A 72089-nucleotide genomic window follows, 5' to 3' on the forward strand; every position below is an offset into this window, starting at 1 on the left:
TGCATGGTCACTTAATTTCTCAAACTTTTATAGATGTAATTATCAGCTGTTAACCTTGATTTTTATTTCTTAAGAGCAACATCCCCTTGTTTTAATAAATCACAGAGAGAATTGCTCAACCATAGCAATAATTTTTAGTAGATTTTGCTTCCATGTGTCAGGATCTCCGAGTCGTGGACTTGTTTAGTTAATTGGACTCACCTGTTGTTGCCTTAATCCCCACATGCATTTAAGCTCCCTTGGTTTGTTTCCCCGTTGTCTGGTCATTCTGCGTTCTCGTGGGATGTTTAAACTCAACATATGCATGCATACAAAAACCACAACCAATAAATGTTTGAGGTGGCAGAGAATAATATTCTCCAAGAGATAGTTATGAGCAGGGGCATGGGCATCATCCCATATATGAGGGGGTCTGTTGAGTGATTGATCCTCTCACATCGCTTCATAGTGACTAAAGAACCGCATAATCACTAACAGTCACAGTTCAGCACCAGGGTTTACTTCTTTAAACTATATACTTACAAAATCTAAGGCTTTAGCTGCCAGACTCTGGTTGAGTTGAGAAAATGATCCTCAAACATCCACAGGGAAAGTCTCTAGATCATTCAGTGCAAAATGAAAACACTGGACATAAAATGTCTCCTCCGTGACTCTGCTCTCTCTGCTGTGGCAATAAAGATTTATTAAATATGTGGAACAGCAGATTTAATAAACCTTCTGCATAGAAATGAAAAAGGATTGGGTTTATTCTTTGCATGAAATAACTAGCAAGGCCAGAGGTAACAACAACATTATTTTTCTTGTTAGCTAGTTTAGCATGATACATTAGTATTGATTAACTAGTCATCATGTTACTAACATCAACATATAACAATACCCGGTTTACACAGTTTGGGAAAAATTATTTGCTTCTGGTTCCAGCTCTGCAGCTGGTCTCTGGTCGTGATCCACTGCCTGCTCATGGTGCGTTTAAAGACACGCTTCTGCATGTTAATAACAGATTAAATGCTTGTAAAAAGCTGAAAAAAGTTAGTTTTAGTTTTTCCCTGCTTCTATGACAACGGAGACCAAGGCGCGTTTGAACCTTCAAACTCTGGGACCCGTTTTCAAACCAGGCCGCCGTCGTAAACGGGCGGAACAAACGCAACCAAACTGTCTTCATTGGAAAACGTTGAGTAAACATTGCAGCAGAAACGGTTAAATACGGGAGAGAAACCCTAAAGCAGCCGTTTCTGAACTGCAACGTGATCCAAAATCACGGCCAGGGCCATCAGGAAAAGCAAAGTTAAAAGTAAATGTTGTTTTTCTTCCAATATATAAACACAAATTCATTTAATTGTTAATCCTTTTACTTTTTTTCAGCTCAATAATAAAATGAAACCTGCAATATTCAAATGAGGAAACATTTTTTTTACTGAAAAATAATCGTTCAGCAACAAAGCAGATAAGTGATTTTTCTGAAAGCCTTGCTGTATTTCTGCATGTTTAAGGTTTAACCGTGAGCCCGAGTCTTTTTGTGAGTTTTAGTCTATTTAATGATATTAAAATAAAAGCAAAAATTAAAAGGCATTAGAAATTAAATGGCCAATCAAAGAATAAAATACTTGATGTTTTACTACAAATGTTCAATTTAAAAAGATTTGTTTTTGAAAATCTCATCATAAAAACACCAAAAGTGTTGATCTGCATGAGCGCCATCTGCTGGAGGGTCGAATTTCTACAATCCTTTAACTGCAGTCAGGGGCCACAGAAAACTATTCCAAGGGCCGATAAAGGCCCGCAGGCCACACTTTGAACAACACTGCCCTCTGGTCAGCAGGGGGCGGTACTGAGTATTCAGAGGTTAGACTGAACTTCCACAGGCTTGGAATTTGACCCATCAGCTGAAACCTTTTACATGTAAGCTTGTTGTGAAAGCGAAATGAAGACACAAAGTCAGAATGTTCCCTTTTTAACAAGTACACAAGTGTCTGAATTCAATTTATTTATATATGCAAGCAAGTTTATGTCTTTACAAATCAAAAAGCCACTGTCTGCCTGAGCTGTTGGCACAGATATGTACAGAGATGGAGCGAACCAGATGGAGCTTGCTACTAAGCAACCAGAGGGATGTAAAGCGAGACGGGGAGGTGATGGAGAACAGAGAAGAAGACATCTGATGTCCAGAATGTCCAACCTGACAAGATGCATGAAGCTGAAGGTCAGCTGAAGATCGCAGACCTTCAGACCTGCTCAGGATGGAGAAAGCTGATCATCCACCCTGTAAGAACCAGCTCAGATCTTCTCACAGAGGACTGGAGGTCAGATTTTAGTATAATTCATGCTTTTTTTCTGCTGACATGGAGAGTTTGTGAATCCTGAGTGAGATCAGGATCCTGGAATGATGGGTCCATGTTCAGCTGCAGTCAGCAGGTACACAGAGGATCAGAGCTGATCTTTGGATGGAGACTGAAAATGAATGGAGGACAAGCTGCTCACAGCCTCACCCTGAAAACACCATCAGACAGCCGGGCGATGGAGCGAGACTTTGGGTCAGAAACCACTGATCCAATCTGCGTTTGATTGATTCTGGCCTCAGGAATGACGGACCTGCTGGTGCAGATGGCCGTCTGAGCTGTGCGCTGCTTGTTGCTAAGCTACAGCGGGCTGTAGTCGTGATGGAGAACCTCAGTTGTTTTGTGTGAAGCGAAGCAACGCTGCAAACCAAAGAGGAACCACTTTCAGACTGAAATAATCTGAAACGGGTCTCAGCTGGAGCGTGAGAGCGCCCTGAAGGCCGAGGAGGAGGAGGAGGATGTGAGCAGGGGTGGAGGCGTGATGACGGATGGCCAGAGCAATACATTACACCACATCTGCAAATCCGCTTTATTAGGAGAAACAATACAGAACACCATAATCATATCACTTAAGACTTGCAATCAAAGATTCATGCACTTGGATGTTGGAGATTTAAGGGGATGGATTTCTTGTTCACGTCTCGATTGAGTCAAACTGCTACCATATATTGCTCTGGTGGTAAACAACTGAGCAAGCAAGCGAGCTTAGCAACACCATAAGCAACAGGAACTGCAATACTGCACACTGAGAAGTGGGAATAAAACAAGAAACAGCAGAACAGCGCCAGTGGAAAAGAAGACCTTTTTTTTTCTTTTTTCATTTTAAAATTCTCATTTTAAAATCTTTAAAATGATGACCATTGAATGCATAACCATGCCACAGACAACAACTAGATTCACTGTCTTTTTTATGTAGAATAAGATTATCTTCATTGTTATGAATTCATTCGTTTTCATCATTATTTGTTCAGGTTATAACCAATGCTGCAAGACTATACACAGGCCCCGGCGTGGGGAGGGAGGGGGGGGGGGCTCAATGCACTTACACATCGAGAGAGAGAGAGAGAGAGAGAGAGAGAGAGAGAGAGAGAGAGAGAGAGAGAGAGAGAGAGAGAGAGAGAGCTCACAATGGTCAATAAGTGCACAAAAAACTATTTTTTCTTTTATCTGAGGTTAAAAACACTGACAAAACATCCATTGTCAGGCAATGAAATGATAGAATACTGTTACTGTAAAACTAGACCCTTAAAAATACTGACCGCTCGCAGCCGGGATTCACCTGAACAGGACGCGAGTCTGCAGGAGTCTCCCACATCATGGCCGCCGGCTTTCTTTCCTCACATTCAGCTGCATTTTCACCAGATTCAAACCCAGACAGGCGAGGGAGCCGCCAGGAATTATGGGCCCCGCGACAAGAAGGTCTGAATAATCTCAAAAGCTCATATTACTACATAACATTTTCTTTTTGGGGGCCCCTGTGAGTCGGGGGCCCTTGGAATTGCCCTATTTTTCCCCCCTATTCAACGGCCCTGCAGACAGGTGCCGTCTGCATGGGGTTCTACGTCCGGCCCGGTTTTCTTCTTCTCTGCTGCGGATTAATTTGAGCTCGTTTAAGTCCAGCCGTGCCTGGGTGTGAATGCAGCTTCCTGCAGGGAGCGTGGGCCCAGGACATTGGGACTGAGCCGCCTCCTCCAGACTCTGGAGCCGACAGGAGTCCGTCCTCCCGGCTGCTCGCCTCCACTGTCTCACATATATGTATATCTTTATACAGCGTTGCTGCAGGGGCAGTCCTTCTCACTGCCCGCGCAGAAACAAAAAAGAAAAAAGAAACACAATGTCTTTCTAATTAAATAGTTTCACATTTAAAAAGTTTCAAAGTTGATAATAAAATAGTGAGATGTCATCAGTGAAAAGAGTTATGGCTCAGAGTGACGGTGGTGTGTGTGTGTGTGTGTGTGTGTGTCTTTAAATCAAACTGAAGTCGTCGCCTTACTCATCGAGCTCTTTCCTGAAGACTAACAGAAACCTCTCTGGCTCGTCTCTACTGGCCGATAGAGACTCGTCAAACAAACTGAAATCAGGAAACTAAGTCTGTCTCTTTAGTCTGAAGAGCTGAGGACGCTGCATCTCACAGAGACTGAGCTGCTCTCTGGTCAAATCTGGCAAAATTTAAGGTGAGAAGTTGATTTAGAAGTCAACATCTCAAGCATCTGATTCTATCTGGAGCTGGTCCCAAATCATCCAGATTCCAGCTTCCAGCTCTGAAGCACCTGAGGAGATCGCTGTGTAAGACACCGAATAAGTTTTAAAACCACACAAACCCTCCAGAAAACTAATCCTGAACATGTAGCTTATTCGCTGGACGTCTCTCGTTCCGGCCTTTCCTCCTGCTGCCTCCCACCTTCACTACGGCGGTCAGAGTGTTCCCAGCAGCACCTTCAGGATGTTCTGGGACTTAAATCCTGCAGTAAAAACCCCGTTCTTACCCGCCTGCCTCCCGCTGACACGTTAGCCGTTCCTATCGGTGGTTTTCTAACTTACAGAGAACATTTGGTCACATTCGGGCTGGTTGAGAACAGAAGAAATCGTGACAACAGAATGAAGCTGTGTGTGTTCGTGTGCTTGCATGTGTGAGTGTTTGTGCAGAACCACTGAAATACAGACTCATTACATGAACATGTGACATAAACCCAATTCCCAGCTGACCCATGACCTCCCGCTCAAATACCCTCAGTGCTATAATTACACATAAATAATCAAAAATCCTGCAAAAAGTGAGGAAAATCATGATGAAAACAGACGGATAACAGGACAAAAAGACTTTGTGCTGCTAGGATGTGCTGTCTCTGAGGACAAACAACAAGTTTGTACAATCCGGGGGTAAGGATGGGGGGGGGGGGACCAGCTTCCCTGGAGTTTTTTTAAATAATTTTCATTGCTGTTTGCTCGATAGTTTCACACGGGAAGAATGAAGCAATTTTAGATTCTGGACTTTTATCGATCTAATGTCTTCGTTTTGCTGGTTCTAGATCAGGAAGTTGAATAATTTTAGGAGCCAGCAGTGAAACTGGTCTCCAGGTTGGGGGGACTGGTTTTGGGGGGTGGGGGGGTGGGGGGGCGGGGGCAAAGCTACCCATCTGCACCCAGGAGGCACAAATCTCCTCTGGGGACCTTATTTCTCTGCAGCACCGGCCATCGTAGTGCGGTGAAAGGACACAACACAGCATGACACCACCGAACAACACTGCCTGCACAACACCGACCATTCAGTCACATCTACATGTCTCCGTGTGTGTGTGTGTGTGTGTGTGTGTGTGTGGGGGGGGGGGGGGGGGGGGGGGGGGGTTGCTGCAGGTCAAATAAAGGGGAAGCTTATTGGTTGATGAGCTCCTAGACACCAAACTCATCCCGTGTCTGCCGGGGATTGCTGGCTTCAGCAGGGATGCAGAAACTTTCACCAAATTCAGCCCTGCTGCACTTTTCTTTGGGTTCTTCTGGCTCATTGTTTTTGGTCTCTGTTGGTTATGCTGGTTTCTGTAAATCTTGTGCTGTAATCATTTTTTTCTCAGTAACGTCTCACACATTTTTGGGGACCTTTGAGTCAAGAAATATCACAAGTAGGTTCTTAAGAACCGGAGCTGATGTGTTTAGTTTAAGGTCAGGTTAAAAAAAGCACCAGAGCCAATGATCTGCTGCAGACACGAGGATGATGATGGTGTCTGAGTTGTCATCTTGTTTCTGCCTTCTCGTCTCTGTGTGTGTGTGTTTCTCCTGTCTGGTGGATTTATGCTGTCCTCAGGCTTGTATCAGCCGCTGTGTGTGTGTCTGTGTGTGTGTGTGTGTGTCTGACAGGTAAGTGTGTGTTGTTTCCGGCAGCTCTGGGTTTATGTGTAGGCATTGAGGCGTTCTTTGGAGCGCGTGGAGTGGATGTCGTGCAGCTCCTGCTCCTCCTTTGACTTTATGTCTTCGTACTTCTGCATCCGGCTGGCGTCTTTCAGGTAGCCCCAGTTAGCGGCCAGGGCCATCAGGAAGTGGACCTGAGGGCGGCGAGGGAAGGAGACACAAAGATCCACATCGTCAAGAGGAGAAAACAAGGAAGCAGAGACATCATTGGTGAAAGATCAATTATCCCCCTCCCCACTGACGCGTTCTACGCTCATTCAGAGAGACACCAGGTTTTCTCCTGCCAGGAGGGCTTCATGGTCCCTCCATACAGCTCTGGGCCTGCAGACTCATCCTGTCAGCAGGGCTGAGTCGAGCCTCTGTATGGAGCAAGCTTTGTTCAGCAGACCTTCAGTTTTCAGTCAAGATTCACATCCTACGGCGTTAGGGAAGGATCACAGCATCCATACTGCAACCCTCTTTACTTTTCCTGCAAGAGAGCAGTGAAACATCCACATCCCTGCAGACGAGGCCCTGATCTTTGTCTTCGTCTCCTCCGTGATACGACCATCACTCGTGAACACAATTGGACAAGTAGCCATGGCACCACAGAGACACAACCATGCATTCATAACTAGGGGGGATTTAGAGAGGACAGTGAATCCAGCAGACAGTTTTCTGGACTGTGGGAGGAATGCAAACCCAGAACCTTCTTTGCTACCAACCATGCCACCGCTATGTCCACTATGTCCACAATGTCCACAATGTCCATAGTGCAAAGAACCTTATAAATCAATGATCTGATGTTACTCTACATGCAGGAACCGGTTTGGATCCACACGCTGGGGAACTTCCTCAGAAAAAGGCAAGGTGAGTTTCAAACCAAATGGCCGACATGAACTATGGGTCTTCAGAACCTTCTGAGGTTCACAGCCAAGCAGATATGAGGACAAAGGTTCTCACCATGGCGATGACAGCGGCTCCTGCTCCCGCCAGCGCACACACGAACAGATGGAAGGTCAAGTCCAGCTGCAACACAGAACCAGAGTCAGGTTGGACTCAGCTTCTCGACCCAGATCCTCACACCTGCACCGCCTCTGCTCACCTCGTTGGATTCACACATCTTGAAGAACTTCTCAGACCCCATGCACACCTTCTTCTCCTCCGAGATGGTCACCGCTCCTGAAAACAAAAATCAAAGTTAACGATTGCTTTTAATCTTCTTCCCACACAGAACCTGGAGCACAGGTAGTCAACACCTCACTGGACCTCCACTTCCCAGAACCTGCTCTTACTGCTCTCACCATGGAAACAGTGGGTCTAACTGCAGTTCCAGGCGTTGAGCAGAAGGTGGCAGCACTTTGTGAGTCTGACGTAGCTTGTTTAATGTGAGCGAGCAGCAGAACAACATGGAGGACAGAGCAGTGATTACATCATATAAAACAATGTCTAGCCACAGTTGATACCAGAACCAGAACCATGCATCAGTGCTTCATCCTGCTGGTTAGCCGATCACCTGCCTTAGAGGAGAGTGGAGTAAAGCAACGGAGAGGAGCAGCAGAAACAGACTGGCTCCCTGACAAGCTCCTACATATACAGGCACCTCATAGTGATTCATGTTGGTTTACATCGACTTTAAAACATGGAGACATTTCCTCTAATTGTCCCAGGCCCTGCAGAGCCGGTCGTGTTCCACCATCTGGCCCTGGAAGGATTTTCTCATGAAAATGTGGCATCTCACACAGCTCTTCTGTTACTTTTATGCGCTTATTAAATGTTTTTATTTGAGCTGCGTTCTCGGATGTGAAATATGGCGTTACAGTTGCCTCCATGAAGGCATGGGGAGACTCCTTCCAGTGCCATCATGTCCAGATGTGGGTCGAGTACTGAGCTTCTGTTTGATTCAGCTGCCACATGTTAAACAATTATGTAATCAGCCACAAAACATATAATTATTAGCAAATTCTCCTATTTAGAAGAATAAAATAAAAATGAGTGAAAGAAACAGTAACTATCATTACCAATACGTACAAAACGTAACTAGTCCCTGCCCACCTCTGGTCATGTGTGATTGGAGCTGTTTAGTGAGCAATGATACTAAACTTGAATCCGTACTAAAATCTTAAACCCCCAGCAGATGAGCGTTCACACTGAGCCTGGTTCTGGTTCTGCTGGAGGTTCTCCTCCCTGTTAAAGGGGAGTTTTCCTCTCCACTGTCGCTTCATGCATGCTCAGTATGAGGGATTGCTGCAAAGCCATCAACAATGCAGACGACTGTCCACTGTGGCTCTACGCTCTTTCAGGAGGAGTGAATGCTGCTTGGAGAGACTTGATGCAACCTGCTGGGTTTCCTTAGAGAGGAAACTTTCTCACCAACCTGGAGGATCTGATGGAGTCTGACTTTGGAAAGAGCCTTGAGATGACATGTTTCACGAATTGGCGCTATATAAATAAACTGAACCGAAACCAAAACTAAACAGAGTTAGCAGGACTTCAGGTCCAGGAGAGAAGTCTTTGCAAATCCAGTTCTACACTGCAAAAAGGGAACTAAAAGTAAATAAACTTTTGTTGAAATTAATGTATTTGTACTTGATTTGAGCAGGTAAATAAGATGATCTGACAATGAAATTAGTATTTTGACCCCTAAAATAAGATAATTAGATATACTGCACTTGAAGGCCTAAGTAGAAAGAAATAAGACCGAGTGCATTTGGGAGATTCTGTCCCCCAGAGGAGTGGAAGAGCTGGTAAGATGGCCTTGCACAGTTATTGAAAACGTGATTTGGCCTTTTCTTATCTTCATATCCAGAAAGATTGTCCACTCTACCTTCAACAACTCAACACTCAGTGATTGTTGGTGATTAAATAGGATTTTGGTCAGGAACTCTGAACATTATATCAATGGAGCATCTCCAGCCTGTGATGGACTGGTGACCTGTCCAGGGTGTCCCCTTCCTCTCGCCCAATGACAGCTCAGGTGGAGGTACAGAGATAGATACGGGTAGAAGTATGAAGGATTGTATTTCGTCGTATGTACCTTGTATGTATAATAACAAATAAAGCACCTGATAAGTACAGGTACAGGTAGAGCAAAACATGCAGGCAAAGGTAAAATGGTACAGGTATAGGTATAGGTACAGATACAGATAGAGGTAGAGGTAGAGTTACAGGTATAGGCATAGGTAGAGGTACAGGTATAGGTAAAGGTACAGGTACAGGTAGAGGTAATAGAGTCTGTAGGGCTGGGGTTGGCTGTTCTGATGGGACTCACCAAACTGACGCAGGTCCAGGCAGAGGTTGGCTCCCTCCACTGAGCTGGCGTTCTGACACATGGCCCAAACGTTGTAGTACATGAAGACCGGGAGGCTGGTGAATGCCGTCACTCCAAGCCAAACCAGGAAGAAAAGGTAGGCCAGAACCATCAGCTGGAAACAGCCAGACCAAGAAGAGACGACTCAGAAATACAGACTTACAGGTAAGCAGAAACCAAGCATTTTTACCTGAGGCACAAAGAAAGTCACATTTCTCTGTCAGACGGCTCCCTGGTATTGCTCCTCTCTACACTTTTAACTTAAGAAAGTTAACATCGTTGGACTCTCAGTTCTGAAATGTGAAATTTTACTTTTTCAGGACTTTATTGTTGATAAGAAAAAAACTCTTCCCAGTGAGACCAGTAGCTGGGAGCTGCAGCGCCGATATTAGCTCCTCCTAGCAGGAGCACCAAGTGGAGCACCAGTTCTCCTTCCCCCTCAGTAACAATGTCTCTGTGAGCATCTCAGCTAACCAAACGTTGGACCTTTCTGCTACAGCTGACTGGGATGTTTCTTTTGTTTTTAGCATTTAACCTTCTGCTCAGTGGAGCCAGCTGTCCTCCCCCCGGTGCTCCCTGGCTCCTTTTTCTCATTAATAAGTGGAAGCCTGAACTGTGAAGCCCGACAGGCCCATAACTTTAACCCACACCCCAGAAGATTTGGACAGAACCTGCCGTTGGCTGAACAGGACAGGGCTGAGATGTAATACTCTGCCAGTAATCATCCAGGACAAGATCTATGCCTCAGTTGCCACTGAGACACATGACGTGTCAGTGTTTTGCTCTCTTTCGCTTCCTGCTTCTGCATTTTGTCTCCAGAGGTTCTAGAAAGCCTTTCCTCTTCGCTGCTCAGGAGACTGCAGATGTGGGCCGATGAATCCTCCTGGCCAGAGGTGGACGAAGCTCATCTGTCGCTGGGTCGCTGCCTCACATAAACTCACAATTCTGATTTATTCAAACTGCAGATCTGTTGTTTGTTCTCAGTTTTATTCATAACTTCACATTCATTTGCTAAGGTGAAGAGATAATTTTATGTTTGATCAATTCATCATTGATTGGACGTTAGAAATAAATCCAGATTCAACGTGTAATGAAAGGTTTTGAAGCCAATGAACCTTTAAGCTGCTGCTAGGTCTGGATTGGAGGCCTGTGTTCAGTTTGAGATTTTTAATCAGTCTTTTAACCCCGTAAAGGTGACATATTATGCTTTTAAGTTCTTCCTTTTGGTCTGAATTTGTCATTGTTGCCCCACAGCTCCTCTTTTGCCCCTGATTTGAGACGCGTCTTGTTTTGGTGCCGTCACTTAAAGGAGACACACTGACCCCCTCCAAGTCGCAGAGTTTCTACTCCAGCCCATTCGGCCATTTTTTAGTACGCTGGCGGACGGTGGTTTAATACATTCAACACCCGAACATTTTCACTGATGCATTTATAGCTTTGGGATCCTTCATCTTGGACTACAATATCAGGGGAGAAAAAGATTACGTGACGTCAGTGACCTTATTTAGCAGCTCTGCAGCAAATACTGGGACGTAATTGTTCAAAAAGCTTAATAGAAAACAGAGAAAACTGAATGGCTTGAAACATATGGCCCAAACAGAACATAAAGATGTCTACGCAGCTCCAGGACAGACTACATTAAAAATTTCTGCTCCCCTAAAGACCCCAAGATGCATTTTAGAGCTAAAAAAAAAAATAGGATTTTGCATGATATGCCCCCTTTAAGGGTCCAGTCGACTGCAGATTGGCTGCTAGTTCACAAGTTTGCTTTCAGAACATCATAATAATATTTATAAAAACTTATTAACTTATAAATAACAATTCTTAACACCACTGAGCCAAAATGGCTACCAATTTCTCTTCTATTTTGACCAATTGTGTCGACCCTACGGTCTCTCCAAGTCCCACCTACTCTCCCAGATACAGCTCTGGCCTATCAGCTCTGACGCTGAATCTGATGTTACCGCCGCGTAGCCGATTAAATCCCAGTCATAGCGGCACAACACACATGGAGCTGAACTTGAAACCAGCTTCACTGAACTTGAGCCTGAGCAGTGTTTTTTTCTGGGCCATGGGTGCTATAGCATTACATGACAGCTTTCAGAGTGTTTTACCAAACAAATAGCTGGAAACGTTTAACTAAGAGCCTCTAAATCCCTCATAAGGAAGGTAGAGAGAGGAGCCGAGCACAAGGACAGGGCAGGCAGAGCTGAAGGTAGAGAAATGACCACAAACAAACACAAACAGCTTATGATGAATGATCGTTTTAATAAAGTTAACTGCGAACACCAGGGGCGTGCGGTCTCATTGGCGGGGGCGGAGGGGGTTGCGCCGCTCGGCTAATGTTAGGGGAAACGCTGCAAGTGAGCACAGACCTCATGTTCAACCACTCAAAACCACCACAGTTGAAGAGGGCTAATACATTGTCCAGTTTGGCAGATGCACCAAACATTTCTGCTTTTTCAACTTAGCCACGGTCATTGAAATCCTGACCAATCACACACTAGTCGGGCCCCCTTTGAGAAAAAAGGTATGGCCAGATATGTTGAGAATAAAATGACAACGTATGTCGCGACAACCTTTGGAAGGAAAGCATTTATCTTTAGATCAGTAAGTGGAAACTTACTGGTCTAAGCATTGCTGTGGTTTGTTTATATGTTGTTTAGGTAGGAAATACCATTTTAAAACAAGAAATTTATTTTTGGCCGCACCGTGGGAAGTTGCTGTAGTTAGCTGTCTGAGTACGTGGGCATGGGGGATGAACAGGTGCTTTGCTTATCTGTGCAAAGTGGTACAGACATTCTTTTGCCACTTTCTGAACTTATAGTTTGCTCTATGACCGTAAGTTGATAACCTGACTCTCACTAGATGGAGTTTGTTCTGCAGAGCTCCACACATCCATCTGGGATCGCTCCATTGGAGATGTATTTCAGAAGGAGGGGGCTTATCAAACATCCTTACATACGATTGGATAGACCACTCGTCCGTCATCTTTACTGACGTGCTACAAGCTCTTACCACACCCAGTCAGGAGAAAGGCAAAAACATTGTTTCCACTAACAAAAGCCTTCAAAGCCGTTCTCTGGTGTTCTTTTAAAGAATTAATATTCAGTAGATTGGACAACGCTGATGAAATAGCAGCATCAACGTTACCACTTGCTTCTCTGATTCGTCATGAAAACCCCGCCCTCTGATCCTGATTGGCTCATACATTTTATTTGCTATTGAAATCCCTCCCAGTGGCAGCGAGACCAGATGGTGTGTGAAGCTGTGGAGCTTGGTGGAACTACATCCAGCCGGCGAGAGTCAGGTTAGAAAGTTAAAGGATTCAGGAATTAAAGCCTTTTAATGCTTGTATATAAAGGTGTTTTCTATTGTGGAGATTTGGCGACTCCAACTGAACACTTTGGAAAATGCTCGGATGTACCAACAGAATACTCAGCTTTCGTGTTATTGTTATCAAATGTTCATCAAATGAACTTGTAGTAGGTAGGACTTGTGTCTAATGCCTCATTTGATATCTGAGCCTATATCTTTAGCCCTCCATCTACAGGTAAATAAGACAAACCAAAAAACAAATCCAACAAGAGAAACAAGATTTCTGTGTAATCCAATGTGAATAAGTACAAAATAATACAGAGCAGTATAACAAGTTTTACTGCTCAGGTTGAATATTCAGATTGTTACCATTACAAAGAGATCAAGCTTATGCTGGGTGCTCCAAAGGGGTAAAGACTTGCATCCAATTTAATTTGGATATGCATTTACAGGCATTTTTATATTTTTTTTTTGGGGGGGGGGGGTAAATGTGACCTTTCTACGCCGATGATGTTTCTTCTTGACCACATTATCCACCTGGCTCATCTGCTTAACTCTGTCTCTTCAGCCTGGATCAAAACTACCTTGTTCTAAATCATCTTTAAAACCCTTTTAAACGTGGCGATAATTTGTAATTTGCGTTTAGACAGTTCTGCCATGTTTACTGGACTGCACCAGATATATGCATATGCATGTTCAAACATGCATATGCGGATATCTCCTGTTTTATATGCATTTCATTGAACTCCAGTGAATTCTAGATGATATCTGGAAGTGAAATGTTTGTATTATTTTTTTCTGTAGCCTTCTGAACATGTAGACACATCCTGCCAACATTTTCATCTAACGCAACTTGTAAATATGCAGTAAAACTATGATGACACACACATTTGTAGTTCCTGGTCATGTAAAAACAATGCACTGACACAAAGCTAAATGCATGAGAAGAAGCTTCGACAAGCAGATTTCAGTAAATTAATCTCAGATTTAAAGCAAAGATGAACATTGCAGGAAAAATTAGACTGAAAATAATGTTTCTGGTTCAACCGTCAAAATTTAAGATATATTGGATTAGTTTTATTTTATTGTTTAGACCAATACAACCAAACTGTTTCAAGTATTTTTAATAAAACCCAGGGTTTCTCTTACGAATGCAGTCAGGCAGCGTCCACAGGCGGTGATCTTGAACTCGCCGTAGAGATCCCTGATGGCTCCCGTGGTGAAAAAGCCCTCCACCAGCAGCAGCACTCCAAACACAAAGAAACCAGCTGCGAGGCCATAGATGATGTACTTCAGGATGGCGATGCTGTGGAGAGGGCACAAACACGAGTATTCATCTGTTTACATGTTGATGTTTGCATGCAGTAATGATGTGGGACTGCTGACAGGAATCATGCTGAGATGTTTGGAGGGGGGGGGGGGTTGGCAGAAACCCGGCCCTGATCAGATGATGAGCTGTTCCGTAACAGCCGCCGTTATTTACTGTGAAGATGCTTTTATTCCATCAGTGATGGTTAGACACAGGGCTGCCACGCCCATAAATCCTTTCACCAGGATTCATTTTCACACAACAAACCCAGGAGCTGAGCACACCACGACATTTTGTTGTGTTTCTCTGGTTCGCGTTCAGCACAACAACACGTTTCTCTGACAATCTGAAACTGTTCCTGAGTGGAAGGAGTCAGAAACATCCTGGTCTGCGTTGTGCTCAGTGAAAACAGAACCTGCCTTCTGTGGGGCTCATGCTCAGCGTGACTCCAGTCAGGGGGATTGTGTTATTAAATCCTTTTAAGTTATCGAATGACTCTCGGTCTGTCGGGTATTGTCCTGTGAATATCAAACATATTTGGATTTGACGTCAGGAGAATAGGTGAAAGAAGGATTTGAGCTCTAGCGTTTCTAACAGCAGACTCTGCACACATGTGGAATAAATGTGTGAGAACTTGTCTTCAAATATGAGAATTCATGACATAAATAATTCAGCTTCAAATCAAAGATATTTCAATCAACAACTCTTTTCTACCAGGCTAGTGAAACTTAACTAAAACTAAACTAAATCAATATTAAAGAAACTGAAGAACTATGTACACACAAAAGCACAAATAAAATTTTTTAAAAACCATCACCATTAAAATTATTCACGGAATCTTAAAGTTCATTGAGGAACCAAAGTTCATCCAAGAATTTAAAATGTCCTTCTTGCAAGGCAACAGTACATCTGACTGTTAGTTTAATGCAGCTGGTGGAGCAAAGCTGAACAGAAACTGTTGAAATTATCCTGGATAGAACTTTATTTAACAGCTTTAAAAGGCCTAAAAAAAACCCAAACGCATAAACTGAGTAAAAGATCAACAACATTTTACTGGTGTTCTACATTCATTGTGTCTTATTCAGTTTTACACCACTGTGAACTTAGAACCCTCATGTTCTCCTTTGCTAAGAGAAAACTGGAGCAGTTTATCGTTGCAGCATTGTGAGCTGATATTAACGCCATCCTGAAGCTCATCTGAAATCAAGACTGCTCTGAGTGTGTTACTCACATGGTGAACACGTCCAGGACATCTCCAGGAGCTCGGACCACCTCAAAGTAGTTCTGGAGGATAGTGATGGTGCCGCTCAGAGCCTCGTGGCCACACCCACAGAACAAGGCCACGCCCATGTAGAGGAGGATGGTGGCGATGAGGGAGGCCCAGGGCAGACTGCCGACGCATCGCTCACAGCACTCCTTACAGCCTGAAGACACACAACATGTTCCTTCATCATCAGCATATCAGCCATTCCTGTGGTGGACTTGGTCTATCAGAGAACTGCAGGCGGTAACGTGATCGTGACAAACAAACGATCAAAGTTCCTGACCGGATCAGAACCAGCAGTCCTCTGAATGATAACATACAACTGAAACTGAAACTGGGTGTTTGATGTATGTTTAAAATAGAAATTACTTCAACTTGAGAATATTTCCAAAGAACACTTGATATTAGTCTTCCAAACATTAATGAACATTTTGCTTTCAGAAAACAATTTTTGAAGCATCTGATGGTTGTCATGGAGAAATGGTGACCCTGAGAAGCTATTTCTTTGCTGCAGTTCCTTAATCGTGAGTTTTGGAGAAATGTTTATCTCCCTCACCATCCGCCTCCCTCTGGTGAACTGTAGATATCAGCAGATTTAGGCCTGGAGCTGTTTTCCTGTGGTCATTTCCAGGCATACTCTTATGAGAACCTAACACCCAATGATCGTGACACGGACCGTATGTTAGAAAGCTGATGGTTCTAAAGTGGTACCAGGTGAGTTGTTCGAGATAGATATTTGAAAGAAAACACAGAGAAAATCTCATATGATGCAAAAAGACCAGATGTCTGTCCAGCAGTTGTTCTTTAAAGACAAAAACAAGCAAAAAGTTGGAAACTAAAACACAGCTGATTGGACACTGATGACACCGACTCAGCGGTTCCTCCTGTGCCTGGAGTCCGGCAGCATTTCAGAGGCAGCAAGAAGCCAAGAGCCACAGAGCAGTTTCCAGTTTAAAGGTCGTTATTTTTAATTATGGGTCATATTTTCCTCTCAGGCCTCAGGCTGGTTAGCAGCGTCTTGCTTCCCATGAGGAATAAATTACTTTAACACGGAACACCCTCCTTCAGCACCTATAAAACAGAACATACCGTTGATCGACTTACTGATCTTAGGAAATATTTTGTTCCTGTTGCAGTTTTACTGCTGTTCTGTCAGAAATAAAGATGCATCCAGGCTAATCACAGTTTATTAGAGGACATAGAATAAAGGGCCGGCCAGCTGGCAGCTCCAACAGGAAATAACCCTGCTGCCAGTGGACAGGCTGGTTCTGATCCGCTGCTGCAGTTTGGATCAGAAGTGAGGAGAGGAGGACAGACTCCTTCTCAGCGTTAAACCTGAGCGAGCCATGGGACCTCCTCACAGAATCAGGTTCAGCTTTATTCAGCCATGACTGTCTGCAGTCAAGGAATTTGACAGAGCTCACAGTTTACAGGAATCTGCACAAGTTAACAGTTCGTTTGCTTTTATATGGAAATAAAAAGGAGGAGGTGAGTTGTGGTAGTGGAATTTACTGATTTGGTTTCTTAGCGGTGTGGCTGACCATGAGGGGTTCATCCTGGGGGGAGAGACTCTCTCTGTGGCGTCAGGTTTTAGCAAACAGCGCTCTGGAAGTCTGGAAGTTAGTGTGCAGGATGTGTGGGGTCTGCAGAGATGTGAGCTACGGTTTCCTGAGCCTTTCAGCTGTTTTCTTTTTGTCATGAACTAAATTGTGACTGAATTTCTGCTGCAGCAGGCCAGAGGAATCCAGAACAGGATCAGAGTTGATGTTCTGGATCCAGAGTTCATGTGTTTGGCAGAAAATGAGGACAGATGTCAACTGTAGGGTTTCCACCAGCGGCCGCCAGGTTTAAAAACCTTCCAGTCGAAATAGCTAACATGCTAGCTGTTATTAGCTCGACACACAGTAGGTTACGCCCCTCCACCCAGGTCTTCATGGCACGACCACAGCCACTGAGAAACTGAGCAGTGATTCAATGCTGCAGCTGTAGAACGTTTCATCTCCAACTGGGGCAACTGGACTGTGACTCTTTGTGGGATGAAATAATTGGAGTTTTATTATAACGGGATCAATTTGGATTATAATTAATATCAAATTGTGAATTACTACTACTACTACTACTACTACTACTACTACTACTACTGCTGCTGCTGCTGCTACTACTACTATTACAACAACTACTACTACTACTACTACTACTGTTGCTGCTGCTGCTACTACTACTACTACTACTACTACTACTACTACTGCTGCTGCTGCTGCTACTACTACTATTACTACTGCTACTACTACTACTACTGCTGCTGCTACTACTACTACTACTACTACTACTACTACTACTACTGCTGCTGCTGCTGCTGCTGCTACTGCTGCTGCTACTACTACTACTACTACTACTACTACTACTACTACTACTGCTGCTGCTGCTACTACTGCTGCTGCTACTACTACTATTACTACTACTACTACTATTACTACTACTACTACTACTGCTACTACTACTACTGCTACTACTACTGCTACTACTACTACTACTACTACTGCTACTACTACTACTGCTACTACTACTGCTACTACTACTACTACTACTACTACTACTACTACTGCTGCTGCTGCTACTACTACTACTACTACTACTACTACTACTGCTACTACTACTACTACTGCTGCTGCTGCTGCTACTATTACTACTATTACTACTACTAGTAGTGCTACTACTACTACTGCTGCTGCTGCTGCTGCTGCTACTACTACTGCTACTACTACTACTACTGTTGCTGCTGCTGCTACTGCTACTACTACTACTACTACTACTACTACTACTGCTGCTGCTGCTGCTACTGCTGCTGCTACTACTACTATTACTACTACTACTACTACTGCTACTACTACTACTACTACTACTACTGCTACTACTACTACTACTACTGCTGCTGCTGCTGCTACTACTACTACTACTACTACTACTACTACTGCTACTACTACTACTACTGCTGCTGCTGCTGCTACTATTACTACTATTACTACTACTAGTAGTGCTACTACTACTACTACTGCTGCTGCTGCTACTACTGCTACTACTACTACTACTACTACTACCACTACTACTGCTACTACTACTACTGCTGCTGCTGCTACTACTACAACTATAACTACTACTACTAGTAATACTGCTACTTGTACTGCTACTACAACCACTATTACTACTGCTACTACCAATATTACTACAATTAATCAAGAGACTTTAATTGTAGACATTGGCGGTCCTGTTTGAGGTCCACCAGAGTTCGCTGTGATGTCAGTGTTTCAGTGTGTTGTTCCTTAATATCTACTGACCATAAGGATGGATGTACAATGTTCTGTAAAGAGTATGTCAGCGCTCCCTGGTGGTCAAATAAATATCAGCAGAATTAGTCAGAAGATGAGGCCAACTCCTCAGCCATGTCTCCACTGAAAACCCAGGTGAGCGATCCTTCATTGGTGCAGACAGAACATCCACATAAAGCTGCTCATGCTATCAATAGGACTTTTCTATGAAATTCACATTCATCCTAATTTTGGGTCAGTGGAGCATGTGTGCAGATTATGCGTCACTAGGATTTTAGATCCAAGGAATCTGCGCCGGCCTGGTTTAGCTGGAAATGATGTGATGTAATAGTATCAGCTGTGTAAAATGCTGCTGAATGATCGGTGCAATGTGTAGTTAAAGCTGCTTTCACCCATTTCTGGAAGACAAGGCAGATATGCGGTAATGTGAGAGGTTACAGGAGCTGCAGAACCAACAGGTTCTGATCCCCATCTGACATACTGAGTCAGTAGACTGTAGTAGAGACACTGGCTGGATGGATGGGTGTCACACCAGGATCAAATGCCTGAATTACCTCCACAGGATGTAGTTGTACTGTGTCCTGCTAATGACCAAATTATTTATCTACTAAAACCCAGACGCATTGGTGAAGAGGGGAGCAAAGAATCCCACTGCGCCCATTTAAATCATCCTTTGATCCGGTCCTCAGGAGCTCGTCTCGCTTTAGGGGAGAGCAGCTCAGTAACAGGTCTCCTTTAAGTTCAGGCTGGGGATTGTTTTGGTGCCGTCCTGCATAACTGACCGCACCAAAACAGGCCCTGACTTCAGCCAATCACATCGCAGATGTGCTGTCAGTTGGCATCCATGCCCAGGATTCCACACACTTTCAGGTCGTCAGACTAGTTAAAGCGCTACACAAGACATTTACAAGCCATTGGAGCCTTTCTATTGTTTGACCCTACCTGACACCTTAGCCCTAAACGTAACCCCGAGCCCAGAAAAAAAAATTGAGGACCCAAAAAAGGTACAAAGTCCTCACTTCAGTAGAAAGATTTACAAAAAATGTCTCACTTAGCGGCAAGTACAAGTACACACACACACACACACACACACACACACACACACACACACATACACACATATCCTTGTTTAAAAGAAAAGGTGAGGACCTTGAATTTGATGGACTTCCACTCATCAAGCCTGCTGGCGGTGGTCAGAGGGTCCGGTGGCACTGACGTATGGCAGCCTCTGTCAGTCTGCCCCAGAGCAGCTGTGGCTGCTAGCATAGCTCACCACCATCAGGGTGATTGTACTGTGAAGCACTTTCAGGTTGTCAGACCAGTTAAAGCGCTACACAAGACATCTACAAGTCATTGAAGCTTTTGTATGGTCTACTCGACACCTTAGCCCTAAACCTATCCCCTAAATCAGAAAAAAATCTGGGACCAAAAAGAGGTGCAAAGTCCTCACTTTATCGGAAAAAAGCACAAAAAATGTCTCACTTAGCTACAAGTACAAGTACACGCACACACACACACACAAATCCTTGTTTAAGATAAAAAGTGAGGACCATGTCGTGAGTTTGATAGACTTCCGTTCATCTTCAAGCCTGCTGGCGGTGGTCAGAGGGTCTGGTGGCGCCGATGCATGGCAGCCTGTGTCAGTCTGCCCCAGAGCAGGTGTGGCTGCTAGCATAGCTCACCACCGTCAGGGTGTGATTGTAGTGTGAAGCGCCTTCAGTTTGTCAGACCTGACATTTACAAGCCATTTAAGACTTTCTACAGTCTAATCCTAACCCTAATCAACAACGAAGCCCTGAACCTAACCCGTAGGCCAGAAAAAATCGAAGGCCAAAAAAATTTCCAAAGTCCTCATTTTACTGGAAAAATGCACAAAAAATGTCTCACTCAGCTACAAGTACAAACACACACACACACACACACACACACACACACACACACACACACACACACACACACATTGCTTTTCACTGAGTGTGAGATTCATGGCACTGCTCAAGTTTAATTGACCGATGTTGTTGCCATGCCAACAGGGGCGTGGCCGCAGCCCAATGACCCACTTTGCCTGTAGCGTTGTCATGGCAACAGCGCAGCTCGGCTCCAAGCGCCAGCCTCGATGATGCTCGTCCTCCATTTCCACGGAGGCCGAGTCCGCTCAGTTTATGGAGACGCTCGCCTCCCCAACTGGGGCGGTGACGGCGGAACAAAGATGGCCGCCGAGCCCAGTTTGGACGGTACCATTTTGCACCGACTGCCTCCATTTAATAAAAGGCTGGTCACAGCAGAGGCTCGGGCTAAATTTGTCTCTGTGCTCACATTTGTGAGTCAGAGAGAGGCAGATGGACGGGCTCAGAGAGGAGGAGTCTGGTGCTGTGTGTATGGTGGGGGAGGGAGGCCGTGCTGCATGTTCACTTGTTTCTCTGCATGTATGTGTTCCTTATCTCGCTCTGTGTTCACAGCCATGTTCTAATCCTCGTCATATTTACATATCTGGGCTTCAGATGTTGCAGAGACCCAGTGACCCGGTAAAAAGTGGGACAGGCTGCGGCTGTTTTCTTTGTTTGGGCGGAGACACCACGGCAAAGATGATCCGGCTGCTGATCACTGGAGGCTCCAGTGGCATCCTGGAGTTTAGCTAGAGGATGCCACTGGAGGTCTACAACGAGGTCTACGTTGTTCAGATGGTTTCTGCATTTAACTTGCTTCATCTTTTCACTGATATTTTCTTATGACTGCATATTAAAAACCCATTTGATCAAAGTAAATCTGTGACAGATTACTGTAATCACTGTGTCAGAGTCACCCCATCACTGACCCAGAATTTACTGTGACATGGATCCATTTCATCAGTCTGGTCTGATGCAGTTAGAATTGGTTCTGAAAAGAGTCAGAAAATCCCAGGGAAACCCTCTTATTATTATTGTTATTATTTGATTTTATAAAGGTATGTTCAAGATTGATCTCTTTTTAACTTTGTGAAGTTGCTGTCTGTATAATTCATTGTGAGACAGTTGCAGCTGCCGCTCTCTGCAAACTAATTGACCTTCGGAGATGTAATGCAGCCATAGTGAAACCACTAAATCCAGTGAAATCAGCAGTAAAACCACTAAATCCAGTAAAATCAGCAGTAAAACCACTAAATCCAGTGAAATCAGCAGTAAAAGCACTAAATCCAGTGAACAGTGGTGGCGCTAGCTGTTTGGTTGCCCTGAGCACAAATGCTTTCCCATCCCATCCGCTGGAAAAAGAACAGTAATATAGAGTTTATCAATATGTTTCTATTTATTACCAAAGAAACGGCTCAATTTTAATCTTTTGAAAATAGTTGCAATAAATAAGATAATCTCGGTAAAACACTAAACCAGACACCAGACTCCTGTAAGGATGGAGCCTGGTACCGGCTGCAGATGGGTCCCCTCTCTTGCATTACTGTGCTGCTTTGCTCACGGCCCGAACCGATGAAGCCGGCAGGGGTACTTTTTTGATCAAAAAGTCGTATTTAGCGGTTCTTTCTGTTTCTCTGCCTGTGAGCCGCTACTGAGCGCCGCCCACAGCTGCTCTGAGCATGCTCAGTAGGAGAGGTGGGCGGGACCGAGTGCCGCTGTCTCCCCGACTTTTCATGAAGCACGTACAGCAGAGACGAGGTCCAGAAAGTACAGAAGTAAGTGTCTTAATCGCTCATTAAAAATTGTGTGGCATTAAGAGGGAAGGTTTTATTCCACGTTAACGTTGCCAAGGATGATTTCCTCACATAAACATGTTAATTACTAAATTACAAGCCTGTTCAGCGTTCATATATATTCCAACTTATAGGAATCATTTAAAGGGGTCAAAACAGTCAAAATTTATTAAAGTTTGGTGTTCCAGTTATTCGGCGAATTAGTTAATTTTAATGTTATTTCGGGTTATTTTTCTGTGAAATAAAACCGGATTATTTTCCAGCTCTGATTTATCGTTATCATGGAGGAACTGCTTCATGTTTTCCTGTAATCTTAATGTTTGCATCAGACTATCACACCAATAGTTTCACCAGTTTTCTGTATTATTGCCTAAATATTTGGACACTAATGCATTCTCCCTGAATGTCGCTGTGATTACTGGTTCAGAACTGATGTTACGACTCCTGATCCGTTTGTGTGGACACGATTCATTTACTGTGTTCAGGTCTCGTTGTGACTGAAGATTTTAGCTTTGGCTGCTGGAGATGAACGCTCATCAGTGATGATCCAGTTTTAGTCGCTGAAGTTGCCCATCAGAACTCAGAGCTCGTTAGGCAGAGCTCGTTAGGCAGTTATTTGGACGGGTCTGGGTGTCCAGTGTTCCTACTGTGTGAGTCTGAAGATCATCAGAGTGTCTGAGGAGATCACCGAGGACCCAGAGACAGAAACCCAGAAAAAGATCCACTCAGCAGGCACAGCTCTGGCCTAATGGAGGCTGACATCTTCAGCCCCACTGAAGATGTGCTTCACACAGGATGACCCAGATAGGTCAGAACCAAACGTGCAGGTGAACTGTTTGCATAGGTTCAGATGATTCAGGCACAGATTGTTTGGGTTGGATCAGATCCAAGCAGAGTTCTTCCTCTCTTCGGTCTCTGGGTTAGTGATGCTGATCTCTGCTGGCATGGCCTCCTGAAAGGATCCTTCCAGCTGCCCATCATCACGTGTCTCCATCCATAACTCCTCCTTCTTCTCAGCTGTGCCTCTGGGAGATTTCCCATCTCTGCCTTTAAACGGAGAGCCTGAACCTTATGGCTTCATGAATAAATAAAACGACCCAGCAGCCTGTAAATCTCCTGTCAGAGTGGACCAGGACTCCAGACTCTGCACTGATGCTCAGGGAAAGGAATGATCCCAGTCGGCCAACAGACTGTAAATACGAACAGCCGCTGATTCATTGCTGAAAACGTTCTCAGCGATGCTTCAATAAGCTTTAAGGCTGAAATGCTGTTTTAGGCTCAACAGAACCGTTTAAACCCATAAACAGTGTCGGTCACAGTTGGACACGTTTTTCTTCCTCTCCATTCTCAGTGAAGCGAAATAAAGAGTCTCACTAACTTCAAAATTAGTGTGAATGAGATATTATTATATTATAATTGTCAGTATTGCTGTATAATATTTATAGTTTTTCATGTGAACATTTGATCTGTAAATATAACGTGTTTTTATGTTGTCAGTTAGAAATGTCTCAAATGACCCGTAAACTGTGAGATTTCCTTTCCTCTACAGATTATTAACTCACAGCCTCCAGAGCGACAGAGAAACCTGAGGAACGATGGAGTCTTCAAACCTTCTCTGTTTTCTTCAAACTCTGCAGAGATGTTTGCAAACAGAACCAGAAACAGAGGAACCCAGTGGAACCAGGATCCTTCTGACAGGAAATACCAGTGAGGCTGGTTACGAAGACCATCAGGAGCTTCATAACATCCATGTTTGACTGGATGATCTACAGAGCTGTGAGGAGGTAGAGATCTCCACTCCTTTGGGTCAGCAGTGGTTCTGGTCTTGGATCTCCACCATGGAAGCCATTTCTGCACAGTTATAGAATTAACTGAGGCAGTGAGGTGTGCAGAGCTTTAGATGTTGTTCTGGTTCCTCCTGGATGGTGAACTCTTGCAGTGATGTTGGTAGACCAGCTTCTCCTGGGTTCTCTCCGTGTGAAGATTACGGCTCTCACTGGTTCTCTGGAGTGGAAAGCCTTTCAGACGGAGAGACCTCAGTGACTTTATTTCTGATCTGGTGAATTTCTTTAGATCACCGGACAATGTGGCGCTGCTCTGATCTGGATGCCTACTTCCTGTTGTCAGACAGGTTCTATTTAATCAATCTGTTTGTTCTGACGTCTAAACCCAGATTTTCTGAACTGCTGAGCCTTGCTGCATGTTTCTGTAACTCTAACCTCAGCCTGGGAAACACACAGTGAGAAATTTTATGATGGAGCATAACTCGTTAAAATCAGCCGATGCTTGTTAACGGCAGCCAGACATCATCCAGAGGTCAAAGTTCAACAGTGAGAGAAAGATTTTCAGCGTTCTGCACCAGCAGCCGGTGAATTTTACAGCAACGTACTGGTGGCAGTAGAAGTATTTCACTGGACCCTGACTATAAAAATACTGCTCCTTGTTTTCAGGGGATTTATCAGCAGCATAACTGTTATTATTACAGCAGTTTCAACTAAATGAACTCAATGGAGCAGCTTTATTATTCTGCTTTATGACATTACTGGAGATCTGTGCATATTTTTACGTAAAACCAAATGATGAAATAGAGAGGATATTTCATTCACCTAAAGCAACATTTAATTGCAAAGTAACCCAGAGCATCTGTAGGATCGGTTCTTTAAGCTTCTTTAAAAACCCAAAAGAATCAAAGTTTGTTTCATTTTCGTCTCTTTAGATCCAAACACTGAATGAATGCATCAGAGTTCAACTAAAGAGCTGCTTCAGTAAATATTACGTCTCACACAGGGACAACTATTCTGTGTAAAAGTATTTCAGTAATATTCACAGAAACATTCGATTTATTGAGGAACGTATCTAAATGTTTTTGTTTTTAAAATAAAAGCAGCTTTTCTGCTTTTTTTTACCAGGAGTAGTTCTGCCATGCAGCTTTCTGCAGGATATTAGGCTCAGAAAAACTACATTCAGAGCAGCATGCTTGGTCCATGTCAGAAAACTGGAGCATATGGCCGGTTCTGATCAGATGATGCGGCGTAAAGCTGTTATTTCTCTGAAGATGGAGAGGATGAACCACTCCCTCCTTCAGAGGAGCAGCACAGCGAGACACCGTGGTGGTGATGATGAGGAGTAAGATGATGTCATCCTCACACTCAGCTCGGAGCGACTCCATCAACGGGCGGCGCCGCCTGAGAACAGGAAGCCGGTTTACTGGTCGGACACGCAGGTGTGTGATCACTGCATGCCGGATGAATGCAGAGCTGAAGCAGATCGGCCTCTGCTGCCTCTCTCTGTAGATGTGTGGGTCCGGCTCAGTCGATTTGTATCGACCCGTTCCTCTCTCCACTAAGCTCCTTTCTATTAGCGGTCATAATAATGAAATGGATATGAGGCAAACACACAGAGTCCAGCCTCAGTTACAGGTCTGCGCCTGGATTCTCACGGTCAGTGCTTCCAGCAGCTGCTGCAGGAGAAGATGACCATGAGCCCAGAGTCAGCAGATTCCCTGAGTTCTGTCCAGATTTCTATCCTTTTATGGTCAAATCTGCAGGTTTCGCTCCAGTTTGACTGTTTCCAAGACAAACTGGAAGATGATGGAGATCAAGTCAAAGAGAACTTCTGGCTTCAGTCTGAGTATCAAACAGGAAGACGTGCAGTTGGACCTCCGTCTGCTTCTGTCTCTGCTGGTATAAAAACTTTGGTTCATGACTGGTTTATAATATTCTGAGTGTATTTTGGAAATTCTGGGTGTTTCTGTTGGTGCTGCTCAGGTTCAGAACATGCTCAGTCCCACTGGGACCACAGGAGTTTATGGAAAGTTCTAACAGAACCCTCTTTGAAGGATTTGGTTCTTTGTTTTTTTATTTTATTTGTTGTAATTTGTGGTGGATCTCAGAGGCCAATTAGAGAAAAGTGACGGATTTTTAACTCATTGCTCATGTTGGTGCCCTTTTTTTCCCATCCATCAATCTTCAGCTTGATAATAACAAAACTCTGCATTAATTCAACTTATTTTACCAACACAGAGTTGTTAAAACAGTTAACATAGCTGAGAAAATCATTTCTCGAATATCAGGAAAAATATTTCCTGGGACAAAGAACCGGAGGATGCAGCCCAATTTACAGCAGAAGATCGATCTGACAGGAAGAGGAAGTGATGTCATATCTGAGACACGCCTCAGGTTTGCAGATGACATAATGAGCTCCTGACGTGTTTAGTTGACAGACAGAAGGAGGTTAGCGCACTGATGGATGCTAACAGGTTCTGGTGTTTAAACCAGAACAAATTGTTTTCCATTTTAATGGTGAAGTCCTGCTGAGGAGGCAGAAGCTGCAGGTGGAGGACGCCATCAGAAGGCGGGAGCTCCTAAAACCATCAGACAGGTTCTACAGCGAGTTAGCTACATATTATAAACACGAAGAATAAAACTCATGACTCCACCTGAGTTAAACATGTGTGCTGGTTTGGTTACAGTTTTCAGGGATGGAGACAGGAAACGGTCACATGACCTTTTTGTCACCATGGTGATGTGTTGCCATCTCCCTCTTGGCCAATGCTAAAAGTTCCTGGTTGCTGTTGTTTGCTAAGCTTTAGCCATTAATACCTTTTTTTGTATTTTACAACTAGTGTTAACATGTCAGAAATGTCTGAATTATGGGATGTTGTCATATTTACAGGTGATTTATAAAGGAAAGCGTTGTGTGTAAATGGTAAGTTTGATTTAAGAGCCAGCAGACCATCCTGCAACATTTCGCAGTAAAGCGACAGCTCACCGCTACTCGTGTTTTATCTGTCTTGGCACCAGATTTTTTTGCACTTTTTCACACCTGATGTTGGACTTTTCCTTTTTGCACTGGACGAAGCTTCCTCTTGTCTACTCATTGTGAGCATGTGCAATATCGTACGTCTGGTCACCTGGTCTTGTGGTAAATATGCACAAATGTGTGCTGGTGAAGATTCTCAGTCATCAGGTCATGGTCATTCCAAAAAGAGTAAAGTACAAAACAACTGGACTTGTTTTCCGTAGATGAAGACGTTTCGCTTCCTCTCCAGGAAGCTTTCTCAATTCAAAAAATCTGGAGTAATGTGGAGTACCAAGCTTTATACTACTGCCTAACAAAGGCCCTGTAATGGCTTAGATAACATGCAGATACAACAGAAACAGGTCCACCCCTTAGTAATGGGCGGTCGTTGAAGCCATTAAGCCAGCAGATTGGACCGAAACATGTCCACCCCTCTGTAACGAGGAGTCGTTAGGGTCGTTATGGGCTTGGCTTAAAGGAACAATGTTTTGATCACCTGAATGAGGGTGAGAGTTAAGGTGATGATTGGCCGGAATTAATCCTATAGCTGTGTTGTAAGTTTTTGAGAGTTGAAACCTAAGGCCTCCTCCTCTGTTTAAGGTTGGTCTTTCTCTCTTAATGTAGATGGCTTCCTTCACACCCATTTCAAACCATCTGTCTGACAGATAGTTTGGGAGATTTTTTAGACGCGATGCCCCTGAAGAGAGGAAGAGCAGGTAAGACGGTATTGAGCATGCACAGTTATTCAAACAGGGACTTGGAAACTTCCGGAAAAATCGCAGACTCTAGCTTTAATGTTGAAGTCACCAAACATTTGGATTCTGGTAAATTTCATAAAACACGGTAACTACGTGGTTTCAGTTATTTCTTATCAAGTTATTATAAGAGTTTATATATATATATATACTTAACTATAAAATGTGACTCTATCCACAACCGGAAAATTTCATAAAACACTGTAACTACGTGATTTCAGTTATTTCTTATGAAGTTATTTCTTATCTGTTTAGTTTCCCAAAGAGTTTTTTGGCATATATATATATATATATATATATATATATATATATATATATATATATATATATATATATATATATATATATATATATATATATGCATATACTTAACTATAAAATGTGAATCTATCCACAACCGAACTGTACGACAGGTGTTTCTTTGCATTACTTGAGCAAGGCTTTAGTCAGAGTTGAGCTATTTGTGATTAATAATGTTCGTGAGCCAATCAGCTGGGCCTGTTACCAGGAAAGCTTAGAATCAGGGGGATTTCATGGTTTTTTACATTTTGTGACACTGAAGTTGAAGAGGAGCCACCGATCTCTACAAATAAAAACAAAGTTTCCACAATGTCCCAGCCTCACCGATTCACAGCTCCCTTAATTTCCATCTTCCTCTCACCTGGCTCGCTTCATCACACCTGAGGTGAGTCACTCATTTTTAAAATAGAGTGAAACGAAGAAAGGGCGAGGCCAGCTTCAGTGAAACAAAAGAGGGACATTAAACGACAGAGAGGAAGATGGACACCTGAAGTCATGATGGGAACTGCTTCAGAGGAGGAACAGAAGGAGAGGAGGTGAAACCTGGGAAAAAAAGTCCTGGGATGAAAAATGATGTTTGGATGAGCACTGAGCATCACCACAAAGCTCTCTGATTGGCTGGAACCGGCTCCTTCCAGAAAAAGCACACAAATCAACCTATCACACAACAGAAGACACTGGCACTGTGATGTTTCCATAGATACAGTGTTAATAAAGGTTAATGCAGAAACATCAGGCAGAATCCCTTCATGTTCTGTTTGAACGGCTCAGTTGTTGTTTACTTGCCAAACTGCACCTAATGTGGCATTTAGGAGTGGAGGTGTGATGAAGAAGAGGGACACGCCCATTTTTAGCATCGACAACAACAGTCATTAAAAATGATCTCTTAATTAAAAAGAATAAAATCATATTTTCTTTGAAGATTTTATTTTGTAATAATTCACTAAACTTTTGTGGAAAATCTTCAAAGAGCAACAAAAAAGGTAAAAATGGAGGGAGCGAGATGAGAGTGAAGGGAGGGAACCTTCAGCTTGAGATGAGTCAAAATAAAGCCTCAGAGCCAGAAAACAAGAAGGAGGCTGATGGATGCAGAAAGTCTCATATGGGACGGAAAAGCCAGGGAATGGCCTCCGATGAAGAGATATGAAGAAAATGGAGGGAACGGGCGAGGAGCGACAGACAGCAAAGAAAAAGGGGGGAGACATGCAGAGAGGAGAGGAAAAGGCGTTCAGACAAGCGTGAAGCACCAACAATGGAGGCTAACAAAGAAAATCCCAATGGAGGCATCAATCACTGCCCCATTTATCCCCCTCCCTCTCATTTTTACTCTTTATTTCATGCTTTTGCCTGACACTCCCTCCCTCTTTCTCCCCCTTTCCTCCCCCGAGCCACTCCCACCTCCTCCATCCATCCATGCATCCATCCATCCATCTGTCCGTCCATCTGTCCGTCCAGCCTCCAAAACAACACGACCCTCCAGTGTCTGGCATCTCCTCTCATCCTCAGCCCAAACAATCTGCTTATTTATGCGTCCATTCATCGAAGCTCGCTGGAAAACAGGCAGCGATGATCCCAAAATGGGATCCGGGGCAGACATGTAGACGGCTTCTTCAACATTCACAGCCTATGTCACCGTCTCTGCTCACGTTTTACCAACACTGAAGCAGGAAAATGCTGGAATAAATAGAAAGTGTCTGTTTTTCCTGTGAATGATGCCTGCTTCATATCTGCCCACAGCACACAAAGGATTCCCGTGAAGCTGAGAGGGATGGATGAACAGAACAATGGGATAACACAGAATCTGATGAAATCTGACCAAAATGTAGAGATTTATTATCCTTCCTACCTTTCTGGCTCTGGGATTCATCCATGTTTTCCTCCATCGTTGCAGGTTACAGTCCCTTTGTCTGGATTTCGTGTGAAGCCTCTTGCTAGCGCTCGGCGCGGTGTACGTGTGTGTGTACGTGGGAGGCAGTGTGTGTGTGTGAAAGTCTGTTTCCCTCCCTGCAGATGATGGAGGCTAAGGGAAGTCCCTGTTTCAACGCTGTGCTCTCTCTCCTCACTGCTGCCGACTCCAGCACCCTATCACTGCTTCTGTCCACATTTTCAACCTTTAAGGCCTCAAATCAGCTCTCTAAACCAACAGCCATGAATGGTATATGCAAAAACAAATATTTAAAATATTAAAGTAACTAAAATAAGAAAAGGTCTTCATCCACAGCTCTCCATCTAGAGGAAAAATTATAGTTTATTTAAATTTTTTCTAAAATAATAAGAAGAGGAAATCTCTTCTTTGTCTGTTTGTTGCACCTGAATATGCACCCAAAGTGAAACAGAATTGCTCCTGCAGTCAGTGCTTTGTTATCAACTGAATGATTCAAGTATCCCTTCACTTATTTAACAAAAAGGCAGCAGAGGAACATCCTTGGGCTGGAGCTGGCCTCCATGGAGAAGAACAGCTTTATGTGTAAAGAATGCCAGAATTACATCATTGGAGCCAATAGCAAATAGAAGCAGCTAAGCATGTCATGCTTGAGCAGGCAAAGAACCCAATATTTGAACCGAACACTGTGTTGTGTTCAAAAGATTTATCTATGAAAAGGAAGCTAAGACTTGAACATCTCTGCTGTAGAAAGCTGAAGAGCCTGGAGGTGAAGAGCAGGTTTCAACATCAGGTGATGGCCAAAGGCTAGAAACAGTTCTGTGAAGCTCCCCTTTGTGATATACGAATAGATTACAGTACGATAACAACGTAGACCGAAAGTAGGACTATAGAGCTAGAATGAGAAGAGACTGGGTTCATGGAGCCAAGGGCCTGACCAGCAATAATAAGCCAAACACAGAAATGAAATCTGAGGTACAACTGTTGCATTGTTACTCAACAAAAAGGAAAATGGCCATTCCGTACAAGTAATTAATGCAAAATACCCCAAAATAAGACAAAATTGTGTGAACACAAAAATATTTAATTCAAAATTCAAACAAAATTCAAAAAAGGTGTCTATTGGGGCCCTTGTGGAAAGAAATTAGTTTGTGCAGGTGACCCTGATACTGTTGTGGGAAATAATGATAAGTGATTCTTCAATTACTTATTAATTAAACTTAAACGGTGATTCCAAATCCAAGTCAGTGTTATTTTGGTAAATTTACATTACAAAAAAAGAAAGAATCCACTCATAGCTTCAGCGTCCTTCAGCTTAGACCACAAAATTGCAGCAGAAAATAAAAATGTCAGATTCCTTGATTTGGAAAGCTGGACGTCCATGGCCGTGTTGTCATACTGTGACATAATTATTTAAAAATGTGATAGAGGACAGAAAAAACTAAACGTCTTGAAAAATATAACCCAATTATAATCTAAACATATCTACACAGCTCCTAGATAGACTACATTCAACTCCTCTGCACTTCTATAGACTGCAAAATGTATCCAAGGGCTAAAAAACTGATTTAGCAGGTTATAGCTCCTTTAATGTCTCACTGAAGAGTATATTTGGAAATGATGAACCGTGATGTAGACATACGTACCAGAACAGCTTCTGCTTTTTCTCTTCTTCATATTGAAGGAAATATTCAATAACAGCAGAAGACCCGTTTATCAGCAGAGGAAGGTCTATCAGAGCCGTACTTGCATGGACACCCATTTTCTAGTCCAAAGTATACATAAATTAAAACAGAGGAAATAACACGTGGTGTTTGTCGCAGGAACTCGCTTTTATTAAACATTGACAATTTCTTGAGCTTGAACCAAAAGCATCTCACTGGAAGGTCCTCCGACCTAACAGGAAGAATCATCAGAGGTGCAGAGTTTCCACCGCCATAATAGGGGGTTTTCAGCTGACGTCACGCTCACGTGACTACTCAGCGCGTCCGCCATATTGGGTGGCAGTCGTTTCGCACCGTTGACCTGCATTGTATGACGCCTTAGGCAGTATTGGAAGTGAACAATGGGGAAAACGTGTTTAATGGTTGGTTGCACGGCCCGTGGAGGTGGAGAACAACGCTCTTTCTATCGCCTACTATGCCGTAATAGTGAATCAGTGTGAAAAAAAAAAAACAGCTGTCTGAACAACGCTGTCACCTATGGCTGACACGGATATCCAGGTCCGATTTGGACGGTGTTAAGCTGGAATACGCCAGAGTCTGCGGTGCTCACTTTGTCACAGGTAATTAACTGTTAAGTATTTAAAACATATAAGAAGAATATATTAATAATAGGGCTTGGGCGTTATGACTTTCCGCAGCTGTCGTGTTGACTGCCTCCGCCGCCTCTACTGCCTATTACTACCGCATACTGTTCTCCCTCTCTCAGCCGTGTTTTAATTTGATTAATTTCACCTTAACTTGATTTCAACCATGGTAAACCGTTGCTGTATTGTGGGCTGTAACAGCGCAACACATGATCGCCATGGGAAAAACATAGAAACAGATTAATTTTCCACCGCTTTCCTGCCTGGAGGCGCAACCACGGAGAACAACTGTTAGCGATAACAAAGAGTCGTCGGCTCGCTTGGATCGCGGCTGTAAGTCGACCGAACATAACTTTCCACAGTATCCCGATGTCAATGAGAGTGTGTTCTAAACGTTTGAAACACATAGCAGCAAGTTAAAAGTACATTACATGCGCGAGTGGTTGTTAGCGCTAACGGTTAGCATGAGCCAGAGCCGGCTGAGCGCAGCTTACCTTTGAACGAGTTACAGAGATAAAGAGATCGTCGGCTCGCTTGGATCGCGGCTGTAAGACCGAACATAACTTTCCACAGTATCCCGATGTCAATGAGAGTGTGTTCTAAACGTTTGAAACACATAGCAGCAAGTTAAAAGTACATTACATGCGCGAGTGGTTGTTAGCGCTAACGGTTAGCATGCGCCAGAGCCGGCTGAGCGCAGCTTACCTTTGAACGAGTTACAGAGATAAAGAGATCGTCGGCTCGCTTGGATCGCGGCTGTAAGACCGAACATAACTTTCCACAGTATCCCGATGTCAATGAGAGTGTGTTCTAAACGTTTGAAACACATAGCAGCAAGTTAAAAGTACATTACATGCGCGAGTGGTTGTTAGCACTGGCGGTTAGCAGCTACTAAACTAGCATGGGCCAGAGCCCGTCTGAACGCAGCTTACCTTTGAACGAGTTGCTGTGTTCCCACTGTTTGCTGGCTTTATGATCTGCAGCTCCTACCGGCGCCAATACGGTAAATACAACTTAATTTTGCACTGGTCATTGTTCTGCTTAAATAATTAAAGCCGCGAGCGGCGTCGATCGGCCTTGCAGCCAAGCGCCTTCGCGCACCGCCCGCCGCCGGCGGGCGGTGCAACACATTTGCGTCGGATTGTTTACATTTTTACCATCTTATTAAAACTCACCCGTCCACGTATGATGGCGATTTCCTTGATGTACATAACCAGATGTGAACTGGTTGTGAGCCTCTAGATCCTTGTAAGCTCTCATTTCCTCAAGAGTGTGCAGAGGGTTTTCACCGAACACCAGGTAATGCACTATGTCGCCGTGCTCTACATTTGGCCGATCATCTGGATTACGGCTAAACAAGGCACCGTGGAGGGCATACGGGTCCATATGGTCGATCACGGAACATTTCCTCAGATATACGTCCTTATCTGGTCGCTCTAGCGTGCTGGCGTACTTATCCATTCGCGATACGATAATACGTGTAAGACAACTAGAGATAAGGAAGTGTGCCACCCAATATGGCGGACCGGAAGTTGGCCAGTGACGTCAGTGAAAACACCCTATTAGGACCTGGGCTGAAGAACGGGTGGAGTTTCTGGGTGAAGCTGCAGTCAGTGAATGAATAAATTAGAGTTTTAGCGAAAACGTCATAAAAGGAGACAACACCCTGGTCATAATCCACAAACACCCCCACCTTCTGCAGAGAATACTGAAGAGATAGGTTGACTGGGGGGTTAGAAAGAGCCTTGTAGGTATTCTTCCTCAGCCCGACAGTCCAGTAACCGTTCTGAGGACTCGGCTGAGTTTTTACCTTCCTGTCAACCGACTCTGCGGCGACCCCTACAGTCCAGTGACTCTTCTCTTTAACCCAAACCTCAAAGTAAAACCTGCCGAAGGAGAAACTCTGCTTTCCCAGCACGTTGACAGATACAAAAAACCTTTTTGAGTTGTTGGGAAGAGTCTTCAAATCACCATGCCTCACTTGTTTTCCATCAGGGGACAGCGAGAGATGAGGATGAGCGGTTTCAGGATCAAGGGTCACGTCTGTTGCATGCTGCTGGACCCTCTGCAGCTCCATCTCAAACATCACATTTATCTTAAAGAGGATCTCCTGGAGCTGAACAGCAGCTCTCACCACAGTCCCATCATAGCAGGCTGGATGGACTCTGACATGTGCCCAGTTCTTGGTGGGTGGAGCAACTTCTAGGGAGGAGTAGTTTTGAAGGACGTGGACGTGGTCTTCAGACTGTGAGAGCTGCTTCATCTCAGAGCTCCTCTTTGTCAGCTCAGATATTTCCTGCTGCAGATATCTGATGAAGTCTTCAGCCTGTTTGTCTGCAGTTTTCTGTTTGTCTTCAATCTTTTTGACGAGCTCCTTCAGGCCTTTCTCAGCAGCCTCCTTCAGAGCAGTGAAGACCTGAACACCTTCTGCTTTCTCTCTGTCTGCAGCATCTTTACTCCTCTTCACAGACTCTTCGATCTCCTGGATCTTTAGGCGTCTGTCCTGGATCATCTTCTGAACTTCAGCCTCTGTCTTCTTCAGCTCTGCCTTCCTTCCTTCAGATTCTTCTCTCAGAGGAACAAACTCGTGGTTCTTGTGGTCTAATATAGAGCAGAGGGAGCAGACACACGTCTGGTCGGTCTTGCAGAACAGCTCCAGAGGTTTATCGTGCTGCAGACACATCCTGTCCTCCAGGTTCTCCAGAGGCTCCGTCAGCTGATGTTTCTTCAGCCGTGGAGCTGTAAGATGAGGCTCCAGGTGAGTCTGGCAGTAGGAGAGCAGACACACCAGGCAGGACTTCAGGGCCTTCAGCTTAGTTCCTGTGCAGACGTCACAGGGAACTTCTCCTGCTTTGGCAGCTAGCTGCTCTGAGCTGCAGCTGCTGCTGGTTTCCTGCTGAGCTTCACGTCTGAACTGAGCCACCATCTCAGACAGCAAGGTGTTGACCTCCAGTTGAGGTCTTGCACTGAAGTGCTTCTTACACATTGGACACTGGCAGCTTTCATTGACATCCCAGTGTTGAGCGATGCAGTTCTTGCAGAAGTTGTGCCCACATGGTGTGGTGACGGGATCAGTGAACAAGTCCAAACAGATGGAGCACAGAAACTGATCTTCAGAGAGATGGCAGCTGGCAGCCGACATGTCTGCAGCTTGAGACAGAGAAGACTGGTTTAATAAATGTTTATGGGTGCAGACAATATCTTTTTCATCTGTGAATATTTTTCTATGGTCCCTCAAACCTTCTGAAACTGCTTTAAGTCCTCTAGTTGACACCACTGAGAACATGACTTTGGTCAACCTTGTTATTTAAGAGTTTGGTATTTGTCAAACCTCTAGTGTTCCTTCTTGTTGAAATATGTCTAACCTTAATATCCCTGCATCAGTGCTGCTTGCAGCTGTAATAGTTTAGCCCGCCACCCTGAGACCGCCCACTGGTCTCGGTCTCAGTGGGTCTTTTGCCTGGTTAGATAAAGGTTATACTTTGGACTTTATTGTCCCCAAAGAGAAAATCTTTTGCACCAACCAGCCCCCAGACTCCGAACCTGCAGACAGAACAATGCAGTATGTAACAATGTTTAAGAAAAAGTCAAAGGAGGAAAGGACTGAGAGTCAATGTCACAAGAAGAGTCACTCAGCGATGATCTGCAAAGACTCCTGCAGCCGGGACTGTATGTGGACGAGGTTGGAGAAGAGGAACCATCACAGATAGACAACACGAGATGGAGCAGACAGACTGAAGGAGTCACTGACTTAGTGAAGTTCTGCAAAAGACTGATTTACCGGATCACACAGACCCAGACATGCAGCAATTATCTCCCAAAGGCAGCCCAGTACATAAAGACAGGGTCTGCTGGCAGGCAAAGGGTGCAGGTTGCTGTGACAGTTTACATGTGGGCTACATGTGGGACAGAAACAGCACAAATGTTCCTGAACCAAGCCAGAACCCACCAGGAAGGACTGTGGAGAAGGACAAAACAAAGTAACATTGAGACCTCAGACCCAGACTGATGAACCAGTGAAGGCCAAAGGACAAACGATTGGACACAACCCAGCATCAGTCCAAGCCCAGATTCCAGTCTCCTCGTTAGCCGGGCAGCCCACACAGAGTTCTGGCAACAAGACCGGCCAGCACCGAGGAGGGGACCCACCCCCCAGGCAACGGGCCAGATATCAGCCAAGGACCATGACCTGCAGACCAGAGACAGCTTCACACAGTCAGAAAGGTCACCTCTTCCTGTTTGGCCCTTACTCTTTATTACCCTTTCTTTTACTCTCAAATCCTGTTTTCCTTTTGTTCATTGTGGTTGAATCGTACATTTAATCAGATTTACTTTAGTTACCTCATCACAGCGGCCACAGAGGATTCAGCTCTCCGTTGTCCCGTACGGATGGTTGAATAAAGTAAACTGTGACGTAAAAGTCGAACTGGACGTTTAAAGTTAATCAAAGTAATTCCTTGTTTGCTGATTCAGTTTCCTTCCTGGTATAAATGTAGTTTCAAGCTTTTCTGGAGGCACAGTATCGACCCAGATGAAATGGTTTAATGTTTAATCGAAGGTAAACAGTTGGAGTGAGTGTTTCTGGCTAAATTGCAGCCGCACCTTCAAGAGAAATGTTTATCTTGAAGAGCCTTTGAACCAGTTCTTCAGGATTCTTTCTGATTAATTCCGGTTTTAAGTGTTTTTCTCCACTGATAGAAACAGTTCACATCTGAGAACACAAAACAAACACCAGAACCTTTCTTTGTGTTGCTGGCCTGTTAAAAGTAGAAAGACTGGAATATGGTCATTTAGGTTAAACTCTTCAGAGCCGAAGGTGGAGGTTTCCTCATTTAGTGGACCTGCGTGAAAATCAGCATATTTCTGTTTCGCAAACAGAGTCAGAGAAATGTTTCAGCTGGAAATGACCACAGTGGACCTGTGTTAGGAGCTCAAGGTGGAAGTTTAAGGAGTAAATGTCTGATGATGATCTGGACTCACCTGAATTTGGAGAGATGGACTTAACTGGATCACGACTCGTCAGAACTGATGCTGCTGCTAAGTTTCATTTCCGGAGCTCAAACCGCCACTCCTCCTCTCCTTCCCAGGATCATTGTGTAACAGCGACTCCCTGATGGGAGGAGCTGTTACACTGCTCACCAAGCTCCACTTCTCCCAGGTAGACTAAAGGCGTTCTCCTGTAGTGACAGTGGTCTTCCACTGGAGGACGCTGTCGCCTACCGTCTTGTCTCCATTCTGCAGCTGCTGCTGAAGGAACCATGTAGACTCTGTTTACTTAAAGACACGGCAAGGCACATTTATTTGTATAGCATATTTCAGTATAAAGACAATGCAAAGGGCTTTACATCATTAAAACATAGGAAAGTAAAAATAGAATAAAATAAGTTGGAATAAAATGTAGAAAAAATGAAACAAAATAGAACATGGGAAAATGGAAACAAAAAGCAAATATTAAAAACAGTTGGACTACAAACTTAAACTAGTGATGTTTCAGTAAAACAGTTTAACTAGAACAGTCAAAAATTATCCTAAAATATGTGTTTTTAACCTTGATTTAAAGGAACTCTTTCAGCACGTTTACAGTTTTCTGGAAGTTTGTTCGAGATCAGTGGAGAATAGAAACTAAATGCTGCTTCTCCATGTCTGGTTCTGGTTCTGCAGAGTAAATTCTACTAAAGATAAATGCATGGATTCGTTTTTCCAGATCCTGCTGAGACATCAGTCCTTTAATCCTGGAAATGTTCTCCAGGTTCTAGAAGGTCCACTTTGTCTTTAGATGGAGGTTCAGGTCTGAGTCCATCACTACTCCCAGGTTTCAGGCCTGATCAGTGGTTCCTAGCTGAAGCAGCTGAAGCTGTGAGCTAACTCTGGATCTCTCCTCTATTGGTCCAGAAATTATTACTTCAGGTTTGTTTTTATTCAACTGAAAAACATTTTGTGACATCCATGCATTGATTTCTTCTATTTCCTCAGTGCTTAAATGGGTTCATAGTCACCTGGTGACATGGTGATGTAGAGAACCTCAGGGGATCAGAACAAACCTACTTCTGCTCAAACTACTTTGTTTCTATGCTGGAAAAAATCATTTAGATACTTTCATTTAATTTTGTGCAATTTGATTCAAAACCCTGTTTTCCATTTTTTCCATAAGACAATTTCTCTGTATTATATGAAATATTTTGGAAATTGAAATAATTTCTGAATAATTTGTCTTCTTTATATGTTAGTAGATATTGGACATACCGTAACTTTTGTGTATTTTTTATTTAGTAATAAGACTTGTTCCAATAAATTCTTCAAAGGTGTTTTTTTTATATTTTATCAGGTTTCTTTACAAAAGATGCCGATCATACTTTAATAGACTTATTAACAGAGATTATTTTTTATATACAGATTGTCAGGACTCTGCGGGCAGCAGCAAGCAGCATTCTGCAGGGCTGCCCTTTTTTCCTCTCTCCTTTCTCCACAAGTGATTGCAGTTGGCAGGTGGGCGTGGCGCACACCAGCGGTTCGTTCAGCGCTGAGGTCTGGGAGTATTTAGGCAGTGAGCTGACAGCAGGAGGACGCCAGAGTGTTAACCTTGTGTGGTACACCTCAGTTGGCCACTGTCTCTTGACAGCTCTCGTGTTTTCCGCATTAATCCTTTGTCTCCTATGCTTCAGGTCGACTCTCACGCTTGGATCCCACTCCAAGAACTACCTCATGCTCTGGAGAAACCAAGTCAAGCTTCCTGGCTCTCATCAACCTGGATCTCGGCCTTCCCATGAGACAAAACAAAGACAGTCTATCGTAAACAATCAGTATTCCTCAGCAGCTGCAGCATTTGGCCTTGCAATCAGAAAACAGTGGATCTTATACACAGACATCAGGTCTCCAGGCCTCCTCTGTCCGAGTGGTGTGAGGCCATAGTGACTTCAGAATAATAATTCTTATAACATTCCTCTTTTTTTTTTTTTTTTTTTTTTTTGATGATGGCGTCGTCAGCATCAAGTCAAAACAAGATGACCCATCACTTGAAAATGTGAACAAAGCACAGAGGAACCATTTCTGTAAACTCGTAAAGTGGGACCCAAAGGGTTCCCGTGTTGGAACCGGGCAGTGCTGGAACTTTTTGTACAGGTCAACATGAATGCTTCATACTGTTTTAGGTACCTATGTGCACATTATTTTAAAATTACATTAGACTATGGTAAGCTAAACCTGTTCAGTAACCAAGGTCGAATCCGTCTACTCTGACCCACCCTGAATACCCTCCTACTCCTTTCTCCACTCACCCCTATGATGGACAATAATCCACCACTCCAAACTTACAACACCAGGAGCAAAGGCAGGAGAGGTTCAGTGCGGGCAGGGGAACCCCAGAAAAAGCTACCCCTAGGGGGCAGTAAAAACTGGCAAGCCCCCCTCCCAGGGAGATCTGCTCTCGGCCAATCTGAGCCTGAAAACCCTGTATTGAATCTAAGTGTTATCATTACCAGCTAATATTAAAGGATCTTTAGAGCCAATCCGATCCCGGTTCTTCCTATATCAAATCAAAAAGGTGCATAAACCATAGATCCTTGTGTGTCTGAAGCAAACAGTTTCCATTTTTCATAAACCCATATAGATCAACATGATGTAACATTAAAGTGTAGATCTCAAACATGTGAGTCAGTGGAACAGAGCAGTAAAATAAACAGCAACAGAATATGAGAAGAGTTCTAAACGTCAAGAAAGCAAAGGTAAGGAAGCCTTCAGGCCATTCAGGCACAAGGCAGAAAATAATCTAATCGCGCTTAGGGTCTCTTCAGGTAACTCCTCCCGTTGAAGAATAAGGAATCAGAGTTCTCTGGCTTCTTCATCCCCAGTACTCTTCTTGGTTCCTCCTCGCAGGCTGGACGATTGAGCTGGATGGTAATAAGTGTTCAGTTCTGGATGGGCACTGAGCATTTTCTTTTGCATTTCTCTCTAATAAAACACTTTGTGAAGATGGTCTGCAGACACGAGTCCTTGTTTCCACTGGAGAACAGAAACAAGGTGTAATTAGTGTTCTTATCAAAAACCCCATTCATGTGTCATTTATTAAAACATCCTCCAAGCACTTTCACATTCAAGATATTTCTGTGCACAATTATTTAGCTTTCAGAATTCTGCAATTTAATTATTAGTTAAAAGAATAATCTTTAAGTTCAAATGTATATGCAGTAAATTCATAATAATTCTTAACAGAATGCTTTTAATGTGTGTCTTAACTATTGTTGTCTGACAGTTGAAGTTCTCTGCAACATAATTTCATCAACATATTCGTTTCATAACATTTCCCATTTTATTTTAAAAAAGCCAACTGAGAAAAAGAAAGCCTTTCCATGTGAAAGCCTTTTCCCTCTTTCTCTCTCTCTTTTTTAAAAGAAGAAAGTGAGGTGCTGTTCTGCACAGAAGACAAAATATTTATACCATGCTGTTACTGTTCAAGGATGCCAAGGTTCTACAAACAAAGCAATGAGAGAGAACAGGAGCTTTTGAAAACGCTCTAACATTGTAGAACAACTAAAGCTACTTAAGTAAATTAGAATTAGTTCCCAAATTAATCCTAAAATAAAGTAAACCTTACATTGTGTACATTGTGATTATTTATTTATTTATCTTCTTAAACTGAGGATTAAGAACTTTGATTAAGAAGTTCTTGGATGAACGCATCTCTGCGTTCCTCAGGAAGGGTTAAGGTTCTCTGAAGCTTTCTGTTTTCAGCAACCCTGAAAACCCAGAACCCTACTTTACAGTCAGTGTTAGGTGTCAGGTAACCTGTGGGACCACGTCGTCGTCTCTCTGGTTCCACCAGCTGTGTCAAGTCCACAACAGCTCGTCCTGGGTGCCATGCCCCAGGGGTCTCCACACCCCCCTGTGTGGAACGTCTCTCATTGTAAGGATCTCACCTTATGTCCCGTTCAAGATGTTCTTTACACAACAGGAGTTCCAATGTGGGATGTATTTGCTGCTTTGATGTTCCTCAGAGAAAACCTTCATTCATTGATATCACCTTCAAGCTGTTACCCTTTTATCATCACAGCCCCCCAACCATCCTGACCAGATCCAAAATGTCCCCATAATCTAATCTAATTAAATTAATCTTACTTATTTTCTGTATGTAAGACGATAACCATTAAATTATCCTGATCTAAAAGCCCTCAGGTTAACGGGTTAACTGGTTAAAAAGACTTTTGAGTTATTTATGTTCTAGTTGAAAGATATTAAATCTCCATAAATATTGTAACCATTGTACGCTGATGCTTTAATCCTAAATTTACCCATGTTAGTTAGTAGGATGTGTCATTATGCTAATTTTATTGCAACATTACCCATTTTAGCCAGTAATCTTTCTTTGCGTTTTATTGATGCCTGCCAGAGTAGCAGAAATCAGCTTACACTAAGATGTTCATTAAATGAAATGCTATTTAAAAGTTCACATTACTCTACTTATATAGTGAAAACTAATTAATTAATTAATTTATTTAACTGTTGATATAATACCCACTTAATTTATTAAGTTGCTCTATGATTCCATCAAGTTACTTCTTTAAAAGTTTTCACCTTTACATAATCTTAATGTGTTTCGTTATGTGTGTTTTGTTTTAATTGTGTACAACAAAATCTGAAGTGAAATGCATGAAGTCGTGTCTGCAGAACTCATCCGTGTTTGTTGTCGAAGGTTGTCCGATGCCTCAGTCATAGTCCTTCAATGTCCATTTTCAGTCCAATGTCTGACTTAAGCACAACATTCTCCTTCCCTTCAAGAGTCCATCCTCCAGTCCTCACGCCTGCAAACAGAATGAATTCTGCCAGCATTTTTTGCCAATGAAAACGCTCCATAGGTTGAAAAGAAATTACAGCAAAGCAGTCACAAACATTTTAACTACAGTGTTCCCTCTAACATGACAAACATAAAAGAAACAAAAGGATAAAAAAAAAATCTAACTTTGTCTCTGAAAAAATAAAACTCAAAACTGGATCAAGCTGAAGTCAATGACATCACCTTTTCTCCTTGTCCCAAGGATCAGCCCCCATGGCACTGCGGCACTGTTTCTGCATTCTCTCGCATCTGAGAATGTCTAAAATGAGACTAAATCTCTATGTTAGCACAATCCTATCATATTGACCAGGTTTCTTTGTACCGTAGTATTTTTTTGTAATATTACAAGTTTATTTTCGTATCCCTTTAGCTTCATTCTCCTGAATTTATTCTCTTAAAGAATAAAAATATTTAACATAATCTAACCTAGCCCTGTTACCCCAGGAGTGAAATAATTCTCCAAACTGAATATTCTGGAAATGTTCCCCCTTAATTCTCATAATATGATGTTTTTATCATAACATTATCACTTTTGTGTTTGTTTGTTTATTTTTACTTTATTGAACTAGGACTTTTTTTTCCTCATATTATTAATTTTACCTCTTTAATACTCACCCAAAAAGTCTGTTTCTAAAGGTTCACATGTGACGCGGTTTTATGAAATAATGAAGACCACAATGTTTAGATTTAACAAATTGATCCTTATATTTATAACACATACACACACAAATATATATATATATATATATATATATATATATATATATATATATATATATATATATATGTGTGTGTGTGTGTGTGTGTGTGTGTGTGTATTTATTGCAGCACAGGAATGAGGCATCTTCTCTGATCCACGTTCACAATAACAGAACTCAACTTTTGTCTGCCACATACAGTATGGCGGTGACGTTGACGTGCGAACCTGCGCCCTATGACGCGTCTACGTATATGATGTCTGTGGATAGATTCACGTCTGATCTTCTGCTTAAGACAAAGCTTTGCAGTTTCAAAACTCATGTCGGCTCTCATGGTTTACTGTTGTGTGAATGACAAGAGACCACAACAAATAAATCAGCCATTCCTCTAGGGAACGCGAAAACCTTTGCGAGGGAACGCAAAAGTATTCTGAGGTAACGCAAAAAAATATATATTTTCCCCATGTCCCCTAAAGGGCTCTGTATACACTTCCCTCGGCCTTATCGTGTGTCAAGTGCTGCTGGTTCTGATGCCGTTTTTTGTTGTTTTAATTCAGCAAAACGTTCATTTGTTTTGTGTTTATCTCACTGACTTGAGTTGCTTTATTAACTCAATACTTGCTGGAATAAATTATAAATGTCTCCCAAGGACGACAACAGCATTCAGGACAAAACGCATAAGCAGAAAGTTATCAGCTATTATATAGGTTACAAAATATGTTCGGTCTGCGAGTGTCATGTTAGTTACACATAGCAGAAGCAGTCATAATATTGCCTAGCTTTTAGGTTTAACATGGGTTCTGTTGTCTGTTCATCTTTTATTATGAAGTATTACATAATTGACATTTATATTTTAAACAGGGACCACAGAAGGAACCCAGGCCCTCATCAACTGGCGTATTCCCAATGAGGGCCTATTTACAGGCAGGAGGAACTCCTCCAAAACCGAATGGCAGTAAGTAATTTTTATTTATGTCTGCCTAAATGTTTATGTTCAGCTCTTGTGACACTAAACTTGTTTTCTATTCAACTTGTGATTTTGTGAGATTTTGGCTACCAAAAGGGCCAATAAATATTTGTCCCTTTTAGAAAAACTTGACAAGTTTTAAATAAAATCTATAAATGTTTTTCCTATCTAAGTGAGTTTCTTTTGAGCAAGGACACAAAGAATTGAGAGGGGAAAGAAAACAATTGTAACAGTGTAAAAAAGACATTTATTTTATACAAATGATTTTACTTTGGAACAGAGTCAAGATGTAACATGTTCAAAACAATTAACATATGATTTAAAACAAATAATTAACTTTTATAAACACCATGGACAAAGAGAACACCCACAAACTTACAATTGATAAATAACAGGAATGGAAATTAATTTACTGATTTAATTTGTTTTACAGGTAGTGGAAAAAAAATGAAATGAAGCAGCATGTGTACATAACTACAACTGACCTAGGTTAGGTCACATGTAGGCTTGTTCACTTAAACATGCAGCCAGCTCTGCCGGGCTGCCAGTCTGGCTCGGAGGCAGCTTCCAGACAGCTTGCTGTCTTCAGCCGCCGGATGGCCGTCCTCCTCTGGGTCAACCTCCTCCTCCTCCACGTCAAGCTGGTCCCCTGCCTCTATACTAATATTGTGGAGGATGCAGCAGGCGGCGATTACTTTTGGGGCAAATGTCGGGCGGACCTCCAGCGCCCTAAAGAAAATGGAACACCACCACGTCTTTATAGCACCAAAGGCACGCTCAATGATGTTTCTTGCCTTGGCGTGGTGCCTGTAGTGGCGTGCCTCCACTTGGACTGTACCAAATATAAAATAACTTGTAATTTAGGTAATATGCTGATATGTCTTAATGTTCTATCCAATTAATATAATCTATGTATCAATTTTGTGTCATTGTTGGCTCTATTTAAGGACAAGAAGGTAAGAGATCTTAATGGCAACTGGCGTCAAGGAGGTGATTGGGTCCAGGAGGCATGGGAACGCACCATTGCAGTGTAGAAAAAAAATCCCTCAGGTGGGTATAAAGCATTTTTATACAATGGAGAGCGCTACAGTACCAGTGAGTGATGGACAAAGCCTACATTGTCGATGTAAACATTCAAAATCTTTCCCCGTGCGTCACACACACCCTGCAGGATGATTGAAGGGAAGAGTTTTCTGTTTAAATAACATTTCTTTTGTGGCTCTGCAGGTGGAACAATTCGCACGTCACCCATCAATGGCACCGACTGCTCCTTTGAGCGCTTCGATCCCGGAAAGGCGGGCAAAACCAGCACCCACTCCCTCCAAATCTGGTCTTTTTGGGAAGAAATTTTTTTTAATGATCCCCATCAAGGAGTTCATGACTCTGTGCACCACCTGGCACACAAGGGCATCACAAAGATGTCGGCTGTTTCCCTATAGGATGCACCGCCGGCCAGCCAGAAGAGGGTCACCAGCACTCTCCTTATCCTCACATGTTTTGTTGGTGTTTCTTCTTGTAAATAAAAAATGCCAAATGTTACCATAATTGGTTTTTAATTTCTCACCTTTTCATATCATAAAACTATACCTGGTTAACATGTAAATTAATATAGTTCTCAAGAAAGAAAAAGTAAAATGTATAGTCCTGTAAAACTAGTCAAGTATAGCAAATGTAACAAATGGCTTCTCTTCTCTGGTGTTTTTATAATGTACAGATTCTCATTGTAAGATGTATTGATTAATTTTGCCATTTCACTAAGAGAATGAACTGAACTAACTGCACATAATTTATAGATTAATCACTGTAAAAGTGGGCAGACATAGAAATGACTTTTCCTATCTTAATGATCAATGCTGTGGTCAGTAGGTACAACAAAGTACCCTAACCCTGCAATGTTATGTTAAAATTGTGTTTTCGTTTTCCCATGAGTTATAGAGAAATGGTCACAATTTCAACCTTATCACTTGTTCAATACCATCCTCAATGTTTTTTTTTAAGATAAAAGTAGGAAATAGGCATGTTAATCTTAAAATGACTACCAGTTGGCACAGTTGGGCTAGCAAAGCAACACAAGTCAGTGAGATAAACACAAAACAAATGAATGTTTTGCCGAATTAAAACAACAAAAAACGGCATCAGAACCAGCAGCACTTGACACACGACAAGGCCGAGGGAAGTGTATACAGTGCCCTTTAGGGGACATGGGGAAAATATATATTTTTTTGCGTTACCTCGCAAAGGTTTTCGCGTTCCCTAGGGGAATGGCTGATATATTTGTTGTGGTCTCTTGTCATTCACACAACAATAAACCGTGAGAGCCGACATGAGTTTTATAACTGCAAAGCTTTGTCTTAAGCGGAAGATCAGACGTGAATCTATCTACACAGCACAGCGCATTCAGAAAGCTATGGTGCATTCAGGAGCATGGGACATTAGAAGTTTCAGAATAAAAAGCTAGCAGGTGTGCATAATCAAAAAATAACAGAAATACAATTATAGAGCATTCAGTATTGTAAGAATGTCCACACTGTTTCTGGATAGACACAATATTGTATGAGTGAAGTTCTGTTCCGTTTTATGCCTCTTTCCTTGTAAATATGAAATGTCCCATGCTCCTGAACGCACCATAGCTTTCTGACGCTCCCGAATGAATCTGCGGATCACTGTGGTCCACTCATGTCGGACTTGTTCTTTTTTAATTACACACTAACTCTGTAAACAGGCCATATAGGGAAGCTTAAAAGTATAATGTTGTCGCCTCAAACGTACTTTTAAAGAACAACAGCAGCAGAAAAGGTAATTTTTAACTTACCACTGTGATCTCTGTTAGCGCTGTCCATAAGCAAGCTGCGGCCGCGGTGCATTCTGGGAAAGCGGCCAGCTGATGCAGGCTCGTTTCCGGGGAGGCAGGCCTTAGCCAATAGTTGTGAAGCTTTGCCGGTGACACCGCCCCCCTCTCCCCCCTCCCTCCCTGCCATCGTATTAACATTAACAGCTGCAGTCAGACCAAGCGGAAAAAGAGGAAGTAATAAAACACGAAGCAGAAATACACGAAGTGGAAAAAGAGGAGGTAAAAAAACACCAAGTAGAAATACATGAAGTGGAAATACACAAAGTGGAAAAAGAAGAAGTAAAAAAACACGAAGTAGAAATACACAAAGTGGAAAAAGAGGAAGTAAAACGCAAAGTAGAAATAAACAAAGTGGAAAAAGAGGAAGTAAAAAAACACCAAGTAGAAATACAAGAAGTGGTAAAAAGGGAGAAGGAAATAAAAAGGGCAGGCAAAAATTGGGTTGGTAAAAAAACAGTTAGAAAAGTTAGAGGCAGAAATAAATGATTGTTTCAGAAATATAAGTTTAAAATAAATTAGAAAGAAATATTTATGGTGGAGGAAAAACATGCTTTAGAAATGTTGCTTTAAAAACAAGAAGTAGAAATACACAAAGAGGAAAAAGGAGAAAAGGACATAAAAGGGCAGTCGTAAATCCTTTGGGTAAAAAAACAGCTAGAAAAGTTAGAGGCAGAAATAAATATATGTTTCAGAAATATAAGTTTAAAATAAAATAGAAAGAAATATTTATGGTGGAGTAAAAACATGCTTTAAAAATGTTGCTTTAAATACAAGAACTAGAAATACACGAAGTGGTAAAAGGGGAAAAGGAAATAAAAGGGCAGGTGTAAATCCTTTGGGTAAAAAAAACAGCTAGAAATGTTAGAGGCAGAAATAAATGATTGTTTCAGAAATACAAGGGTTAAAAATAAGTCAGCATAAAAGCAAGAAGAAAAGTAAAAATAAAAGTGTAAGTTAAAATATATATTTTTTGATGAATAATTGATGAATTGTTGAAGAAATATCTTATTTTTATTATTTTGTCACATTAAATGGCACACAAATTAATATTATTAGACACTTTTCTTAAGCCATTTTATATTATTAAGTCCTTCATTTATTTCTGTGTGTATTTTTAATTATGGCAGGATTGGTCCTCCATAGTATCTATGTAACTAAACGTTCATCTGTGTGAATTAATTCGGGGTAAAAGTAATGTTTAACATTAAATATCAGGACCAAATTAAATTGATACACGGAGAGATTAACATGGCTTGAACGGAAATATTTCAGCTTTGTTAGAAATTGGAAATAAGCTTTACATAAGCTTGTTAAGTTTACTGTTTTACAAATTTAGGCTGAGTTCCTATCACTTGTTTTTTTAGCCCTAAAGTAATTTAAAATTACTGAGATCTCATTGCTTATAATAATAATGATTCATCACAAACCAGTCCAGTTGAAAGAAGTTTAGATATACAAGATTTTTGATTTAAATAGATGAGGGAAAACTGTGCTTTGAACAAACTGTATGGAACTAAATATGGTTGCTTTTCCAAGGGTTTTCTATTCATTTATTTTATTTCTTTTTACTTGGGATTTGAATGCAACTAATGAGAAATTTTGAAAAGCGGCAAAATATCAGAAGGCCACGTTACACGCGTCATCAGTTACAAAATCATCTGATGTTATTAGTTATGCTGAGCTGAGGCGAAACCTCAGAGGGACAGTATAACCTGAGAAGGACAATAGATATGATAAACAAATCTGACCATGATTTAAACATCTGAATGTTTATGGCGAGGCTGGGTCTGTGTGTTCTGGCCTGGGGGCACGAAAACTATGTCAGAGGGGAAAAAATAAAATAAAGCCAGCTTCTGAAGGGTTAAACTCTAATTATAATCTTGGTTTGTTTTGGGTATCTCAATGTGCTGAATTATGGGGAAAACTCTTATCATTTATAGAGAAACACTAGAAGTTCAGTAAACTAAAAGGGAAAAAAATCATTGTTTTAAAGTTTCACCCTTGACCAATTAAGATTGGAAAGGTATATATGAATAAAAGTATTACTAACAGCAAATACACATGGTCAAAGGACCAGAAGGATATCAAAAAGGTTTGTAATAAGTCAAAAACCTATGTCATATTGGAAAAGACATAATTGTGCTCCTTGGAAAACAATTTTGTTTTAGTTTTTTTTGGTTCGTTTCTTTCGTTTTTTTGTTTTCTTTCTTTTGGAGGTGTTTTGAACAGAGTTTCAATGGAAAGGTAAAGAATAGAAACCTTCCCAGGATCAGAAAAAAAAGGGAAAAACATCACGTTAAAGGGACGCTAAGGGGACCAGGGTTTTAACTACATGCTATTAACACTCTGTTTTTCTCTGAGTTATTGCTTTCAGATTAAAGGAGACGCCACCTTTCTGCCAACAGAAGACTCTGAAAAGACAGTGCTAGCAGTGCGGCAAGGAGTTATAATCAGATTTGGACACTAAATTATACTTGGTTTTAACCAAGTTATGCCAGATCTTCCAGCAGGAAAGGTGGTGTCTTAAAGATGTTTGTTGTTTTCTGCTATTAACAGCTCTATCTTTCTGCTTCTTTTTCTTTGCAAATAAACCTGGTCAATATGATAGGATTGTGCTAACATAGAGATTTAGTCTCATTTTAGACATTCTCAGATGCGAGAGAATGCAGAAACAGTGCCGCAGTGACATGGGGGCTGATCCTTTGGACAAGGAGTAAAGGTGATGTCATTGACTTCAGCTTGATCCAGTTTTGAGTTTTATTTTGTCAGAGACAAAGTTAGATTTTTTTTTTTATCCTTTTGTTTCTTTTATGTTTGTCATGTTAGAGGGAACACTGTAGTTAAAATGTTTGTGACTGCTTTGCTGTAATTTCTTTTCAACCTATGGAGCGTTTTCATTGGCAAAAAATGCTGGCAGAATTCATTCTGTTTGCAGGCGTGAGGACTGGAGGATGGGCTTGAAGGAAAGGAGAAAGTTGTGCTTAAGTCAGACATTGGACTGAAAATGGACATTGAAGGACTATGTTTCAGAAATATAAGTTTAAAATAAAATAGAAAGAAATATTTATGGTGGAGTAAAAACATGCTTTAAAAATGTTGCTTTAAATACAAGAACTAGAAATACACGAAGTGGAAAAAGGGGAAAAGGAAATAAAAGGGCAGGTGTAAATCCTTTGGGTAAAAAAACAGCTAGAAATGTTAGAGGCAGAAATAAATGATTGTTTCAGAAATACAAGGGTTAAAAATAAGTCAGCATAAAAGCAAGAAGAAAAGTAAAAATAAAAGTGTAAGTTAAAATATATATTTTTTGATGAATAATTGATGAATTGTTGAAGAAATATCTTATTTTTATTATTTTGTCACATTAAATGGCACACAAATTAATATTATTAGACACTTTTCTTAAGCCATTTTATATTATTAAGTCCTTCATTTATTTCTGTGTGTATTTTTAATTATGGCAGGATTGGTCCTCCATAAGATACATACATACGTACAGTTACATACAAACGATGACATTCAGACAGACAAACACGTGCAGGCCTGCTTTTTCACCATCTTAAATAGTTTTATGTTTTTCATAATTTTTAAACGTCAACGCCGAAAGATGTTTTCAACGCGTTAAGTTCCCGCTTAGTTTAAAAGGTGGAGAGCGTGCGCTGGTTACGACCCCCGATGCTTCGTCCACATGCGGTTTTACGCTTCAGTCCCGCAAGGATACAACTCTGTGTCTCGCAGACACTTGGACGCTTACCCATTTTTGAAAGTTATACGTCGCTATTAGCAGTTTAGACCAATTTTATCCACAACGGAAGTGCCTAATCGGTCCCCACGTAAACGCTTCCCCGGTGCAACGCCTTTTTAGTTTCATTTCCGTTTCCTTGTTTTTATTCATTTTATTCAATTTTCGCTTTTCTTTTTTCTCTTAATTTTATGTTTTATTATTTAGTAGCAGTACTGCAATAAAATAAAATAATAGTAATAATAATAATCCCTTTGTGAGAAATCTGCATGTTTAATCAAATCATTTCAAATCATTTATGCATGTCATGCTTCTGGGCCCCTACCTTTTTCAGCATGAAATCGAACGTCCCACCCTGGGGCAAGGCTTGACCCTGAGAAACTCTGCCTTTTACCCATTACACGGACTCTTCTGCATCCAGACTTTTTTTTTTTGTTTTGTTTTTATTTTTTTTATCCTTTTTTTGTGTTTTTATTATTATTTTCTACTCGTCCTTAGCACGATCGACCAACTAAAATGAAAGGCCTCACATCTGATGGTCGGCTTTTTGGTATAATGGTCGGGGTCCCCACTTATCAAAGCTGCAAACGTCTTCGCAACAGTCAAGGACTTAAGCATCCCTGCCGCTTTCATCCACAACAGAAGTGGACAGCCTCTTGCACAAACCCAAGACAAGAGGACTTTAATGGACCAGCTGCAAACTGCTCAGCCGGTGACCCGATCTCCAGGTGAAAATCATTCTGCCCATCCTTCTCCCAGCATGAGAGTCCGCATTTCAGCTGAAAACGTATTTTAATTAAATTTTGAATTTTAGTTTAATGTTTGAACCTTAGTTCAAACATTAAACTTGCCTTAAACCTGCCTTAAGGATTAAATATAATTCATTATTTCTACCGGCTTTTACTTTTACTACCTTTTAGGTTTACAGTTTTAAATTTAAATTTTTTTTGAGATATACTTTAAAATGGGGTTTAAAATTTAAAAGCTTGCAAGCATTTTTGACCAATTGCGTTTGTTTTTAAAAGAGCTGGAAAATAATCCCCTTACCGTCTCATGAAAGAAAGGTCCGGATCTTCACGCCGACGCCCAGAGACGCTCCGAGACCAGGAGTTCCTCCACGTCCCTTGAAAATCCATTCGGGGTACCAGAGGCCGGATAACCTCTCCGGGCCGGCCAAAGCAGCTCCTGTCCCCGGACTCCCCGGCTCGTCGGTCGGAGATCTTGTTCGTTTACGCCAAATTGGTCAAAAATGTCCTATATAAGGGAACCAGTTGATTGCATCAAAGTCCCGACAAGCAGCATTCACTCCTGGGGAACCGTAGAGCCACAGGGAGAGTCGTCTGTATTGTACATGGCTTTGCTGCAATCCCTCATACTGAGCATTCATGAAGCGACAGTGGAAAGAAAAACCACCCATTAGCGGGAAGGAAAACCTCCGGCAGAACCGGGCTCAGTATGAACGGTCATCTGCCTCGACCGACTGGGGTTACAGAAGACAGAGTAGAGACACAACAAGAGAGACAAAAAAGCACAGAAGCACACATTGATCTAGTAATCTGTTCTACATTAGATGGTAGTAGCGGGTGAGCCGTCTTCTCTGGATGATGTCACAGTTAACAGAACGCCAGACCAGGTGTACCTACTATGAAGATAAGAGAGAGAGCAAAAAGTTAAAAGCTGAAATGACGACAGTCATTTCAGTGTAATACAATGCAAAACTGGAGAACAGTAGAAATCAGTAGAGTGAGAAAATTAGACCCTGATGTCCTCCAGCAGCATAAGCCTATAGCAGCATAACTATAGAGATAGCTCAGGGTAACATGAGCCACTCTGACTAGAAGCTTTGTCAAAAAGCAAAGTTTTAAGATTAGTCTTAAAAGTAGACGGGGTGTCTGCCTCATGGACCAAAACTGGGAGTTGGTTCCACAGGAGAGGAGCCTGATAGCTAAAGGATCTGCCTCCCATTCTACTTTTAGAGACTCTAGGAACCACCAGCAGACCTGCAGTCTGAGAGCGAAGTGCTCTGTTAGGAACATATGGGGTAATCAGAGCTCTAACATGAGTCCCTCTGGTGAGATAGTGGAGGGCAGTTCAGTGACTCTGACCTGCAGCAGGGATGCTAACCCAGCAGCTAACTACACCTGGTACAAGGAGGATGAAGAGTTTCCAACGGCTTCAGGACAGAACTTCACCATCACTGACGTCAGACCTGAACACAGTGGAAGATATTCGTGTGAAGCTCAGAACAACAGAGGAAGTCAGAGCTCCACGGTTCACCTGGCTGTGATCAGAGGTGATCTTTGTCTTCAGTCAGAGCTTCCTGTGGTTTTAAAGATTAAGTCAGCATTAGAAGAAGTGACATAGATCCTTTTTCTTAAGGACAAGAGCACAATACAATTTGTAGAACTTTAACTTTTTTTTAAATCCCTTTTCAGTGTAGACAAGTTATCATTTAATTAGATGGCACATACACATTTTTCTAAAAAAAACAAAACAACACACATTAAAAATAGCATCAAAAATGGTTGAGAGATAAATACACACATGGGTAGGTTGGTCCTGTGGACAGGTTTATTTAATTATTGATTTGTTTTTCAGATGAGGTTAATAACTTCTGACATTTCAGTCACTTCAGTGTTTTATTGTTCAGGATCAAGAAAATTTGCAGCTGTTGCAGGAACTGCTGCTGTTCTCCTGCCACTCATCTTCCTCTCTGTTTGTCTCTGGATCCGGTGAGCTGCTTCGATTAAAAAAAAAACAGTCCCTCCAGAAAGTTGCAGTTTTATATTAATGCAAATTTAAGCATTATTGTTGGATTTTGCGCAGACTTGCAATTTTCACCAGTCATTGCAACTCTTCTGCAAATCTTTATCAATTACTTTAGCATTTTCTGTGTTTTCCTCCATTTCTAACCTGTCAGTGCAAAATGGCTGAACCTTTTACCAGTGCCCTTAGCCCCTTTATTCTTTAACTTCCTGTTTTTCTGGTTTAAAATGTCCTGAGAGCCAAACCTGCAAGATGAAGTGTGATGCTAAACGCTCACGTTTGCCATCAAATAAAAAGTATTGCCGAAAGTGTTGGAAAGCTTTTCTGCACAACATGCAACATTGTGGTGGAACACAGACAAAAAACATCGTTTGACAAGCACATTTCAACTGCAAAACATGAGGAGAATGGCGGAGAAGTGAATACCACAGAAATCGAAAATTGCCATGGAGGAGGCAGTGGCATCCAGGTCAGTTGCAAGTGCTGAAAGAAACAGAATGAGTTTGATGGCCCTGTTTGGACAATGTAAATGATAAAAATGGTAAATGGCCTGCACTTGTATAACACTTTATCAAGTCCTGAGGGCCCCAAAGCGCTTCAGCCTCTTGGGGATTGAACTGAAGGACGGACTCCTTGGATCCAGAAAGATTCACTCATCATTGTCCTAAACTCTGCTCTGTCAGTGGTTTTGCTGTTAAATGTGAGAAAAATGTAAATAAATGAATTAAAACTGAATTACTAGTAGTCGTCTGGCAATCAGAAGGTTGTGGGTTCGATTCCAGCGTCCCCTTGCCACATGTCGATGTACCCCTGGGCAAGGCACTTAACCCTAAGCTGCATACCGAGCTGCGTCTCGGTGTATGAATGTGTGCACGTTAGTGAGAGTGATTGGGTGAATGTGGCTCTAGTGTACAGCGCTTTTGGTGGTCAGCATGACTGGAAAAGCGCTTTATGAGTTCAGTCCATGCGGCATGGTTCAAAATGATTGTAAATTTTTGTGCCCATTATTTTTTGTATCCCAAAAGTGAAACTTGTATTAGCCCTGCCCACAAATGGCAGGTTGAAACCATTATGAAGAAGATACAGGCCAAGGGGAATCATGTGAACATCTTTAAATTCAATGAAGAACAAAATATTAATCAATCAATCGTATCTTAGAGCCACAAACAAGGCTGGCAGTTTCACTTTCTGTTTTTAAATGATCACTTAAAACAGATCTTTTCTTTTTGGCTTTTAACACAGTTTGAAATGTTACATTTTGACTTTTTCAGTGTTTGTTTGTGTGTATCTGGATTTTATTGTACAATTTCGTAACTTTTTATTTATGTTTTGAATCACTAGTTTTACAGTGTTTGAAGCACTCAGGACAACTGAGCTTTGATTTAATGTGCTATGTAAATAATGTTTAGTTGAGAACCCTGGTTCCTTCAGCTGCTCTCCGTTCTTTCTCTCTGCTGTGGTGCTGCTCGGGCTCCCCGCCTTTGTTCCACCTGCAGCTCACTTGTCGCTCGGTCACCTAGTTCCACCAAAAGTAAGAGAACTGCCAAGTCCGTTCTTCCACTCCACCTCCCCCGGACGGGTTCTCCATACCTGGCGGTAAGCAGAGCTTCACGCAGCGTAGATTCCAGCACTTGCTCTCCTTAATCTGTCCCTTTCTCTCCCGCGGTGCCTTTTGATCTCGACGTCCCGATCATTGTCTGCGGCTCACTCTGTGAGCATTTATTTGTGTTAATCAGCCTAAATTAACATCTTAACTGCTTGTTGTCTCCCGACTGTGTTGTGCATGTGGACCAAACACCTAAAAACCATGACACAAATGACTATCATGAGGGGCACAGTAGATACCACACAGAAATTGACATAGTCCATGATGTATTCTGTTATTCCATCCATGTCTTCCCCATGAAGATAGCAGAGTTTATTATACGCAATGGAGCTGAAACAGTATGCCAGGGCTTCTTCGGCCTCCTCCTTATGATCTGAGCCACCCAGGGGCGGGAGGAGTAAGAAGCTCTATGCCTCTTTGCAGGTTACATACAGTGAGTCTAGTGTTTTATCGTCTCTAATGTTACGGGTAACTTACTGGTTAAAGGTGGAGGTGGTGGATGGCAGGATTACATGGTTAAAGTTCCCTGATATCAGAAAAAGAACCTGAGAAGGTTTTGTTTGCCTTTTGTGCGTAACAGGGTTAATCATGTCAGAGGCTGCTCCAGCATTTGCAGATGGGGAGCATATGCTGTTACAGTGACCACATGTGAAACCTCTCTAGGAATCATATAAGGCCTCAGCTCAAAGGCTAGCAGCTATATATTCTTAGCTGCACCATCTTTTATCAACAGCGCTGCTAACTTTGTGAAGGACTTTACATTGCCCATAATTATGGATGGAAAGGCTGGTCTGTGTCTTCTCCTGCATTTATGTCAGCTTCTCCCCACCCATTTGCCATGGCTCCTTCTCCTGGGGGATTTCTTATTGAATCACTGTGGCGGTAGCTGGGCTATGAGTAAATGCTAGCAGGAGATATCTGGCATAAGCAATAGCCACGTGCTGTCCCGCTCAGTCCCTGAAAACAAATTTTGTATAAAATATAATGAGCAGCAAAATTGATCACAAAACAAATTCATAATCAACCTAATTTTCTCCTCAGCTTGTGACCAGAGCCTTCCCTGTTGCCCAGACACCTTTCCATTTATGTTTTCAATAAATCATTTAAACTTTATTTCTACCTTGCGTGTTTACACATTCAGTCAAACAAAGAATTAAAATTATGACTGCTTGCTTTTATGTGAATACTGTCTGCACAAATAAAGTTTACCTTGAGTCCTCAACTCATTCTGCCACTTAAGGCATCACTTAACTTGAGCTAGCTGTTTCAATAGAAAAGCTTCATATGAACATTGTTTGGAGTAATTTTATAAATTCAACAGACTGGTGGATCAATGAATATCTAATAAAACTGCAAACTTGGGCAACAATTAAATACTAGCAGTTTAAATACAAACTGCTAGTAGCCAGAGCTGGCAGCTCTGGCTACTAGCGTAGCTCACCATCATCAGGGTGTGACTGGTTGAATGGCTGATTGTAGGGTAAAGTGCTTTGGAGATGTGGGACTTGATAAAGCGCTACACAAGTACAACCATTTACCATTTATTCTACCTTCAGTGTTTTCTAACGGTGTTCCGCAGCAGGACGTCGGAAGTACGTCAGACGGCAAGTTTCCACTTCGCGACCACAGACCACAGGCTGGCAACACAAAAAAACTGACAGACGGCGTCCTTCAGCTTTGAAGGCAGATGTGAACTTGGACGACTGATCAACTGCTTTAGCTTTAATACCTGCTGCCATGATTTGTTCTGAGTGAAGTGTCTCAGCAGCCATGAGTTTACCTGCAGCTCTGCGTGGACTTGTGGTGGTCCTCTTCTCCATGTCAGGTATGACTACAATTAAATAGTTCCTGGAATCAGGCTGCAGAACATGAAGAACAATGAAGTATGTCAGCTTCGTCAGCTAATCACATCATACGATGGAACATATAATCAGAATGATGCAACGAGAGATTATCTAAATGCTTCAAGTGCTGTTTTATGGATATCTAACCTGTTTCAAAGTTTGATCCAACTTTCTAAATAATTGAATGATTAAACAACCAAACCTAATTTCTGTTGAGCTCATTGGTCATCTCTCTCTGCTTATTGTAATAAATACTACTGTAATGTCCCAAAAACTGAAATGATATCAGATATTTTGACATTTTGGACTTACGGCTCTGTTGGTCTTGTTGGTTTCCTGTCACCATTCAGAACTTTGTTGTGAGTCTGACATTTAGCAACAATAGCCCAGCTACAGAATAAGCAAACAGGAAACCAAAAGTGTGAAACCAGACAGATGAACAGCTCTTTCACAGAAGTTGCAGAAAGGGCTCAGAACCCAAAAGTTGCTGCTTTGCATCTCTGAGCCTACAGGAATAATGAGGGCCCAGCAGAACAATGATGGCTGGGGAGCTCCATCCAGCTGCCCAGTCTGGACTTCCCTAACATTTCTTGGGAAAAGTGGATGCAGGGGGAACTGGGCATCTGTTCACTGACTGTAAACCGAAGATTAAATTAAAACGTATTCTATTTATATGGTCCCAATTAACATCATATCATCTCAAGGCTCTTTCCAAAGTCAGCTTCCATCAGATCCTCCAGGTTGGTGAGAAAGTTTCCTCTCTAAGGAAACCCAGCAGGTTGCATCAAGTCTCTCCAAGCAGCATTCACTCCTCCTGAAAGAGCGTAGAGCCACAGTGGACAGTCGTCTGCATTGCTGATGGCTTTGCAGCAATCCCTCATACTGAGCATGCATGAAGCGACAGTGGAGAGGAAAACTCCCCTTTAACAGGGAGGAGAACCTCCAGCAGAACCAGAACCAGGCTCAGTGTGAACGCTCATCTGCCTCCACCCACTGGGGCTTAGAGAAGACAGAGCAGAGACACAGAAAGCTCAGAAGCTCACATTGACCCAGGAGTACTTTCTATGTTAGAGAAGACAGAGCAGAGACACAGACAGCTCAGAAGCTCACATTGACCTAGGAGTACTTTCTATGTTAGAGAAGACAGAGAGACGTCCGCCTTCCCTGCGCTCTTTAAGGTCCCTGCGCTCCCTAGTGATGAGCTATTTAACACCCCTTGATTTAGTCTGCTTCTGATACTCTTGGTTTCCTTGTTTTAGTGCTCCTGAGTTATTGCAGCGTTTTCTTACGCTCTTTACTTCCCCTGTGTTCTTTATTTTTGGTTTGCCCTGGTTAGGTTAGTTTTCGTTCTCTCTAGCCCTCCGTGGTTTCGGTTTGTTCTGGCTTCCCCTGGTTTCTCTGTTCTGTTCACCTGAATCCTCTTAGTTCCTGTTTTTCCCGGTGTTTAGTCGCCGCCAGAGCCCTCCGGCGCACTCGACTTGTCGCTGCCCGGCGCACTCCCTGTTCCCTGGCGTGTTAGGACGCCTTCTGTTCTTGTTCCTAGAGTTTTCGATTTTCCCGTAGTCTTCCCCTGGCGTTTCCGTACGCCCGTCCCTTCCCCCCTGGTGTTTCGGTACACTAGTGTTGCTCCGGCGTTTCAACGCTTGTTGAGACCTAGTGTTTTCGTATGCCTGTTTTTATAGTCCCCTGCGTTTTCTAGCCTCTTTGTTCCCCAGTGTTCCCTAGCTTCTGTAGTGCCTCCAGTGTTCTGTTTTTCACTACTCTTGTTTCCTCCAGTCAGCCTGCTCCTGCAACTCATCAACTCCAGCCCGGTAACTGACTGTGGTTTTCACCTTCCACTACTCCTTCCTTGCAATAAACTCTCAAGACCAGCTCTGTGTTTGTGTGCTCTGTCCGGGTTCATGAAGACAAATCATGACAGTCTGCCTCACGGACCAAAACTGGGAGTTGGTTCCACAGGAGAGGAGCCTGATAGCTAAAGGATCTGCCTCCTATTCTACTTTTAGAGACTCTAGGAACCACCAGCAGACCTGCAGTCTGAGAGCGAAGTGCTCTGTTAGGAACATACGGGGTAATCAGAGCTCTGATATATGATGGAGTTTGATTATTAAGGGCTTTATACGTTAGAAGAAGAATTTTAAATTCTATTCTTGATTTAACAGGAAGCCAATGAAGGGAAGCTAAAATTGGAGAAATATGATCCCTCTGGTTGATTTTCACCAACAAGAGGGATCAGCTGAAGGTAGAAGAGGTTAGGGCCCGACAGCAAGCATGTCTGCTGAATCTGTGGGGGTATGAGTGGCTTAATTTCCCTGTGGGAATATTAGAGTATTTCTGATTCCGATTACAATGAGAGAGTGGAACTGAGTCCGGGAGAGGAGTGAGCAAGACCACAGAGAGCTGTGGCTGACAGTCCAACTGGTGGCTTGTGGAGATCCTCAGATTGGAGTTTTTGTTGTGGAAAGCGTATGAGGGTGGACACGCAGGCCATGCCTTGACAGGGGAGCTGGATGGAGTTCAGTCCATGTTGGAGGAAGGGGTGGCAGGAGTTCTAGTGAGACTTGTGAAGGTCAGCGAGGTCAGCTTGGACCGCTCTGAGAAGGCAGGAATTAGATGAAGGTCCGATGAATCGAAGAAGGTTTTCTTTAAGAAACAGCTTTGATGAGAACAGCCAAGACAAGAATAGGTACACAGCTCTAGGTTAGGTACCACTCAGGTACCCAACCTAGAGCGTGTTTAACTGCCACTGTTTGAATGATTTGCCTACTGACAGATTGGTGATGGAATTTTGCAGACTTTTTTGATTTGGTTCCTTTAGAAGAACTATCTCTTTATTCAGTGTCCCTTGCTGCATTTTGTTTTATTCTAATTGAGCTATTGTGTCATGATTTGGGTTTTGTTATGGTTTATGTTGTTTAATTAATTAGTTCACTCTCCTGTCTAAGTATTAGCTCTGGTTTTTATTATTTGCTTATGTTCGGTTTAGTCTTAGGTTTGGTCTTTATGGTGATTTTTGGTTCTGGATTAGTTTAAGTTCTGTTTTGGTTTAGTGATTCTCTTCATGTAATCGATTCTGTCTTAGGTTTAGGTTCTGTATTAGTTTTGGTTTATGGAATAGTTTGGGTTTTAATGTGGTTTGATTTTGTATTCTTTCGTCTTCCTTTCACTCCTCTTCACCAGTCTCCATCCAATCAGCTTCAGTTTACTTCCAGCCTCTTTTTCCCACCTAATCAGCTCCACCCATGCTGGTAATTGAGCCTGCCCGTACCTGTATTGTCAAGATCGCCTCCATCACTCACCCTGCTTGTCTGGCTGAATACTGGGTCCATCTGTCCCCAATTCATGACAATAATTCCCAATAGAATTATACGTGTGTTGTCAGGCAATTTCTTTTCAGTTTTTTCACCAAAACATAATTATAATTAAGGGCACGGTGTTGGTGCAGAGGTAGACCCATGTACAGAAGCCTCAGTCCTTGACGTGGTCTGTGTTCGAGTCCCAGCCTGTCGACCTTTGCCCTATCTCTTCCCTCTCTCTCAACCCCATTTCCTGCCTACTTTCAAATAAAGGCAACCACTCCCACAAAATAAAAAGAACTTAATTATAATTATTGATAAACTGGAGAATGGAGACTGAACTTAATCTTTGGGAATGTCCTGCTACCGTTGAAGAAGAAGAGGTTTCAGTTTGCATAAAACATAAAATGCCCAGATGGTAGATTTGAAAAAAGGAAGTAAGAATGTGGAAACATCGATGTATTAGAAATTGAAGGGGATGATAAAGGTGAAAAGTTTTTATACTTAGAGCAGGAGTTTTCATGATCATCGGGTGTTTGTGTTGTAACTACGTCTTCCTTAGCTATTCATTTAGTGGATTATCCTTTTATGTTTGTTTATCTTTAGCTTGTTATTTAGTTTGATTGTTAGTTCTGTCTGCATTTTCGTTTGTATATTTATTCTTTTCTGCACCGCCTTCTCTTGTTCACCTGATTGACTGCACATGGTTCTCTTGCTTTCTCCTTCTAGAATCTAAGCTGTCTGATTTCGTGTTTTGTCTCTGGTCTGACACAACTGGAGGTCCAAATATTATTACTTCATTTGATTCTTAGTAATATGTAAATACGTCTCAGGAAATAATTGATGAGATTCAATTCAATTTTATTTATATGGCGCCAATTCATTAAACATGTCATCTCGAGGCACTTTACAAAGTCAAGTTCAATCATATTATTAGGATTGGGACAGATTATACAGATTAGTCAAAAATATCCTATATAAGGAAACCAGTTGATTCCTTCAAAGTCTCTCCAAGCAGCATTCACTCCTGAAAGAGCGTAGAGCTACAGGGAGAGTCGTCTGCATTGTTGATGGCTTTGCAGCAATCCCTCATACTGAGCATGCATGAAGCGACAGAGATGTGAACTTTTTAAAATAGCGGAGCAAACATAATTTAAATCCAACCAAGCACATCCCAACTGCCATTAGCTAAGAACAAAGCAATTAGCTGAATAGCTCCCATTTAAGTTTTACTAAACACCATTAATCGTTAACAATATTACTATTAATATTTGTGGTGCATTATCTGATGGTGGCAGAGCAAAAAACAAAACAAAAAAAAACAACAGTATGTTTAAACTAGGATGGATACCCTGGTTGTAGCAGGGTAGCTTGCAGTAGCAACAACCAAACACGATGGAATCCTTTGTAAGGACTATTTTGTCATATTTTAGCATTTTTGTGGAGATAAACTCCAGTGCTCGTATTCCAGCATTCTGCAACTTTTAGATGTGCCCCTGGTCCAACAAACTTGTATCAAATGGTTAATTTAGCTCCTCAGACTGCAGTGAAGTTGTTCAGAGTCCTGCTAATGACCTGATTGTTTGACTCAGGTGTATTGAGGCTGAGACACCATTCCCCAAAGATTGAAAGAACCCTGATACCCTGGATGATACCAGCACTGTTTCGTCCCATACTCACTTTCCTTCTTGCTGTCGAACCTCATTCTCATGTACACTGTCCTGATGACAGGAGGCTATCAATAGGCATGGAGTTACTGTGGTGCCAGGTCTAGGAAGTTAGAAATTCTGGAAAGGGGAGACAAGACGAGAGCAACTTTCGGACATGACTAGGTTCGTAGGCTTGTCAGTGTGGTCGAGCAGCAGCTCTTGCTCAAGCTCCAGATCCTTCTGGGGAAACCTCTCCATGGCCTCCTGAGACGGTGGACTGCTGGGCCTCTGGTGCCAGTCTTTCCTGTAAAACTCAGAGATAAATATTGCAGATAGCTTATTTCTGTGGGTTGCCCGCTTTAGTCGTTTGCGTAGGAAGCAGACTGTATTTAACTGTTGCCCAAGTTTGAAGAAGGTTGTCCACTTTGCCAACAAGTCATTCACACACGTAAGACACCCTAATGCTGAGTTGTGGAATCCAGTGGGTAGGAGGAAATAAATATCCAGCTGGAACAATTCTTTATTTGGAACCAGGGGGGCTCAAGCTGTCACGCTCCTCCCCCAGGGCTGTCTTGGAAATATTTACTCAGTCTGAAAACATATTACTCTGTCTCATGTCTGTGAGGCACAACAGTCCCTTCCTTTTCCAACAAGACTGCCTATTAGAGCACAAAGGTCTGTGAAGACCTGGATGAGCAAGTTTGGTGTGAAAGAACTTTTCTGTCCTGGAAACTGTGCTAGCCTTATTCAGACAGAACATTTGGGAGGAATTAGAGCACAGGCTGTGAGTCGGGCCTCAGCATCCAACATCAGTGTCTGCCCACTACAGTAAACCTGGTCAACAGCCTTCCCAGAAGAGTTGACGGTGTTATGGCTTCAAAGTGATTAAAATGTCTGGACTGAGAGAAGAAGGTCACCTATGTTCATATGAAAACTTTTGGCGATATGTCATATCTGCTGGGATATCCTTTTAGTCTTGTTGACTCATTGTTAACTGAAGCTGAATTTCCTGATGATGTTCTCTGATGTTCTGTGTTCCAGGGGTTCAGGGTCAGGGCTACTGTGGAGTGGTTTATACTCAGACCCAGATCTGTGCTGTGAAAGGATCCACTGTGGACATCAGCTGCAACTACACATATCCAACCAGAACATATTCTAAAAAGACTAAAGTTCTACAAACCCTGTGGTCCAGTGAAGGTGGTGTAGGTTCTCCTGTGGACCTGATGTCAGACCCAGACTACAAAGATCGTGTTCAGTACCTCTGTGACCCGCCTGTCTGCACTCTGAGAATCACAGACCTGAGAGAGAGCGACTCGACTCAGTACAAGTTCACCTTCAGTACCAACAGTGGAGGAAGTTATACTGGTTCACCTGGAGTCACTCTGTCTGTTACAGGTAACATTTTACTGAAACATGCGTTTTCATGGGGATTTTCTCATGCATGCTGCTGCATTAAGACTTTTGCTTTCAGCTCTCCAGGTGCAGGTTATCACCTCAGAGTACACAGAAAGTTACCGCAGAGCAGAGCTGAGATGTGAAAGCAGCTGTCAGGCTGGTCATCAGTCCTACATCTGGATCAGGAATGGACGGGAAATTCCCAGAGAAACATCTTCTTCTCTTTCAGTCTCAGTTTTGCCTGCAGACAGATATTCCTGTGCTCTGAAAGGATTCCAGGAGTTTCCATCTCCGTCAGTCTGTGAGTCCTTCAGGTGTCTTCCAGCACATCCCTGTCAGCCTTTAGGATACTGGACGCCCGATAACTTGCATTGATGATTGATATCAGTGGATACAGCAGATTGGTTTTTGACTAGATAATAAACACTTTTATAGTATTTACTGTATGAACAGGTGGGAAAATATTTCTGGACGTTGAGGTGATTCAGGTGTTCAGACAGAAGAAGCATCTCTGAAAAAACATTTCCTTTCTCAGTATATTTGGTTAGAAATAATCAAATATACTGATGATCTTTTAAAAATGAGGTTTAGATTGTAGGATCATGTGAAACTCATTTTCTTGAAGTTCAGTGACACTGACAGTGACAACGTCAAGTTTTGATTTAGCTGTTGGCAGCAAAAAAGTGGCTAAAACATTTGATTGGACAAGTCGCCCTGGCCCTGGAAAAAAAAGGTTGTTAGAGGATATCATGCAGTAAAATCATTATATAGTGATAGACTATATCTTGGGAAATTATCCTTTTCTTGTTATGGATAGTTTTGTGACATGTACTGTAAAAAAAACTAAAAGTGTGATGTTTATAATAATTAGCTAAATAAATTACTCCTGTTTTCTCCTGCAGATGCTCCTCAGCTTCCCTCTGTGTCAGTGAGTCCCTCTGGTGAGATAGTGGAGGGCAGGTCAGTGACTCTGACCTGCAGCAGTGATGCTAACCCAGCAGCTAGCTACACCTGGTACAAGGAGAACATTACCAATTCTCCCAGTAACAACTCACAGCTGGTCTTCAGCTCCATCCAGTCCTCTGACTCTGGACGGTTTATCTGTATGGCTAAAAACCAGCTGGGCTGGAAGTGGTCTAAATACCAACATCTTGATATAAAATGTGAGTAAAGCTTAATCAGATAGATAGAGCTTTCCCTGAACTCCTGTCAGTCAATCTATCAATCTCAGCTCTCTGTGCGCTGCTTCACCACTCCCCTGGTCTTCACTAATGACAAAAAAAAATTCACTCAGCCTGTAAGTCAGGCTCACTGACAATCATTCAACCTTACTACTTGCCACTGGTGCTCAGACCAGTCTGCAGTCTTCCCCACAGTCAATAACCTTGCCATTATCGGCAACTCCTTTCAATAAACTCTCTGAACTGTGAACTTGCCTCCTTGTTTGTGTCCACATGCAGTCTTGATAGAGTGGATTAGGTTATCCTGAGGTTTCTTTGTGGTTATGCTGCTAAAGACTTAGGCTACTGGACATTAATACCTATTCCTATGGAGAGAAAAGGTATTAATGTCCAGCAGCAAAAAAATAATTCTCCATAGTGTGTAATACTTGATTGTAAATTGTGTAAACCTGTTTGTGTGTAGTTCTGGGTACTTGTATGTGTAAAACATGATTTTGTGAGTAACTTCAGGTATCTGCAACTATGTGCTCAAATGCAAACACAAATACTGATAAATTATGAATACTAAATAAATGTACACACGCACAATTACAAATTACACACACGTCTCTCCATCTCTTCTCTGTCTTCTCTAACATAGAAAGTACTCCTGGGTCAATGTGAGCTTCTGTGCTTTCTGTGTCTCTGCTCTGTCTTCTCTAACATAGAAAGTACTCCTGGGTCAATGTGAGCTTCTGTGCTTTCTGTGTCTCTGCTCTGTCTTCTCTAACATAGAAAGTACTCCTGGGTCAATGTGAGCTTCTGTGCTTTCTGTGTCTCTACTCTGTCTTCTCTAAGCCCCAGTGGGTGGAGGCAGATGAGCGTTCACACTGAGCCTGGTTCTGGTTCTGCTGGAGGTTCTCCTCCCTGTTAAAGGGGAGTTTTCCTCTCCACTGTCGCTTCATGCATGCTCAGTATGAGGGATTGCTGCAAAGCCATCAACAATGCAGACGACTGTCCACTGTGGCTCTACGCTCTTTCAGGAGGAGTGAATGCTGCTTGGAGAGACTTGATGCAACCTGCTGGGTTTCCTTAGAGAGGAAACTTTCTCACCAACCTGGAGGATCTGATGGAGTCTGACTTTGGAAAGAGCCTTGAGATGATATGATGTGAATAAATGTTTAAACAAAGTTATTGAATTAAATTATTGTTTAAGAAAGAGCCATAAAAAATGCAACTGCCAACATCTATAACTTTACGTTTACTTGGAATTTATAGCAAACAAATATTTTTACTAACATGGCTGTTAACGGTTTGACAAAATGTTATCTGAAGTTATCAGTAGTCCTGAAGCCATTTAATAATTAAACAATTCACAACAAACAAAAATTAGTCTCTTAACATTCTTTGGATTACTACCACTCCTATAGCTTTATTCCCCTCATTACATAATATTAGAAATGTCAGATTTTATTCATTCTTCAACAGAATACAATACTGTTATATAATGAGATATAACTCAGTATTATCTAATATATATTTGTTTAATCTCAATGTTCTCCAGATGCTCCTCAGCTTCCCTCTGTGTCAGTGAGTCCCTCTGGTGAGATAGTGGAGGGCAGTTCAGTGACTCTGACCTGCAGCAGTGATGCTAACCCAGCAGCTAGCTACACCTGGTACAAGGAGGATGAGGAGTTTCCAACGGCTTCAGGACAGAACTTCATCATCACTGACGTCAGACCTGAACACAGTGGAAATTATTCCTGTGAAGCTCAGAACAACAGAGGAAGTCAAAGCTCCACGGTTCATCTGACTGTGGTCAGAGGTAACCTTTAGTAATTAGCTTAACCTTCTTCTGTCTTCAGATTTGCAATCTTTGAAAGATCATTTCTTTTTCCAGGTTAATACTTCAGAGTTGCAGGGTTGAATTCTGACACCTTGACATTTCATACATACTGGTGCACCATCTAGTGGTGCGCTAAATTAATTACGTAAACCCTTGCCGTTCATTGAGTAGTAACTTGTACAGAGTCATAAATGTGACGATGTAAACATGCCCTCCATGTATGAGCTGCTGCTGCTAACAGCTACGGTCATTGTGTCAAATGGTTTTTGCCACTGTTGCCCAGTCTGCCACCTTAACTCGGTCAAAATGTTCTCTGTAGTGGAGGCTGAGCCTGAGAACCTGATTCCATTGCTGCAGCAGAGGTCGCAGAGGTTGTTAAAAAACTTCCTGGCAGCGAAGTGCCAAGTCTGGATGGGATCTGGAGATTCTAAAGGCTCTGGTCATTGTAGGGCTGTCATGATTGAATTGTCTCTGGGGTATTGGAGAGGAGATTTCAACTGACAGTCGAACCTTGGATACATGAAGAGCAACGTGGCTTTCTTCCTGGTCATGGACCAGTGGATCACATCTTTACCTTCATGCAATTGCTGAGGGGGTTGTGGCAGTATGGTCTGGTCTGTATATGTTTTGTGGATCTGGAGAAGACCATCAACAATGTCCCTCAAGGGGTTTTGTGGGGGTGCTGCAGGATTATGGGGTATCTGGGTGGCTTTCAGTGGCTGTCAGATCCTTGTGTGCTTAAATCAAAAGCTGAGTCCTTATTCTCGGCACAAAGTGGAGCCTCTTCCCAGTGCATGTAGGAGTCCCCCAGAGATGTCCCTGGTCACTGATTCCTCTGTGGAGTACATGGACAGGATCTCAGGGCAGTGGTTGTCTGGAGGCCCAGGCTAACCATCTCCAGTATTGTTCTCTCCGTTCTTTCTCTTCTTTCTCTCTTTGGTGACGGTCACCATTTTTTCTCCTTTCCAGCTCCTTGCTTCTTGCACACCCCCTCCCCCTCTCTTGCTTCTGCTTGGTTTTGGTCTTTTGTGCTCTCTCTTCATAGCAGCCGAAGCTCTGGAAATTATGGATCTCGTCAGCTGGTCTCTCAATGCTATTGATCAAATTTGTGCAACTGGAAGGCAGAGAGCGGGGAACCCTGCGTGTCCTGATAGGACTCTTTTCGCTGGATACTTCTTGGACCCGTGGGGGAAGTGGTCTAAGGTGTGTCTTTTGATTTTGTCAGTCGAGGAAGTGGAAGACATATACATGTTTGGATTCATGATACTTGGATTTCTTCTTTTTTGATTCGGAGGATTTCTGATGTATCAGCAACTTCAGAGACTGTTGGTGGCAAATATGGCCATGATCAGGCTGCCGGCGGCTTATGACGCGATCACTAAGGCAGTGAATTGTCATGGTGCAGCTTTGCCTTCTGCACCATGGACATATTCTTGCCACTCTCCACCCTCCATACACCCCAGTCTCCACTCCACCTTCTAATCACCTACTAATCAGCCACTAATCAAGCCAGGACTCTTTCCACCTGTCAGCACTCCTACTTAAACCTCCCTCAGTTTGTCTGTTCATTTCTGCGCATTCTGCTCATTCTACTCATTACTGCTTACCTCACCTTTTCCTTGTAAGCCTGAGCTCCCTTGGTCTCCGCCTGCCTGCCCGCCTGCAAGTCTTCATCTCTGCCTGCTGCTGGTCCTGCTACCTCCATGCTCCGGCTCCATCCTGCTTGCCAGTTCCTGCCATCTACATCCTCTGGCTCCAGTCCGGTTCAGTCTCTCTGGTCTCCTGCTTCCACTACTCATCATCATCCAATAAACTCTTTTAAAACATATCTCTGTCTGTGGTTGTGTTCAGGTTCACCTTCAAATCATGACATGAATGAGCAGAACAGTAAGTGGAACAAGCTACGCTACAAGTTGGAAATTGTGTATTTTAATTAGCCGTTTCCACTATCTAAAAACTCCCCTGGATGTGATGGCGAGATGTCCCAGAACTAACCCCCCCCTCCGCTCCCTCCTCCCCCGCAGACATCTGTGGATGGGTTAAACTGTGGTGCAAGTGATAAGAACTTTCCAACGTATGAAGGACACTTGCCTGCTGGACGGCGTTCATCGACATACGAAACTCCAAATAACATGCACACACTACTGACTCACATTTAACTTACATGCTACTAGTCTCCAATGTTAACCTTCTGCTTTTATATGTCTCGTCTTATTTGTGCTTTTCGTGCTGAAGTTTTTGATATCTCAAACTGTATCTTAGTAAGAGGATAGGGTGTGATATATGTTTTTTCCCTCTCCTTTCCTAGTGTGGCTCCTATCTTTCCACAGAGTCAAGGGCAGCACCCTGTGGGCACCGTGTAAGGCGGGGTCCTTGGCAGCATGGTCTCAGTAAATCGTCTCCCCCTAAAATGTTTGTGTTATGGCGGTTGTACTGAAACAGTAATTTCCCTCTAGGATTATTAAAGTATATCTGATTTTGATTCTGATTCAGAGCAGGCTAGCTGCACAGAATAAATCACCATGGTGACTGATGTGCTGCTTTTCTGAAACCTTTTCAAGGCCTAATTCAGCCAGGATATCTGGAAGATCCCAACCTAATCCGCTATCATGATTTTGTAACGCAGCCCTCGGTCTGCAGTCACGTTCTCCTGAGTCCTGCTGATGACGTGATTATTTGACTCAGGTGTGGAGAAGCAGAGATATGTATAAAAGTTGCAGGACACTGGACATCAAGCACTGGAGTTGAAAACCCCAGGTCTAACGAGTCCATCCATGCTGTCAGCGTCAGTTTACAGAGTGTTTTATTGTTCAGGACCAAGAAGATCTGCAGCTGCTGCAGGAACCGCTGCTGTTCTCCTGCCACTCATCTTCCTCTCTGTCTGTCTGTGGATCTGGTGAGCTGCTTCGATCCAGCAATGATCATTAAACACATTCATGTTAGCGTTTATTCAGACTGAATATGTTCAGTTCTCTGTTCTTCATTAATTCTCCTTAGCAGGAAAAAGAGGAGCTCCAAAGAAGCAGCTGAACCTGAAGACAATGTGGAGCAGGTGAGGATCCTCAGATTCCTGTGGGACTCAAATTCAACATCTGGTTTAGACTCTTTATTCTCTAGTTCAGCCAAAAACTTATTTCTCTGAGAACACCATCACCTCACTAACTTTGCCCAATATCTTCGTGTTCAGGAGGATCCAGAGGAGGACCAGGACCTTCTGTATGCCAGCGTTCGCTTCATCAACTTCCAGTCAGATGGTCTCTACTCCAACATCAGAGCAGCTCAGACCCAGAGACTGACAGGAGAAACCACAGTTGCTGAGTACGTCACCATCACCCAACCACACTGATCTGATGATCAGTAGGATCAATAGGATTTAGCTGTAGGTGCTTATTTCAATCATTCATTGAGCACCGATTCACAACAAATGTCGTCTCTAGACAAACAGATCCTGGTCATAAACAGAAACAGTCAGTTCAGTCCAACCACACAGATTCAAAGTCCAAGACAAATATTCAGATCCGATTGTGGTTTGAAACACTGTTGTCTGTTACAGTTTAGTCTAGTACAGTTTTTGCTTACACTTTTTCCTTCTTCCTGCTCTTGGTGGAGGTGGACAATCCCCCCCCTCCCCCCACCTGGACTTTCTATGACATCTGTGACCTGGAACAGAGCTCTAGGAAAGCTCACTGATTAAACGCTCCATCACTTATCAAAGACTATGGCTGGGGGGTTACATGGGACTTTGTTCACAGACTTTCTTTGTATAATACACACACACACCACACACATGAACATATCTATAAACACACATCCTTTAATTCACCGCCTCTGTTTTGGACGCTTTTCCCTCTGCTCCTCTGTTATTTGTGCATTTTGTTTTAGCTGTAGATGTGATAGAGTAAGGAACTCTTGGAGTCCCTGTCCAGATAGTAACTCAGGACAGGGACTCCGGTCAGAGAGTATGGACACAGAGATACTTCAAGATGACTTTAATGGTGGACTGGATAAAGATGAATCTGGGCGTATGTGTAGTTTTTCAGTCAGGAATGCACATGGGCTGGCCGCCATTACCATTAAGTTGCATTTACTACAGAGACAACACATTTTAAAGGAAGTGACGTCACAGACTGTATTGCCAAATTACTGTAAGAGCGCAGAAATGTTACAAATGAAACCAAAATTAAACTAAGCATAAATAGATTGTTTTTCACAGTAGTTTTCAGAAAGGTTGGACAAAACTATTTTAGATCAGTGACTCTCAAGGATTTACTTTTATTTCTGTTTTATTTGAATGTTTGTGAAGTCTGTTACTATTCCACTACCTCTGTAATGTTTTTTCTGTTCATCTGCAGCTCTTTGAATCTTGTTACTGAAAAGTGCTTTATAAATAAATTTGCCTTGCCTTAAACTCATGAAAAGGTTTTCTAAGGAAACCAGACGATTGCTTCTGCAGAATGTTGAGAATCTCCTGATTCCCTCCATTTCTTCCAGAACCAGAACTGAGGAACCTTCTGCATTGTACAGCACCGTCAACAAACCCAGGGACTGAACAGCCATAGATATTATAATTTTTGCATTTCAGCTTTTTTGTGTAAACGCTATCTTTCAAATGCCATACTTGAATTTTTTGATGTGATGTACGGCAAGATAAATTCATGTAGCGCCATCCACCAGATGGCGCTATCTTACCATTTGATCACAAAGCAGGGACGCAACATTTTAGACCACAACCAGCATCCAAACACAGACAGACGGCAGGTCAGAATCGAACCAGAACTTTATTTTCCTTTAAGGGAAGAGAAGACCATTGTTCTGCTTCAAGGATAAATTGCTGGATAATCAATAACTTCAAGGCAAGAGGTTCAGCTGCAGAGTCAAAGGCTTCAGGATGTCCAAATGGTTTCAGCAAGTTCTAGTACCATCATCTATTGGAGAGGGTGCTGCAGAAACTTGATGCCACCAGTGCAGAGCTTGCTCAGCGTTTACAAAAGGTGGATCTAGCTTTTTCCACTTTTTCCAGGAGAAGACTACTTTTGGAGTCTGATGACTATATTGTAATGTGTTTTAATTTCTCCTTTAAATGTTGTAAATTGTATTTCACTGTGAAACACTTTGTGACTGTTGTCTGAGAAAAGTGCAATATTGTTTTATATTGTTTAATTGAGTTTAATTCAGTGATGGCAACCTGGGATAAAAACAAAATCATACAGATACAAATGTGAACATGTCTGTTTTTGTTACATTTAATTAAAGTTAAAGAGAAAATGAGATCCTTTTTTGTCTCCCAGAGATGCAACACTGGCGCAGAATTTTTTTTTTAATCAATGTATAATTTACTAAAACATTAAAGATAACATACCTTGATCCGTTCTGCCAGAATGTCGGTTCTGAGGGGAACCATGGACTGCAGAGGAACAGAGGAATGAGATCCATTTATCCTAATCTGGAACACCTGCTCACAGGTATCAGACATGAATTAATTAATGTAGCAAATATGTGAAGCAGTTTTTAGTTCAGTTAGAAAAAGAAAAAGATAAAAGAAATAAAATTAAATATTATGTCGATGCAGTATCTTCAAGACACAAACACCTGGCTTCTAACCACCAGACCAGTGCAATAAAACAACAAAGAATTACGGAAAACAAGTCTAGTCAGTCTCTCACGTCATTTCTAAGGCCCATGTAAATATATCAGTTTAGGAAGTGCAGTGAGAAATTAATCAAATACATTTTTACACAAACACACAAAACGCTTCATGAGATGTCTTAAAAGCTTTGGTGAACACTTGAAGATAATGGAATAAACTAATAAACTTGGGTAAATGCATTGAGAGAAGCCTTCTGCTTTTAACGTGATTATCTATTCAGGGTTAGGGCACACACGCTTGATCTGCTCCTTCAATGCTCAACACCATAGACATTATATAGGTAATTGCCCCATGGACTGCCGCTGCGTAGCGGCGCAGACGTTTCAG

The 72089-nt window shown here is 42.4% G+C and overlaps 2 protein-coding genes across 3 annotated transcripts; both read right to left on the reverse strand.

Moving 5' to 3' along the window:
• Window positions 1-3798: 3798 nt before the first annotated feature.
• On the reverse strand, window positions 3799-30337 carry LOC118556421 (neuronal membrane glycoprotein M6-a-like). 2 transcript variants are annotated; one of them, XM_036137654.1, is made up of 7 exons: window positions 30126-30332; window positions 15387-15579; window positions 13996-14152; window positions 9490-9643; window positions 7324-7400; window positions 7182-7247; window positions 3799-6373 (listed from the first exon to the last, which is right to left on the reverse strand). In XM_036137654.1, the coding sequence occupies exons 1-7, from the start codon at window positions 30160-30162 to the stop codon at window positions 6221-6223; spliced, it is 837 nt and encodes a 278-aa protein (XP_035993547.1). In that variant the 5' UTR covers window positions 30163-30332; the 3' UTR covers window positions 3799-6220. The 2 variants fall into 2 exon arrangements, with proteins under 2 accessions (XP_035993547.1, XP_035993548.1); XM_036137655.1 differs by lacking the exon at window positions 3799-6373 and adding an exon at window positions 7081-7118 and having other exon boundaries at window positions 7151-7247; window positions 30126-30337.
• Window positions 30338-33132: 2795 nt separating this feature from the next.
• LOC118556114 (nuclear factor 7, brain-like) lies at window positions 33133-37538 on the reverse strand. The gene is made up of 3 exons (XM_036136683.1): window positions 37450-37538; window positions 34028-35619; window positions 33133-33174 (listed from the first exon to the last, which is right to left on the reverse strand). Exons 2-3 carry the CDS (start codon window positions 35609-35611, stop codon window positions 33133-33135), a joined length of 1626 nt encoding a protein of 541 aa, XP_035992576.1. The 5' UTR covers window positions 35612-35619; window positions 37450-37538.
• Window positions 37539-72089: the final 34551 nt, after the last annotated feature.

The sequence above is a fragment of the Fundulus heteroclitus genome, chromosome 5, assembly GCF_011125445.2.
Source record: "Fundulus heteroclitus isolate FHET01 chromosome 5, MU-UCD_Fhet_4.1, whole genome shotgun sequence".
Classification (NCBI taxonomy): Eukaryota; Metazoa; Chordata; class Actinopteri; order Cyprinodontiformes; family Fundulidae; genus Fundulus; species Fundulus heteroclitus.

Excerpts from the sequence above, each read along its gene's own strand:
- LOC118556421 (XM_036137654.1), bottom strand. The coding sequence starts at position 30,162 with ATGGAGGAAAACATGGATGAATCCCAGAGCCAGAAAG. Across the intron at positions 7,248-7,323 it reads AGATGTGTGAATCCAACGAG|CTGGACTTGACCTTCCATCT; the intron begins GTGAGCAGAGGC and ends TCTGTGTTGCAG. Across the intron at positions 6,374-7,181 it reads GAGCCGCTGTCATCGCCATG|GTCCACTTCCTGATGGCCCT; the intron begins GTGAGAACCTTT and ends CGCCGCCCTCAG.
- LOC118556114 (XM_036136683.1), bottom strand. The coding sequence starts at position 35,611 with ATGTCGGCTGCCAGCTGCCATCTCTCTGAAGATCAGTTTCTGTGCTCC. Across the intron at positions 33,175-34,027 it reads TCAGCCCAGGTCCTAATAGG|GTAAGCTGCGCTCAGCCGGC; the intron begins GTGTTTTCACTG and ends ACTCGTTCAAAG.